Below are 69,764 nucleotides of genomic sequence, written 5' to 3'. Positions count from 1 at the left end.
AATTCAGTCTAGCTCACTCTAAAGGTTGACTTGGCCGGCTCCCACAGTGGTGAAAAGCGACGAGTGATGATTCTCTGATACTCATACCTCGTTTTAGAATGAGCGTCCTTTGCGTTGAACCAACGCACTGGTCGTTAAGTACTCATACCTCGTTCGTTGTACTGCTTGCTTTGGCAGTTTGGCCGGCGCCTGAATAATGATGCCGTTCCTTTCCAGGATCGCCGTATCTTGTTGGAATGGATGGAGTACCATAAGCAAAAGGCCTCATCAGGCAGGAGACAGGAAAGAAACCTTTGCTATGCGCTCGCAGCCATCAGATTGTCGCTCCAAGTGTTCTTTTCGCTTTACAATTCAGAAAGGCGGAACGTCTGCACTAAAACGCTGCCCCTCCTGAACATCCAAATCTTGTTTATCTTCTGACCCTGAAATCTTTCCAAAGCAAAATTGCTGCTGGTTGCAAAGTCAGAATCAGATTCCTCTAGCGCATTCTTCGGGATTGGACTGAATAATGGAAGATCCAAGAAATGCAAAGGAAAAAAGAAACCTATTTGGGATATGAGAGTTTCGCAGGACCCACAGACCAATCCTGTGAGGATTATTCGGGACAAAAGAATTTCGCAGAAAACAAATTTCAGTTTCCTTAGGAATCAAGATGGTTCTCACGTTTCAAATAGGGACTTGGATATCAATGATAGTACACTTACATCCAGTCGCGAATAATACACGATATTTTAGACGGCATGCACTCAGCCATTTCAAACTCTATTTACATGCTAATTTCGTTGTGTTGAGTACAGATATTTTAAAGTAATAGTGTCGATTTGTCTTGAAAATTAGTTTCACAAAAGCATTACTTTAGCTATGTTTCATAAATACACAACGTCGAAAAGTACCAATCAAATTTATGTTTTGGGGACCATACCTACGTCCAAAACGGGTCGATTATTTGCGACTGGAGGGATTATATAAGTATAACTGGTAAAGTTCTACAGTCCGGATGTATAATCACTACAGAACCAAGAGAATAATTAGTTAAGGGACATAATGCTAATGACCAAGCGCTTGAAAATTGACTTTTACATAGTCGGTGCTTCTCCACCAGCGGATCTCAATCCAAGTGTTCTGAGATCATCTTCCGCCTCTAGCTGTCTGCCTGTCTTCACCCTGTCCCATGTTATTATCTTCATCTCGGCGCTCACCCGCCACGCTGCACAGCCTCCTCCCGTCTCGCCAGCCCCTGCCGTGTCAACCAGGCCTTGCCATGGCATGCATTTTCTTGCCACTGTCAGCTCCGCCTGCTGATCATGCATCTTCGGCCAGGCTTCGCCGGCGATGCCCTGCCTCAACATCCCAGCAGCCTTAAGCGCTGGGCAGCTGGCCACCACCTCCCAGTGATGACAGCAGGATTCAGGAACATCCGAGGAGGAACAAGAATCTCAACGACGAACAAAACTCTTCGTGCTGCAATGGCCATCGCCAGCGAGGTCTAGCGGTTTCATACAACTGAACGAAGTCCCGGAGGTGTGATTGCTTTTTGGTACACAAAAACAGTGTTTATATATCTTAAATCCTTGATCTCACACCGTTACCAGTGGGCGGGAAAGCACAATTACAAGCTTGCCTCCTCTATTTCCCACTCGTCAATCTCTTACAGACACAGACAACTCCTACTACTGCCAGTGCCAGCACAGCCGGACACCTGATATCTCACCTACGAACTAGTTAATTAAGGCACCTCAATCCAATGCAACAACGAAACAGCACCAGACGAATAATCAAAAATCAATGAGCGAATTATTGTGGGCATGCAGCACCAGGTGATGGGCATGGGCCGCTAGTACTGGATGATGGAGCGGTAGTAGGTGTTGGGCACCCAGTCGGCCGGGATGACGTTGCTGGCCACCAGCTGCTTGCCGGACTCGTTGGTGATGCGCAGCGAGAAGGGCGCCTGCAGCCGGTGGTTGGAGTCCATCCTCCAGATGGATCCCCAGGACTCGCGCATCGGCGCCCACGACCCGGAGTTGGCCTCCATCAGGTCCACCTGCACCACGTCGCCATCGCCGTCCTCGAACTCGACGAGCACCGCCAGGTAGACGGCGTTCGAGCCCTCCTCGACGTGGAACGTCACCTTCTGCCCGGGGTAGTTGCAGGGCACCCTGCAGCAGGAACAAGCCATGTGAGACGTTTGGATTAGGCTTTAGAAATCAGAAGACCTTTGTCGATCCACAGTGCATGCAGACGCCAAATTAGGAGTGGATTGGAAGTACTAGAATAATACAGTATGTCTGCGAATCTATGTGGGCCCCAGCCCCATTTAAAACCGGCTATAGTCGTTAAAATCGGTTGAGCAAATAAAGTACAAGGCTCCACAGAAACAGGCAAGCTCGACGGTCGAGCTAATGATTATGCTCCGCGGCTCTGTGCAAACGAGCATTGCAATGCATGGTACCCACCTCTTGAACTGGATGTCGATGATGCCGGCATGGAGGAGCTCGTCGCTGCGGCCGGGCTTGGCCATGGCGCCGAAGGCCGTGCCGCTGAGGTCGAAGTGGTACTTGGCGACCGGGTAGTAGTTCATGTCGGTGATGATCACCGTCTCCGGGTTGCCGGAGCACGCAGCGTGGTTAGTGCACCGTATCTGAAAGAAGGAAACAAAACAGAGTGGGTCAAAGCTAGCTCAGAACTGTGCTTGAGCTTTCCGTTTCCATTACGGCCGCGGCACCAGCTTTAACTTCGTCTGACCAATTGATCTAGTACCTGGTAGCAGGATCCGCAGCCCTTGCCGTCCTTGAACAGTGGCTCGTTGCCGCACGACGTCATGGCCGAGAACGGCGGCAGGTTGACATTCTTGAACCCGCAGGCGCCACCTGCACGCACAGCGAATGGGTGCCACGGCATCCAGATAAGTTTATTGGTCGTCCAAAAAAGTTACGGCATTCAGCTATACCTATGCGTACGAGCGCCGCCATGGCCGACAATCGTTCAGGGACATACCGTCGTCGTCAGGACCAGCGCCGGTGGGCGCGCCGTACCAGGTGGCCCTGGCGGCCTCCCAGTTGGGGTCGGCGGTGAAGGCGGAGGCGTTGAAGCTCACCGGCCGAGCGCACGAGCCATACGTGACAAGGAGGGAGAAGAGTAGTGCTGCAAGTGCAGCAGCCTTGGAAGAGGAGGAGGCCATCTCTTCGCTAGCTCAGTGCAGCAAGCACAATAATCCTACTCCAAACTTAAGAAGGAAAGCAGGTAGCTACTGCTTGTGCCGAGCAGACACAAGATATCAGTGTTTGGATGGTTGGGGAAGAGAGCCCCTTTGCTGGGGTATTTATAGGCAGGAGAAAAGACTCGATGGAAACGAACGCAGTGCGCCGCGATCGCCATCAACGGCTGTTGCACCCGACGCTCTTTGGTAGGGGTCAGTCACATGGGCTCCGGAGCGAATCATGCGAGGAACGGAGACTTGGGGCCATGCGTGCACCATTAGAAAAGCAACGGCCTCTTGGGCTCTTATCTTGGCAGTTATGGGCAATCCAATGTTGTGTATATATTGCGTCGACGGTGCCTTGTACCTGTGCGCTGCATTTTTTTTCCCTGCTTGCTAGCCCGCGCCCTCCGATGATGGAGATTCGCGCACAGCCGGATACAGGAAGGTTTGCACAGTGTATTAGAACACGGACACAATGATTGGTACAGGTGGTGATGCAATCACCACTCGTAACGACGATTATTCTGCGTACCAGATCGCTGATTATGTGTTGGGAGAGGCACCTAATCCGTTTCAGTTTCCTCTAAGAAAATCGACAGGCCATGCTACCTACACAACTGATAGATAGTAGTAGGAGTACAATGATACGGTGAATGGCGTGTTAATTAATTATGTCTTACTAACTCTTAAGAAATTGGAACCATGCATGGTGGTTGCAGGATGCCCTGCAAAGTGAGAAGCCGCCGCCCATACATAGCTCGGACATGCGAAACACGGAAGGGTTCAGTTTCTTTACGCTTTACAGGTTCGACTGCCGTCCAGCAGGCTGCCGGCCGCTGAGTTCTACTAAATTTTGCAACCAATAAGAGAGCAGAGATTTGTAGTCCCTTTACCAAAGTGTCCGGTCAGCTTATAAGCAACATCGCCAGCTACACAGTAGTATGCAGACATCTCCTCAACTTTAGCACCACAGCAAAAACTAGTGTTAGATTTGATCTTCTGGTACGAACCAACATAGTAGCGTTTTCACCATTTTTGGAGAGTAGCAAGTAACACATCAACTAATTTTGTCAATGGCAGTTGAAGATACAATAACTAGATCTAGCGTATTAGGAACTGAAATATTAGTTGGTCTCGGAACACGGATATATAGGACCATTTTCTTTTTTCCACTGCACAAGTGCAGTTGGTAATATATACTACTTGTCTCAAAATATAGCAGCTTTTTTAGACTTCGTTATAGTTAAATATTTTCATCTTTGACCCATAATATCTTCAAAAATAATTACTTTAAATAGAACATGTTAAATGTTATGATAGTTGGTTTCATTATGAATAAACTAATAGTATTTTTATATTGTCAATGTTTATGTTTTTTTACCATCTATATAGTCAAATTTTAAAAGTAAAATAGTTATATTCTGAAACACAGGGAGTAATAATAAAGCTCCGTTTGGATCATATAGCTGATTCATTAGCTGACTATAGCTTAGACAGTCACTATTTAACCAGTTATTAGAAAAATATTAGGTCTGTGTTAGCTGGTGGATCCAAATATATTCTCATTTGAAACTTTCTTTTACACATCCATGGAGTGGATGCGTGACCATTCTTACGTATCACACGCCACTATTAGAAAAAGTTCATCAGCACCGGGTACTGAAGACCATTAGTACCGGTACTATGAAGCCGAGACTAAATATTCTGACGCGAATTTATTTCACAAACTTGTGCATTAATTGCACAAGTACGGACCATTTTACACCGATTTTGATGCAGTAATGAAACTGTCCGTAACATCCTAAAAATAAGTTTAAGGTTAGATGGTGTTGATCGGGTGCGTTCGTTGCGAAAAACTTTCAACACAACCTCGTTTCACGAAGTATTTTTAGGGCGTTAGCTGGTGGATCCAAATATATTCTCATTTGAAAATTTCTTTTACACATCCATGGAGTGGATGCGTGACCATTCTTACGTATCACACGCCACTATTAGAAAAAGTTCATCAGCACCGGGTACTGAAGACCATTAGTACCGGTACTATGAAGCCGAGACTAAATATTCTGACGCGAATTTATTTCACAAACTTGTGCATTAATTGCACAAGTACGGACCATTTTACACCGATTTTGATGCAGTAATGAAACTGTCCGTAACGTCCTAAAAATAAGTTTAAGGTTAGATGGTGTTGATCGGGTGCGTTCGTTGCGAAAAACTTTCAACACAACCTCGTTTCACGAAGTATTTTTAGGGCGTTAGCTGGTGGATCCAAATATATTCTCATTTGAAAATTTCTTTTACACATCCATGGAGTGGATGCGTGACCATTCTTACGTATCACACGCCACTATTAGAAAAAGTTCATCAGGACCGGGTACTGATGACCATTAGTACGAATACTGTGAAGCCGAGACTAAACATTCTGACGCGAATTTATTTCACGAACTTGTGCATTAATTGCACTAGTTCGGATAATTTTACACCGATTTTGATGCAGTAATGAAACCACCCGTAACGCCCTAAAAATGAGCTCAACCTCGTTTCACGAAGGATTTTTAGAAACGGGTAAAAACTCATTTTTAGGGATGGGTAACCCTCCTCGCAGCTAGAAATGCTATTTTTAGGGGTGGGTCATACCATGATCCGCCCCTACAAATCAATTTCTAAAAAAATAAAAAAAATTAAAAAAATAAATAAGCAAAATAAAAAGGAAAAATATTGTAGCCAACCAGCTACCACCACGAGCCCTTGTGCTAATCGAGGCACAATTTTTTTAACGAAATATGCACACTTACATCACCCGAGATTCGAACCGCGTTCCTCAAGCCTCGTGCATACCTTCCTCTCCACGGTACTAGTGACTCTATAGGGTATGCTATTCTTTTATATTAACTCTGAAATTGATTCTCGCCTCTAGAAATCCATTTCTAGGGGCGGGTGATGCTACCACCCGCCCCTAAAAATATTTTTCTACTTTATTTCGAAAATTCATTTAAATCTTTACATATAGCAAAACAGATCAAAGAAAAGTAGAACTTTTACACTATGGTTATTGTGAACTGTAGATAAAAAATATGCCAAGTATATTTCAGTGTATATAAAGGTTTAGATTGTGGAAACCTCAAACTATGATTTGAGTTGCATGAGATATTATATAGTCATAGCTATTAGACAACTTATAATAATTTTTTGGACTACTGAATGACCATAAATGAAAAGTTATCAACTATAAAATTGTAGGTCTCGTCAATCTCTACAATTTTGGTATTAAGTTTGACTTGATCCAAGGTCACACAAAAAACTTATAAATTTTTTTTGCGTGGGACTATTTGCAGTGGCGGGTGACGCCATCCCCCGCCTCTGCCATTTTCAGGGATAGGGCAATTGCTACAGTAACCCTGCTTGAGCGAGTTACATTTTTGATACGTCCCTGAAAAGAACGGATATTGCTGCAGATCGTTTTTTAAGTAGTAAACCGTGCAGGTTTATCTCCCTGCTACTATTGTTCAACTCTAGTTGGGACCTATCCATTGCAAATTGGCACGTTATGGTTAGGCGCATGAAACGTGATGTTGCACCATTTTTCTTCGTGCATGCATGGACACATGCGGCGCGTGCATGTGCGCGTTTTGAATTGGATATGATTGAGCTAGCACTTACGGAGGCCATTCAGCGGTGTTCAACCATCTTACGTCCACCGGCAAATAAACGCGAGAAACTTGCAAGAATCTTGAGATCATCTCCAGAAAAATATGCAGTAAATTGGGTCGTCTCTTACTGGACGGATGGCACTTGACGTCGCGGACGACGTTATGCCCGCTGGCCCGGCGTCGCTCTCGATCGTGAAGCGTACGCAGCTAGTAGCAAGCAGGCCACGCGCGCCGCCTTGCGCGCATACCCTAGAACAACATCCCTGATCCCCCACACCGCCGGTCGGTCGGCCACTACCCACGACGGCGAGACGCAACGGAGCCGACGTGACCCAAGTACCCAACACGATCCGGCCACGGCGCGTAGGCCCGGGAAATCTGGTGCGGCTTTTTTTTTAGATTGTTCTGGTGCGGCTAGAGCTCGCTCGGCGGACGGTGGCCGCTGCGCATTCCGCGCTCCGGCCGCCACGGGTTCGCCCACAGATTCAACGGCTCGGGCCCGGAGCCCCGGAGGGGGGTGGCCCGCACCTCACATGCCGCCGGTGGCACGCGCGCAGCCGTCGACGTCCGGGTTCGCTCGCGCGCACATGCGCCTGGATTCCATCGTGCGTCAGTTGCTTCGTCTCTTTCCGGCTGTTTTCAATGTTTGGAGGAGCGAAAAAAAAATCGGAAGCTTAATTTCATGGCTAGCTCTTCTCTTTTCTGTTGCGTTTGATATCTCTCTCTGTGTGAAAGAACTTATAGGGCTGAACTTATCTTTGTGATGTACACCTGCAATGATCTCCTCTTAGCATGTGTTTAGCATGTGTTTGTTCTCTCTTCTTGATGAAACACGTGTCCAGGAGCGTTTTCTAAAAGAAGCATGTGTTTGGTTCCGGAATTACGTAGTACGAATTGAACCCATTTCTATTTTTTGGGTCAGGTTGAATCCATTCGGTGTTTGGTTAAAGGTTGAGTTGGTGCTAGTTTTCTTTTTATCCAAAGTCTACGATGACCGCTTGTAAACCATTAGACAGCTTTTTTACAGGATCCGCATGTCAATCTCTCAGCTCACCTTCTTCTTCCTCTCCACTCTCCTTCTCCTTCCTACTGGAGCTAGCCTGTGCCATCCGCTCAGCCACCGCCGCGTGCGCTGCGCCATCGGTTGCCGGCCACCCACTCCGCACAGCCACGGCCACCGCCGCCGCCGCGTGCCCGCCCTGTGCGCCGCCGCCCTCCCTATCTCCGTCGTGGGTCCTACTTGGCGCCGCTCCTCCGCCCCACCTTGATCCTCCGCCGAGCCGCTGCACCATGCAGCGCTCCTCCGTCTCGCCTCGCCCCGCTTCTCCGTCGGGTCGCTGCACCGCGGGCCGTGTGCGCCACTCCTCCGCCTCGCCTCGCCTCGCCCCGCTCCTCTACCGAGCCGCTACTTCGCGGGCTCCGTTCCGTGCTGCCACACAGCTACCGCCTTGCACCGCTACCGCGCCGCCGCATGCCGCTCCTCCATGGGCTCCATCCCACGCTGCCGCTCCGCCGCGCTGGCCCGTCCGCTCTCCTGCTCCTGCGCGGAACGGAGGATGGCGTCATCGAAGTGGGTCGGGATGATCCACTCGTTTTGGAGGGATGAGATGAACCGCCATCTTGGAGGAATATTCTCATCTGGGTGGGTCCATCCTAACCCAAACGAAATTACAACCAAAGGCGGGTCGATACAGATCGAACATGTCCCGACCTATTTCGACCCACCATCCACACATACGCTTAAGTAGGTGCGTCCATTCTGGCTTCACTTAAGAGAACACATGTGCAGTGCATGTTTTGGAAAAAATACATAAATTTTGTTCAGCGTAGCGGCTTAGTAATATGATGTGAACCCGTATAGTTGAATTGAAAGTATCTCAAAATGCTTAGAGGGGAATGAATAGGCTAATCTGAAATTTAAAATACTTTGAACACTGTCAGGAACACAGATATCCGGATACTCCGGATTATGTCCGGAGTTTCTGGAGATAATATCCGGACTATCCGGGTACGAAACAATCTACACAAAATAAAGATATTGATGCTGTAATTTAGATCGAGTAAATTTAGAAGAGATAGTGGTATCTTTGGAGTATTTCTCACCAGTTGTCTTGCTCTAGAGACTTGTATAATAGTAGATCGACCTCAAACTCTAGAAAGTTAGTCTCACAAGCAAATAACCAATAAAACAAGTAAGAAGCACAAGAGAGAGACAGAATTTGTTTCCCAAAGTTCACTCCCAAAAGAGCTACGTCTCCATTGAGAAAGGATTCGTGCTTAAGAACCTCTATGCTCCTCTACCAAGGGTGAGACCAACGCTCAAACCCAAAGTCACTTACTGTATGTTCCTCCGAGAGGAGAGGAATGTTGATTACAAACTTCCTGTGGTGCTCACAACTTGCTTGAGCACTCACGAGCGATGCCTAGCCGTCTAGAAACTTGAAGCTCCAAAAGTAACAAACTTGAATCTACCGGCTAGACGAGCATGATGTGCTCAAGAGATAGAATGGAAACTTACTAGCACAAATCTTTACTCTTGCAACAATCTCACTTGAATCCCCAAAAAAAATCACTCAAGAATGAAGAAAGGGGGAGCAAGAGAGCTCTTCTTTTGCATGTAGGAGTTTCTGGTCGAAGTGAGCTAAAGAGCCGTGAGTGAAGGGTATGTGGGGGGTATATTACCCCCTCTCATAGAAAACTAGCCGTTGGCTAAAGAGTACCCGGATACTCCGGGTATATATCCGAATACTCCGGATACAGGGGTCCGGAGACTCTGGACTCAGAGCAATTTATGGAAGGGGAACAGTTACCCGGAGTCTCCAGGTATATGTCCGGATATTCCGGACCAAGATCTGGACACTCCGGATTTTGCAGGGAATTTCACAAGGAGACTGTTTATAGTGGTACGTTTGATTCTCATGGTTTTTATAGGTTCTCTTGAGCACAACTGCCACGTCAACACCCTATAGATCAAAGTCGCTCTTGATAGTACGGTGTTTATATACTCAATTTCAATATAAAATCTAATCTTCAAGTAAATTTGAAACACTATTTTTCATTTCCTTTTTGAGGGGTCATGCTTCATAATACGTTTTGCTTAATCACCCTTAGCACCTGCACACATGCTTGATAACACGATTAAATATACATGTGCTTTGTCATCTACCATCAAAACCCACTAAGGGTCTAGATATCTTTCATGAACCCCGATCTTTTGGTGAGAGAGGATGGATAACTCGATTTGGGATGAAGATGATGTTCACGGCCCGACTACAATCATCCATGGATGCTGCGGTTTAGCAACCGGTACACCACCACCAATGGTCGCCACAATCTTGTGGAGCAGGATCAACCAAACCACTAGGGTAGTTCCTGCAAGGAATCGAAGAATAAGCAAAAATAAGTAGAACAAGCAACTCAATTGCAAATATGGTGTTAATAACCAATCCGAAAACACAAAGGTGGAATTCTGAATTGAGTAGAACGGATGCTTTAGCCGACACACGCGTCTACAAGCAAGTAGCAATGGCTAATACTTTCAACAAAACAAAATCCGATCTGTTTGTGACAGCTATGGAAGTATATAAGAGGGTAAAGAACGACCAGGATGTGGTGGGGTCATCCCACAACCTTAGGGCACGCCCCTATTAGGTCCTACTTGATACACGGCCCATCGGGCCAAAATCAGGTGATGCAGTACCGTTAGAAAAAGGTCTCTATAGTAAATCGGTGATTGCGGTCGGCTCGGAGCAAATATGGATATGAAAGTAGACTTGATAAAGATTCCATCAAGTACTTGAACGCCCAATACGGAGTCCGGATAAAGTCGTGGCTGCCATCAGAAGTTACCGCTGTACTGCAGTCTGAATCCAGCCCTGCCAAAACGTGTTAGATTCAATCTCTCTTTCTTTGGGCAAAAGTTTCATGGTGGCCTGGTGGAGGACGTGGGGAATACATAGAATTATTCCCAATCAATTTCTTTGATCCTCCATGCCTTCCATGTGTGTTTGATACTTTTTTTTGATCCATGTGTGTATTTCTGAAAATGATAATAAACACACATCATGGCGCAACATCAAATCATCAAATGTATCAAATACAATCATGATAAAGAATGGTTTCATCTTTGAATCAAAAGTTTCTAATAGGGTTGCATACAATCAGGTGATATCCTTATCATAAAATACTCCTAAGAAAATTGAATTAAATGCTCTCCAAATTGTAAACATTAATGCTTTATATGGTACTCTAGAGTCGTTCTAGCTTTTTTAAATTTGGGATATGTTTGGATCCAGAGGCTAATTTTTAGTCAGCAACTCTAGGTAATTCAAACAGTGGGGCTAAATATGGACTAAAAATTAGCCAAGTTCCCAACTAAAATTTAGTTTATTATCCCTCTAAACCCAGCTAAGAAGGGATAATTTTAAGTAACGGATAGAAAAATTCCAAAACCCTCGCCGAATCCTATCCTCTCACAGCGCGTGCTTAGTACGGGAGTATAAATAATTTTCGTAGTACAACAGCTAAAGTTTAATCTATGCATCCAAACAAAACAATACTAATTTTATCCAACTAAAGTTTAGACGTTTAAACTTTAGCTATTGCTAAACTTTAGTTTTAGCCTATACAAACAGACCCTACGTGCAGTCTCATCGCTTGATCACGTGACTGCAGTGAGACTGAATGAAATTTTTACGCGAGTCGCTGATCGCGGCGAGAATTCAGCTGCTTAGATCACTTCGAGGGACAGCACTTTCCAAAGCGATGAATTTGACATGTAAAAGGAATCTGTTTTCCGCTGCCAGTGTTCTTTTCCGCTTAAAATTCAGAAAACGGTATATGCTAATAGGTCAGCCACAGAACCGTCTGTACTAAAACCATACCCTTCCTGAATCTCCAAAAATTAAATCATAGACATCTGAGTAAGAAGTTACGGGTGACAAACCGATACCATCTGCTTCCTCTATTCTAAATTGTAGATCACTTTGACAAATATAGATATATAATTTTTGCTGCATATCTAGTCATAAAGTATATCCAGGTACATAACAAAAATTATATCAATTATATTAATAAAAGAGTGTTAAAAGAAGCAACCACGTTAGCCGAGAGAAGCTAGAAATTCCCACATTAATCTAAAAAGGAGAAGGATTTACACCGTTGGATTTTGTGAAGATCTCACGGCCTAACTCAAATAGTACATATCAAATATGACTAATAAATATATAATTTCAGAACTAAAATAATAAGAGAATTAGGATTGGATCAAAGCGTTCTTGCCGAATACGATTAGTAAATAGTTAAATTTAAAATTAAAAAATAAGAAAAATAGGACTTGATTTATACTGCATAAACTTGCAAGACTTGCGTTTGCATATGCCAGTTTTCTGGAAATGCAATGCTACGAATGATCGTGCACTCTACAGGCAAGATTACAGTGCATTGCAGATCGAAAATATGTAAACACCGAAGCGTGCAGGTCGCAATCAGTGCGACCCTGCACTCTGAAGCAAAGCATTGGCAAGCATTCTGGCCATAGAACAAATCAAGATCTGGAGCTATCTTACTTTGGTTGTACTAGATAGGAATCTCCACATAGTTCAACGGAAGCGTAAGGCTTTGGATTTCGCCAAGACACTAAATCCAGAAAAAGATAAGACATACACATAGCGAATATGAACTCTAAAATATCAGATTGGGAATGGGTAGAGATAAACATTCAGTTGACACCTTCGAGATTCACAACACATGTATTCAGAATGAGAGGCATCATAAGCCTTTTTTTAACGATAAAGAGGGAGTTTTATTTTTTTCGAAACACAGTATAAACGTAGACGCTCACGTACACGCACGCACATTCACCCCTATAAATACACGTACGCGACCCTACCTCTATAAGCACTTTTGAGAGACTGAGCTGGCAGATTCTCGAGATTGATGAAGTCACAATGGCATCTCGCGATCGATGGCAAAAAGCCTGCCACTTAAAAAATAGTGCCGGTTATCCTGAGATAAATCCAGAAAAATGCGAGCATCCATACCGAGTCCAGGACTCGAACTCGGGTGGGCAAATTCCACCACAAGTAATCTTACCAAGCAAGAGAGAATTTTATTAGCTAGACAATACAGAGGTTACATCATGTTTAATCAGGTCAAGAATGCACACAAGCATCTGATCCAACCATACCGTTGAATGCATGTTTCCTTTGGCTAATGTATCATGAAACTTTATGAAGATCTAACTTAAAGAGTCCATATCAAATTTGTTTAATAAATATATAATCCTAAAATAAAAAAAGAGAATTATGACTCGATCAAAAGTCCTTGCCGAATAAGATCAGAAAATAGCTAAATTTAGAATTAAAAAAGAAAATTAGAACTTGACCGAAGAATCAAATTGAATATAATTAGTAAATAGCTAATTAAATAAGACAAGTAACGGTTGACAAAAGAGTGCATGTTGAATGCTATTAGTAAAAAGCTAAATTCAGAATTAAAAATATAACGAAATTAATACTTGATCAAATATAAAAACTGATATTTTGATTTCTATTGAGTTTGAGAAGTATATTATGTATGTAAATAGACCATATAGAATAAAATTATTTAAGCTATGTTTAGAATATTGCTTGAAATTGCTACACTAATAATAAGAAGTAAGAAGGGATAGACAACATTGATTTTAATGTAAACTAATAAAATAACATTGACTTTTAATACAATTAATATGTGTTTAACTTAAAATTAAAATAATATAAAATCTGTAGTATTATATATGAATTTAGAGGGAAATAGAAAAATAGAGCATGTAGATAACAAATAACTAAATTACAAGAAAAAACTGATGAAAAATGGTACTAAATTTTGAAGCAAATTACTTAAATAAAGGGTCTAGGTCTCTAAATTTTTCATGCTAGACATTTATTTTCATATTACTACTACTGGTACATGCTTTTATAAACAATTAAAAATATAATCAGTAAATTTGGACTTGAAAGCGATGAGAGTTGCTAGATCGTTGAAAGGGCAACAAGAACTAGGATATAAAGATTACAAGCACAATAATGATTGCATGATAGTATAATCATGTCATAGCCGTGACATGATACAAGCCTGACCCCAAGCCTAAGTACCACGCTAACATGGTCACAGAGGTATGGTGATCACCTTCAGCGACAACCAGAAACTAGCAAGATGGTGATTTCTTAGTGTGCAGTATTGTGATTGGTGGATGATTAAGGTCTAAATATTTTAGGAGAGAAGGAACGATAAATGATGTAGTCAAGTGTAACGCTAATGTGATCTAGAACAAAAAAACATGGAAGTTGATGTTTCACATCTATACCCATCCATAGAAAGTTGCAGGAAGTGTTTTAAAAGAGAAAATGTATCTGATGTCAGGAAACTGTCAGACCCGGTATATGGAACTGCCCACGTGCCACACTTCTCCTAGGATATGGGATGGAAATGGCTCACGCCCTACATCTGTTGTAACTACTTGTAATGCAGTGTAACTACTCGTAATGCAGTAGGATTGCTCATATAGTAGTGAAACTAGTCGGACACGGTAGGAAAAAACCCGAGAAGTACTCGGGTAGTACTCGTGGGCTTGTATCCGACTAGGACTTCCATGTAAACCTGTCTGTCGGTGTTTTTACCGTCGGCCTACCTAGGGATACCCTAAGGTAGGTGATTATTTAGTGAGGGATCGCCGGATCTAGAACTTGAAGGTGAACGCGAGGACACAAGACACAAATTTAGACAGGTTCGGGCCGCTAAAGTAGCGTAATACCCTACGTTCTGTTTTGGGGTGTTGTATATTGTGCCCTGCGCTTGGGTATTGAGTAGCCTGTTGGCTGCTCTCTGTTGGTTCTCTCTCTCTATCTAGGTATCGCTGCCCTCCTTTGTATATCCCAGGGGACGGGGTTCCTAGTAGGATTACAAGGTAGGAGTTCTAGTAGGATTACAAGGTATAAGTCCTAATAGGATTACAGTGGAATCCTAGTAGGAATCAGACTTCCTTTTCCTCACGGGTAGCTTCCTTGCGGTACCTAAGGGATCTATCCCTGACAAGCCCCCGAGCTCTTCATAGCTGAGTACTGCAGGCATTTCGAGTACTTCTGAAGTAGTCTTCGGCTTCTTCTGAAACTCCATCTTAAAGATCTTCATCGAGTACTTCCTTGGTTGCATCGAGGCTATGAGATACTCATGCCCCGAATAGTTTTAAGTCTTCTTTTGTATGGGGTGCGATGGAAAATCGCACTCCATATAGAGTAGCACCCGAGCCTTAGGTTGAATCGAAGAATCAGGCTGAGGGTCACATTAGTCTTGAATCTCCATTTCTTATCCTTCGAGTACATTCGAAAAATAAATAGTCAATGATACGTATCCTGCAGCCCCCGAGCCTTAAATCCAAAAGCCTTAGGTTCGGAAAAAGGATCCAAGAATCGTGGTATTGGTGTTACTCTAAAATCCTGAGAAAAATTCTTCACCTTCTGCACAGTGAAATTGAGCCTCCCTCTGGTTTATTTAACCGTGCGGTGACTTAGGATTTCTTCTGCACTCTCAACTTTCATATGAGTCATCTTCGAGTAGTTTTACGGCGTAGGAGAACCGAAGGAGCCATGTCGAGTAGTGCGCATCGCCCAGCCCTCGAGCCTGGGAACTAGCGGAACTGTGATGGCACGCCGTGCTGCCTGAAGGGTTGTTGCCGAATCTTGATCTGAAAAAGATAATGCATACATTATGTAGCATAATATGAAGATACCGAGTAGTACTCAGTAATAATGTGAAGACACCAAAATTTATTCGGTGTAAAAATTGCTGTGTCGAGCTCTTTTTTAGGCCATTTAAATCTCCCGAGTAGTCCACCCTTTACGTTCACCCGGTCCCAGTTTAGCCTTCGCCCATAGCATGTACGAGTCGCTTAGATCTCTTCCCTTCGCTCATACAGGACGGGTCGCTTAGGTCATGACTGGAGACTCGAAGTTTCATGGATTAAGATATTTGCTACTCTAGTGGATTAGCGACCGTTAAGAGGAAACAACGAGCAGAAAGTAGTCATCATGCGACAAAGAGGTTGCGCAGTGCGCAAAAGTAGTCGACATTGCGACAGAATGAATGCGCGTTGCACAAAAAGTAGTCGACGAAGTGTAGCTCTGGAGGGTTTCAATGCCCATCGAGAGTCGTACACGGATAAGTAGTCGGCGAAGTGTAGCTTTGGAGGGTTTCAATGCCCGTCGAGAGACGTACACGGATAAGTAGTTGGCGAAGTGTAACTCTGGAGGGTTTCAATGCCCGTCGAGAGACGTACACAGATAGGTAGTCGATCATGGAGTAGTCCCGAGGGTTTCACGCCCGTCGAGAGGCATACCCAAAAAGGTAGCCAATCTTGTGAAGAACAAGTCGGAAAAGGTATAAAAGGTATAAGTCACTTAGCTTGATTCTTGGACGAATGTCGACGAAGCTGTAGAGCTCGTTGATGGAGCTGCGGCGGTTTGTTGATGAATCTCGACTAGTCAGAGTCGATTCCGACTAGTTTTCAAGTCGAGACGAGTAGTTGATGTAGTCGTTGGCGGGCCGCCGATCGTCCTCGCGAAGTCGAAGTAGTCGAACTCGTCGCTACTGCGCGTGGACAATGCGGCACAAGCCGAAGTTGAACCGAGTCGTCGAGGTCGGCCGCCGCGGTGCATCGACGTTGCAGCGCGAGGTGAAGGCGAGCCGAGTAGTCGAGGTCTATGTAGCCGTTCGCTAAAGGATCCGATCTCGAACTCGATGAATCGATCCGCCGATGCATATGTATGAAGTAGCAATCCGCCACCTTGAGTGGATTGATGTTGATGAAGAGGTCCTTCAAATTCGCCCAATGATGGCGACGATCGGCCCCACGGTGGGCGCCAGCTGTCGGTGTTTTTACCGTCGGCCTACCTAGGGATACCCTAAGATAGGAGATTATTTGATGAGGGATCGCCGGATCTGGAACTTGAAGGTGAACACCAGGACACAAGACACAAATTTAGACAGGTTCGGGCCACTAGAGTAGCGTAATATCCTATATCCTGTTTTGGGGTGTTGTATATTGCGCCCTGCGCTTGGGTGTTGAGTAGCCTGTTGGCTGCTCTCTGTTGGTTCTCTCTCTATCTAGATATCCCTGCCCTCCTTTATATATCCTAAGGGATGGGGTTCCTAGTAGGATTACAAGGTAGGAGTTCTAGTAGGATTACAAGGTGGGAGTTCTAATAGGATTACAGTGGAATTCTAGTAGGAGTCAGACTTCTTTTTCCTCACGGGTAGTTTCCTTGCAGTACCTAGGGCATTTATCCCTGACACCGTCGCCCAGACTATATAAGGGCGGATAGGGACCCCATCAGGGTGAATCATCATCAAAGGCAATACAAAACACATAGGACATAGGATATTACGCTTTCGGCGGTCCGAACCTATCTAAATCTTATGTTCCTTTGCACCTTCGAGTTTCTGATCTCGGCGACACCCTATCTACAAACTTACCACCTCGGAGATATCTCTTAATAGACGTGGCGGTAAAACACCGACAGAAACAGAAGCGGGAGAGAGCGGATAAGCATAAAGAAGATGGCTATATCTTACTAGGTGCATCCGTGAATATGTAGACCCAATACATGGTAATGACACGTGTTGGAAAAATGTTATGTCAATCATAATATATTTATTGGAGCATGCATTAAACCACTCATCTAGATTTTTCTAATAACGTGAGGATAATTTTACATGCACGGTGATGAAAACTCTCAAGGAAAAAAGTGTATCATTAGTCAAAAAATTAAAAATTATATTCTTCCTAAAAATATTCTATGTAAAATAATCATGAGATGCTAGAAAATATAAAAACATGTGTGTATATAATTTATTACCTTTTCTCCTAAATTCATGTTCCAAAAATACCGCATAGTGTTCGGAAAAAATACTCAACATAATATGCCATATAAGAAAAGGAATAGATTGATATCTCAGTTTAGGTCATCTGGAAAAATAATTATAATGACATCATTCGGAAAAATCATCTGCATATACTTTTAGGTAAAAATAAAATAACATATGGAATGAAAAATGAAAATACTAGCTACCCACGTTATTTGCACGGGACATCTTGCTAGTATAGTTGATTTTAATGATAAGGCCACAAATTAAAGCTTAACATACATGATTTTCTAGGCATGCTTTTTCTAATTGTAAGAGGATGTTAGTTAAGTTGTTGCAATAAAGCCTAAATTCAGTTGACACATCGTTTTCCAGCTAGTGAAATATCAACCATAGCCATTCAGGTTTGTTTTTTCACCGGAACCAGCTAAGCGGATCACTTGATTTTGTGCTACCATGAAGATGCAGAGAAGAGAAATTAGCACGTACAACACATGATTATATCATAAAAATTTTATAGTACCAATAGATATTATGATCAGAGTATGCCGAATTGATGGTCGGATATTTTTTATTATTGTGAGAATTTCTAGATTCTATCCTTTTTCTTATCGCACCTGAAGACTAAGAATTTCAACAAGCCAAGCACGTACATACGTACATTTTGTCTAGACATTTCTAAACTTCACCAGGGCCAATCATCACACAGTTTCACGCATGGCATGAGGTGCTGCTCGACCTGCTGATGGTACGTGCAATGCAGTAGCCCACTACCCCCGAAGCAAACGGGCGGTATGGCATGCCTGTATCTGTAATCTTCGTGAAACATATGCCGCCCGCTGCGCAAGTAGCCCATACCGCCGTGCGCGCACAACCGAAAACATGCCCACAATGCCACGGCTCCACCGGTCGCCTGGCCTCCGGAGACACCGCGGACGATGGGGCAGTCGAGACCCATGGACGACGGGGCCGGCCAGCCGGTAACGGCGGATGCGAGTGCGACGACGCGGGCCCTGGAAATCTGAGCGGTGGTCGCTCGCTCGCTCGGCGCCTCCTTTGATGGATGGCGAGAGCTCTGCGACTCTGCATGCCGCCGGCCACTGGTTCGCTCGACAGCCCGGGCCCGGCGGCCGTTGCCTTCGCGGCGGTGGCCCGCACCTCACATGCAAATGTGCAGCGCAGCGCTGCGCGGCCGTCGGCGTCCGGCCCCGCCCTCGCACATGCGCGTGGACACATCACGCGTCAGTTGCCTCTGTATCTTTCCGGGGCTAATAACTGTTTGTTTGGGTCGAGCAGAACAGGAATGGGGAAATTCAGGGCCCCCCTTTCCTCTTGCGTCCTTATCTTCTCCGTGTCCGGAAAAGAAAACTCGTCGACACCTGAACTACTGCTCTAACTCGATCTACGAGGCCAAGCACAGATGTTTTTGCTGCACAGCGAGCGCGACTGCGTTTAAGGAGCATTTAGCGTCATGGACCATCTTGATGATGATGGCTTCGTTTTAATCTCATAATCTGTAAGGTCTAGTTGAACCTCCACATGCACAGATACTTTAGACTCGATAGTTTAGAGCCTATAGGGCAGTGGCGGAGCTAGGGGGCAGATCAAGGGGGGGGGGGGGGGGGGGGGCAGTTAAAGATAAACGGCAAGTAATCAACAATTATAGGCATGCATGAAGCCGGCCTAAACACAGAAATTTCACAAGAAATAGAGAGTGTATTAGAAAACTAGTAACTCCCAGTTCCTCACATACTGAACAAGGCCTTAAATACAAAAAAAAAGGTCTTCAAAGATAAGTAATAAGTTACGTTTTGGACAAGAGGCCATATATGGTATTGACTCGTACTGATTATTATGAAATTAAACTAGCTTCGAGACAAATCTACTTATGTACTTTTTCAAAGATCCAGATTTGATGCAGAATAAAGTAATAGTTATGAGTGGAGGGACTCCGTTTAACATAGCTTCAGTTTCTCCTAAAACAGCTCCCGAAGCACAGAATCTGGTGAAGCTGAATCTGTTTTCAAAATTATTTGGCGAAACGTGGGCCTGTGGGAGAAACTGGGTGAAGCTACGATTTTCAGCTTCTCGTGTAAGCCGGAAACAGCTTCACCACATGCTTCATGGATGAATCTACTAGGAAAATACCCTTTTAGCATAGCTTCATGTGTTTGAAGCTCTTCAGGAAGCTGTGCCAAAGGGGCTCTAATTTGTGCTGAATAAAGGTTTTTTTATAGCCAACTTGTGCCGAACAATCAAGAGCCGCAAACAAAAAGGGTATGGAGAAGCATGTCCGTTCTGAATGCCACACAGAACCAGTTTTCCAATTATAGTCTTGATGATCACACTGAAAAATACATTGGCACCGGGCGAGAAAGCACATCCAAACCGGCCTCCTCATCTCCTACTCTGCCAACACTTGCTGAAACACAACACCTAGGGCATTGCCGGGCTTCCGGTGCCTCACTTAATTACTGGCACTACCTAGTAATAAACGCAGCGACGATATACATACAATTAAGCCGGCCAATGACACCGGAAAATTACAGAGCGCATGCACGCAGTAGCAGGGCTAGTACTGGATGATGGAGCGGTAGTAGGTGTTGGGCGCCCAGTTGGCCGGGATGACCCGGTTGGCCACCAGCTTCCTGCCGGACTCGTTGGTGATGCGCAGCGAGAAGGGCGCCTGCAGCCGGTGGTTGGAGTCCATCCTCCAGATGGATCCCCAGGACTCGCGCATCGGCGCCCACGACCCGGAGTTGGCCTCCATCAGGTCCACCTGCACCACGTCGCCGTCGCCGTCCTCGAACTCGACGAGCACCGCCAGGTACATGGGGTTCGAGCCCTCCTCGACGTGGAAGGTCACCTTCTGCCCGGGGTAGTTGCAGGGCACCCTGCATGTGACATGTTTCCATCAGTCTTGTCATCAGGCCTCCAGAGATTAGGAGTAGCCACAGTAACTGCTAAAAATTTCTGCGAATCTACAAGGGCTCCACATGCAGCACAAGTAGATTGACAGTGGCAGGGCCTATATTCTGTTCAGGTGGGGCCGGCAGATTGTGGGGGCTTGTGGCTCCGAGCAACGTGCGGCGCATGTTACCCACCTCTTGAACTGGATGTCGATGATGCCGGCGTGGCGGAGCTCGTCGTTGCGGCCGGGCTTTGCCATGGCGCCGAAGGCCGTGCCGCTGAGGTCGAAGTGGTATTTGGACACTGGGTAGTAGTTCATGTCGGTGATGATCACCGTCTCCGGGTTGCCGGAGCACGCAGCGTGGTTGGTACATCGTATCTGAAAAAAGGAAACAAAACAGAGTGGGTCGAAACTCAGAACTGTGCTTGAGCTTTCCGTTTCCATTACGGCCGCGGCAGCAGAGCTTTAACTTGTTTGATGGCCAATCAATTAATCTACCTGGTAGCAGGAGCCGCAGCCCTTGCCGTCCTTGAACAGGGGCTGGTTGCCGCACGACGTCATGGACGAGAACGGCGGCAGGTTAACGTTCTTGAATCCACAGGCGCCACCTGCATGAACACGCAAATGGATGCAAGTTTACAGATCGTTCGTAAACACGGCAAGATCGCCAGGCGCCAGGCGCCAGGCGCCGGAGATCATCTACACACGAACTTACCGTCGTCGTATGGGCCGGCGCCGGTGGGCGCGCCGTACCAGGTGGCCCTGGCGGCCTCCCAGTTGGGGTCGGCGGTGAAGGCGGAGGCGTTGAAGCTCACCGGTCGAGCGCACGAGCCATACGTGACCAGGAGCGAGAATATCAGTAGTGCGGCAGTAAGCGAGGCCACCTTCGCGGCGATCATGGCGGATGCCATCTTACTAGCGAGGCAACTAGCGCTGCTACAAGCTAAGTCGGACAAGCTCGCAAGCTTGCGAGGGTAGCTAGTACTACTACCACCGGGCAGACAGGAGAAGGAGTTGTGCGCTGGGATGGTCAGGAACGGGCACGCTGCCGGGTCACTTATAGACCGGGGAAGGATCATCAGTGCGCCGCGATCGCCATCACAGCGGTCGTTGCGCCCGCCCTGCTTTGGTAGGGGTCACATGGGAGGAAGAGGCTTAGGGTCACGAGTGAACTATTAAAAAAAGTAACGGCTTCTTGGCAGCCATGGCATGTTGCGTATTATCAACAGCGGCCAGTGCCTGCTCACTGATCCAGTGATCCTTGGAACATTTTCAAGACTCCTGTCCCGGTGTCGTGAGCGGGAGATTCGCGCACAGCCGGATACAGAAGGAGAGACAGGTCTGCAATTGAATCATGGGAGGGCACCATCATTGCCGGGTCATCATTGTATGGATTCTGTCTACCAAACCCCTCAATGATGCGTAGGTACTGTAACTGCAATACAGAGCTGGGTAAAGAGATACCAAATCCGTTTCAGTTGCGCTGGAAGTTGCCAAGTTGGTACTAATCCAACGATACGGCGAACACCATTACACCATGTTGCTGTCCGTCGGGAATTGGGAAGAAATGCGTGGTGCAAAGTGAATGCAGAGTCCAGTATGCGCGCGCGTAGAAGCCGCCCTACAAGTTTGTGCCACGGGAAACGCATGGGCCTCAATTTTCTAGAGATGCGACTGTCTTGCAGGGTACTACTACCGAGTCCGCGAGTCCTCGCTCCTATCCTGATGCCTTTTTGGTCGGCTGGACCAAGTTGAACATGCAGGCAGTGCTTGGTGCATCATGCGAATGGTACGTGAACGGGATGATCCTGAATGAAGGGTGGTCCCTGTGTTTGGTTCAGTGTACTGAATCAAGTCATCTTGAGGTAATCCAATTTGAGAGAAATATTCTATTCTGAGATGCTGCACCATTCGAGGAAATTGGCCGAATGATGTCCGGGACGGCTAGGTGGCTCTGCCCTTCTTGCGGCCAAGCCTTACTCACCTCCTCCCTGCCTATGGCTAGGAATAAAATGCAGCCATCTCCACATTCAAGTTTTATGACTAGGAGGAACGACAGGAATGAAAAGGGGACCGGGCACGCATATTTGGGTACATAGAAACGAGCAAATATGAATGAAAATGATGCTAGTAGTGTAGCAGGCAGGAACGGGTAATTAAAATCGAGGTGACCGTCCACGAGACCGCGTCGATCGATGACACAGTGTAGCAGCATGCTGAGCACATACGCATGTAACACTTCAGTACATGATGTACTAAACATGGCAGCACAAGGTACATCAGTTCATCACCTCCGGCGAGGGTGAGACACCTCAAGTTTTGGCTGTGCTTGTGCCTGGGTCTACGCTCAATTCTGTGCCTGTGCTGGGATGCTGTAGAACTTGGATCACTTTCTTCTCCGTGATGGGAGGTTAAATGAGGGGCTTGCCCTTTTCTCTCCTAAAATCATCACCATCCATAATCCACGAGAGACAGTACCATAGATTAGGGGTACTCAGGACTCTGGCATACGGTGTTGTTGGGCCTTCCCCCGGAAACAAGAAAACAGGATGAACACGAGTGTAGCGCGAGGCTTCCCTATTTCCTGGCACCACCATCCCGGTTCTAGTTTGGTCTCCGTCGTCTAACGGCAAGCACATTGGTTCTGCCTAATAAACCGTATAGTGCATTTCCAAATAATCATAAGATGATTCGACAAATGACCCTTGTGATGGCTTGTCTTTTAAGCTGTTTTGCCGTTAATTCGTATATAGAAAAAATATTATTGTGAGGTTGTGCGATAACTACAACTCGTATGGAAAAATGGCATGATCTCACATTCCTAGATTTTAGTTTATGAGATGGTTATTTCGTGAAACAAATATCTTTCTCTCTCTGCATCTTAAAGATTGTAAGTAGAATTATGAGGTGCTGTCTAGACTCTTAGTCACTCCCATTGCATTGCAAATTTGCAATAGTACCCAGAGATACGGAAACATGCAGGACAGGCGTAGAAAACAGGATGGGCCGTTTTCACTCCACCTACGGCGACCCAACAGCGAGCTCGGGTTTAAGTTTGGGCTGAATAACCTACTAAAAGCTGAGCGCTCGAGCTCGTTGGGCCTGAATCGGCCCAAACGTAAACTGGCCCAAAAGTAATCCTGCTTCAGAGTGCCGAACCGCAAAGAGTTCACGTTGTTCCAGAAAAAAAAAACACTAGAGTTCACGTATTATTGGGCACATCGCTTAAGTTTCCTACCTTAGTACCTTGTCCTAAAAGAAACTTAAGTTTCCTACCTGAGCATGTGATGATGCCAGCAGCTGCAGGCAGCCAGCAAACCGTCCGCAGATTACACGACGCAAGTGGCCAGTGCCTAGGCCCTAACACAATTGCCTGCCAAGGCTGTTGCCGGCGGAAATCCGAAAGCGACGCGGCAGGGTGTTGAGTTCCCGACTTGGATGAAATCTGCGGGCCCACCCTGAACTGTTTGGCGGGACGGAGGGGGAGAGCGAGCGCATCGAGCAGCACGAAACGAAGCCAGCTGAAAAGAAAAAAAAAACCGTGTCCCGACACAAGCAAGCATCGGGAGCGCGGGAAGCCAGAGCAAAGGAAAGAAAGAAGTCAAGTCCGCCGTGGGGTCGGTCCCCGGCGGCCACGGGCACATGCACGGCTGACACCGGCGCAGCAACCACCACGTTGCGCTCGCCATCGCGTTCTCGCATCCCGGCGCCAGGGAAAGGGCGAGGCCGGAGCGGAACCACCCCCACAGGGCACATGGCCCCGCCGCGCCGGTGCCCCCATGTGACCGTGCGTGCGCAGCGGCAGCGCTGCGCGCGGGGCCTGCCGCCACTCGGCCGCTCCATCGACGTGTGAGGCCGCCCGCCCCGCGCGCTCTCCTATCCGCTCCGGCTACGTGTCCGCCGGCCGGCCGGTCCCAACGGCTCGCGTTTTCCTACTGCCCTTGCTCGCCGGTCCGGATAAGAAAGGGCCCCAAGCTCGGTGGACCCGCTCTGTCAGCGAGGCATCGCCGGCAAAATTCTCAAGCTCTGCCGGCTGCCAACACCAATCAATCCCCCCGCGTTGGATGCGTGTATGCGAGTTATCAAGATTCCCCGCGAACCTGCACTCACGTGCCGTGTGCACGGAGGGACCCCGTTCACACATACCCTCTTCTGCTCTTCACTCACTTCTGAGCATCGCTCTGGATTATCTCCACACGACATGCTTGACCCTTGCCAGAGACTAATCTACGATGCGGCACAGGTCAATGCTAGCTGGGGCGTCTAAACTTTAAAAGAAAAAAAGAAAAAAACTGGCAGCAGTGTGTGCACTCACATTGATTAAGCCGCTGCTCTCCAGGCCCAGGCCGACACGTACGCACCCGGCGCGAGGGAACCATCCAGATCACCTCCGGGGCGCGCGGCCGTACGCCGTGCACCGGCCACCGGCCACCGATGCCGGAATTTATTCGCCGGGGCGGCGAGACCACCTCCGCCACCGCCATAAATCTGCCCAGCATGGGCGCAGCGCAGCCCGTAGCGCAGAGATCGCATGCGCCGCGGTCAAACCACGCTCCGGTCACTTTTACTATCGACCTATTCAACTTACCAGGCCTGGCCGGCCTTTACCGGTGGGCCCGGCGAGCGGTGGGGTGGCGGGCAGCGAGCGGCGTGCGTTGAGACAGTTTTTCTCGTTAGAGAGGGAACAGGATAAAGGCGGCAAGGCCCCAGGCGCAGGCGCCCGGCCCAAGAAAGGGAGCCGTTAGTGGTGGCCCGGCGCCTGTGTACCCACCTCACCTCTCCCTGCTGTGTACCCGCCGTTGATCTCTTTCCCAGCTCGAACCCCGTGCCGCTGCTAGCCGTCCGATGCAGCGAGCAGGAAGTTCCCCGCGGCGGCTCCATCATGGGCTCGCCCGAGCCGGCTCGCCCCGTTCTCTGGCTGCCATGTGGGCCGCCTATTGGTTCCGGGGATTTCCCCACTCACGCTGCATGGCCCGGTAAAGCAAAGAGGCCGGCCATTGCCTTGCTCGATCTGCTCGTTGCCGCCCGCAGGACGCTCCCCGCCTTGAATCACGGCCGGGTTGGTGGTGGTGCATGTCTGCCGGGCCCAACGGAGAAAATTGCCCACCCTCGAGATGCCCCCGATCCGGTTAGCTCTTCGGAGCTTGCTCGGCCTTCGCGACGATTTTATCCGGCCAGATAGAATACTGTATTGCGTCTGCCGTCTGTTGCCCTTTCATCAGGCCGCATAATTGGGGATGTTTGGGTAAAGTCAAAGCAAGCGCTAACAGCAACTTTTTTTTTTTTGGAAAAGATCTAACAACAACTTTTCGCATGCTAGTATTATGCCGGAGGCCGGAGCAAACTGGCGCTACTGTTCATCAGCTCTGGTCCCTTGCCACCCCCCCCCCACCCCGCCCCCCCGGCGCAGTGCAAGTGCGACGAGCTCCGTGGCGGCCATGGCAAAGCACCTCGACCGCATTCGTGCTCCCCATTATTCTGCTCCTGCTTTCCCGGAGGAACCAGGAGGGGAAAGCGAAGCGCCTGTCTCCACGACGACGCCGGCCTAGCCCATCCTCCCGGCGCGGCAATTCAAGCACCCCATAGGAAAAGAAAAAAAACGAATTTATCACGGCCACTTGTCCCTGCTGCAGCCCCTGCAGTCCTTCGTTCACGAGCCCGACGAGCCCGTCGTCCTGTGCTCAGGTCCTCTTCGAGCCCTGCGACGTGCGTGCGTGAGGCCTTGCGCCGGCAGTGGAGCGGAGTGTGACTGTCACGCTGCTCTCGAGATACGAGGAGCAAAGGGACAAGGCGGCCGCAGTGGGCGCACGGAGGGCAAGCAAGCATCCTGCGTCCTTTTGTTGCGTATCGCCACTATTCAATGCTTCGGCTACCGGCCGCGCCTGTGCCAAAGAAAAGGAAGAAAACGAAAAGAAATTCAATGCGACTATGCGAGGCTCGCCAGCGGCAACCACCGCCGCCGCCTCCCGGCGACCTGGTGGCTCGTAGCGACGGGGCGACGACAGGGTTTCGCCCCGTCGCGTGCTGAGCTAGATTACCATTCAGCAGTGGATCACAAGTACAGAGTACCACTCCTCCAGACCTGCTTATATAACTGAAAAGGAATCAAACCAAAATTGAGTCTGTACAACGCACTGGATGACTGGAACTGCGTACAGAAAGCTAGCCCGCGACCTGTGCAAAATTTGTGAACTTCTCATGACCTTTGTCGAACTCTACCTGTTGGTTTCCGCCAGCTGCTCTGCCGAAAGAGATGACTGAGGCTCAGAGCATTTCCTCTGCACTGTTACACCGTAGAAAAAAACAGACCGATCGGCACCAGCAACCCTATACGTCAGGTTGACAAAACCAGCCCCTGGCTACTAGCAGAGATGCGTCCGTCGGCGTCGGGAGATCAGAGGCGTCGTGTGAATCGTCGTTCGGCACGTCACATGCGCCACCGTACCTGCCCCCCAAGCCACGCCACGTTAAAACACCTCTCTCGCGGACGAACCGTGGACGCATCCGGCGAGCGTATCCGGCGGTGCGTATCGGCATCACCTATCCTCAAATCTCACCCATCGCCATGTGCGCTTCCCCTCCTTTCTTCTCCCTTCGGCCGTCGCGATCGATCATCATGTCCGCAAAGAAAGGGTTCCGCTGGCAGAAGAACATGCCGGCACAGTCGGTCGCTGAGGAATTGGAACCCGGGCGCTCCTGTGATGCTAACCACAGCTGCCGTCGTGCAGCCATTGCGTGCGAAGGATGCAGCCGCTGCTGCTGGCCATGCCCCGTTGCGGCAATGATACGAGGCCAGCTCCAGCTAGCCGAGCGTTGATGCACCGGCACGCATGGATCGGTCGCATAATTCGGCCGCAAGCAAGGGCCGAGAGCCAGCCACCAAGGGCGGGCATCGGCAGCTGGCTAGGCGGACAAGGGCTGTGCCCGTGTGCCACCGCGCATCATTGCCGGGGTGCAGGGGGCTCAGTATATTTTAGTTAGTGTGCTGGAATCGATACTGTTCGTGTACGTACGGCTGTACGCAACAGCTAGCCATGCCGTGGCATGATTCGCGCGCGGCACGGCCGCGTTGCGCCCTGCATGATTGCCGCCGCCGCCGACCAGCAGGGGTCCTCGCATGCATCGCATGCGCCGGAGACCGAACCAGAGAGTCCAATCATTCCTCGCGACCCAGCAGGCAGTCAGGTCTCCTGATCTGACCGAACCAGCAGAGCGAGTTCGATCCATCCATCGGTTCAGGCGTTCAGCAGACTGCTGCCCAGTGCTCGGCCGGTAGAGCGAGAGCGGTGCAGCTACGTGGATTTAGGTTCAACCGCCGGGATCACGCATGGACGACGGTGGATCGTCCAAGAGCAAGCACCATACTCTCTGCTGCTGCGTGTCTAGGTAGCGGCAGCCGGTGGCGGTCGAGCAGTGAGAGTGTGAGCATTATTGCTCCCTCAGGGAGTTGCCATGAAGGGTTTGGGTGCCGCCTGTGATCCGCTCGGAGGCCGGCGTATCATTGCTCACCCACCCGGATCATAGCGATCGAGATCGAGATCGCTCCCGAAAAAGAGGCCGGAAAGCGACCTAACCGACACACACATGCCATGCTCACGAGCTATACATGCAAAGATCGCGAGCAATTTCCGTGATCGACGCGCTCGATCGGGCCGGCCGGCGAGATGATCAGGTATCGTGTAGCCGGTGAAGTGCTACTACTAATAACTAAGCTAGCACTCTAGCAGCAGCTGCCCGCCTGGGTGGATCGATCTCCTGCCCTCCCCTCTCCCCTGCGTGTCCTTGAAGCATCGTCGCCGACGTCGCCACCCATGCCGGCCTGCCGGGTCAGTTCGGGCGCGCCGCCGGCCCGGTTTTAGAGGGTTGGCGGCGCGCATTAATGCCGTAGACCGGGCCCGCTATACTCTGCACGTACACGTACGTATCCACCCAGCCCAGGTAGGAGTAGCCAGGTACTTGCGTCGCCGGCAGAGGGTAGCCGTCTACTCTAGCCGATCTGCTACCTCACCACGGCATCACGCGTGACGCTCGGCGAGTTTCGTCCGGGCCGGGACAAAATGCTAAACCGCCCGCCTAACACCACTGTTTGCCAGCCAAATTAAGCTCCCGGCCCGGGTCAAACGATACGTTGCGGCCCGTTACGGGCATGTGGGATGACACGCATGCCGGATCAAGGACAAGCGGGGTCAAGAAGGCGGCGCCGGGGACGTGCTCTACTGCTCTCGGGCGCAGGGCACTGACCCCCCTTCGGTCATCGGCGGAGCTGTCACGTCGAATTTGGGCGGGGATTATCGAGGGGCTCGCGAATTATTGCGCGGGGGAGATGGTGAACTGGAGCGCAACGCGGAGCCCAGCGCAGCCCAGCAGGGCACGTTGCGGAAAGGGGGTTGAGGCGGCGAGCACCGGCGGCGAGTGAGGCTAGCTGTCAGGTTCTGAGAACTTTTGGTGTCTGGACACGAGCGGGGTAGTTCGGGAGCGAACCGGATGCGCCGCCCCGCCATCCCATCCGAGGCGTAGCTGCAAGCAACCCTCGTTCGCCTGTGCGTGCTTAAGGAAAGGATGTCCGGCCAAATAATGCTTGCTTGTGGAATGCAGGCATTTTTTCAGTCTAAAACTGGTCCTGAAGATTACTAAAACTTGTAGAAATGCTTGTAGAATCCGTGTAGAATGCAGGCTACCGCGTTTCGATCTGATGTGCTGTGCTGCCAACGGATGGAAATGCCAAGTCCAATAGCTCAACGGGAAGAAAGGACCCCCCAAGACCACATGCAGAAGAAGCTAAAGCGCACACGCATCCATCCATCCCCGGAAGGAGCAAGAAGCCGCGCGCGAGAGAAGCGGCCAAAAGGGCGAAGGTGAACCAACGAACGCCAGGAATCTGCTCCGACTGGACGCGGTAACGCGCGCCGGACAACGCACATTGCGCACAGGTGGACTGGTGGAGGCCCCGAGCCCCCGAGCCTTTTCCCGTGGCGCTGGCGCGGGCACATGCCGACAGCCCGAACAAGCCATCTTTCTCGGGGGGAGCTCCGGGAGCCGAGGTGGGAGCGCGAGCCTTTTGCTCTGTTCCGCCTTGGGCCGTTCTGCATCTGCGCCTGACCTGACCGGCGACCTGAGCTAAGCCGGGCAATGGCAGCTAGCTTAGCTCTGCGGGACCTCTACTACTACTACTAGCGAGCGAGCCGATCCGTCGTCCGTCCGGCGTCGGTCCGTCTCCATCGATCCACCCCCGGGCCCCAACTCTCACCGGCCAGCTTTTAATACGCGCTGCCGTGGCAATGGCGAGGCTGAGCACGAGCAGGGCTAGGCAGGGGGGTGCTCGGCCCCGGCTCGGTCGACTGGACTGAGCCCACAGCCCAGGGCCATGTGCGCCCCAACATGGCACGTTCTCCCTCGCTCCTCTCTGCTCACTCACTGCGTCCACACACACAGGGTTCGGGTTCTCACTTCTCCCCCTTCCAGTTAGCGTGCCGGTGCCCATCTGGCTTATAAATAGGCCCACACGGCTCCACGGCCACCACCACCCACCACTTGCTCGCACTCGCTTCGCTCACTGTGCCCGCCCGCACTGCCTGTAGCCAGCCAAGAGGAAGCCGAGAGGGCGAGCGAAGGCGGCCATGGGCGCCCCCTCCTCCCTCCCCGCCGCGGCGGCGCTCCTGCTCCTGAGCCTCCTCGCCGGCGTGCACTGCCGCGAGGCCCAGCTCGACGTCGGCGGCGCCGACGCGGCCGGCGCCGAGACCTACAACGCCAGCGACGCCGCCGTGTACTGGGGCCCCTGGCAGAAGGCCCGCGCCACCTGGTACGGCCAGCCCAACGGCGCCGGCCCCGACGACAACGGTGAGCACCAGCATTCCGAGATCTCTCTCTCTCTCTCTATTTCCCTCTCGCGGCCTCGCCCCGCTTGCATTTCCTGGTGCCTTGTTCGTCGATCTGGGCAATGCGGCTCACGAATCCCTCACGAATCTTGGCAGGTGGTGCGTGCGGCTTCAAACACACCAACCAGTACCCGTTCATGTCCATGGGGTCCTGCGGCAACCAGCCATTGTTCAAGGACGGCAAGGGCTGCGGCTCCTGCTACAAGGTAAAAAACAAACATTTGCAGGTTTTTTTACTCCATCCTACCTGAAGCACAAACTGTGAAATGTTTTTATTTTGCCGAAACAATTCTACGAGGAAACCTTAAAGAATGCGCCTAATAAAAAAAATCTAGAGGTGTAGGAGTGGCAACTGTTAAAGTGGGACGCTGCCGTACAGTCCCGTCCGGTCCACCGGAAAGCAGAGCAGCTGCTGCCCGTGGGCCCCGCGTGCATGTGCGCGACCCACTCGATCTCCGTGACGGCGTCATTTGCTGTGCATTGACGCTTGCCCGCTCGCGCGGATCTCGCAGATTCGGTGCACCAAGGACAAGTCCTGCTCCGGCAAGGCGGAGACGGTGATCATCACCGACATGAACTACTACCCGGTGTCCAAGTACCACTTCGACCTCAGCGGCACCGCGTTCGGCCGGCTCGCCAAGCCCGGCCTCAACGACAAGCTCCGCCACTCAGGCATCATCGACATCGAGTTCACCAGGTCCGTACCGGTCCTCTCACTCTCTTCTCGTATTTATGCTCTGTTCAGTTCTGTTCTGCTGCCACTGGATGTAGAAGGCACCTCTTACTCACACTGCAGTAGTAGTCGTTAGCAGTAGAACTGTAGAAGTGGTAGTACCATGACGTGGTAGTGAAGCTGCCCGTCAAATTGTTACCGGTGGTAGTAGCAGTAGTGCTTGTAGTTTCCCTCCCAAATCCGCTGTTGAATTTGGCGGCGCGGCTAGTGAAAGTTTGGTGGGGAGGCGGGCCACCGACCCAACCGCGCGCATTACTGCGCCCCTCCTCTCGCCGGAGGCCGTCGGACACCGCATGTGCGGCAAAGTGGCACAGCTGACAAAGGCCACTTTTATTGCGCTGCCGCACAGCACCCCCCAGCATGCTCATTTTCGGCTACTAGTGGGCGCACCCCTTTTGCAGCCCAACCCGGCGGATCTGCGCGCACTGTTGCAACACGCCACCGGCCAACCCGTTTCCCTTGCGCTTTCCCTTTGTATTGTAGTACCTGTTTGTGCAGCTGCTATTAAACATTAACAGGCAGCCTTGCCTTGGGCCCCGGCCGAAAGAAAACAGGACAGATTCCTTTGCGGCAGAGCTGGATTAGCAGGCAGGTTCAGGATTGCACCCTGCTGATGATGTTTTTTCGTTGTACGCGCAGGGTGCCGTGCGAGTTCCCGGGCCTGAAGATCGGTTTCCACGTGGAGGAGTACTCGAACCCCGTCTACTTCGCGGTGCTCGTCGAGTACGAGGACGGCGACGGCGACGTGGTGCAGGTGGACCTGATGGAGTCGAAGACGGCGCACGGGCCGGCGACGGGGCGGTGGACGCCGATGCGCGAGTCCTGGGGCAACGTCTGGCGCCTCGACACCAACCACCGCATGCAGGCGCCCTTCTCCATCCGCATCCGCAACGAGTCCGGCAAGACGCTCGTCGCCCACAACGTCATCCCGGCCAACTGGAGGCCCAACACCTTCTACCGCTCCTTCGTCCAGTACAGCTGATCCCCCGGGCCCCGCGCCGTGCCCGCAATTGGAGCTGGCACGCCCGCCCGGCCTCCCGGCTACTGCTGCTACTACTAGTACGGCGGGAACGGAACGGCTAGTCGTCGAGGGTTGTCTCTCTGGTCATCGTGTCGTTGCAGTTGTATCATCACCACCGCCCGTCCACCGTGGGAGGGGGAGTCGTTGCGTTTGGGGGCGCGCGCGTGGCTTTTAGGTGGAGCGCCATGTGCGAGTGTTCTGTGTGAGTGGAGGGGATCCTAGCCGCGGGCGGGCGTGAGGGGGAGGGAAAAAATTTATAAGCCGTGTGGGAAAATGGAGGAGGCAGGCGTACAAGGTACGCTCTCCCGCCCACTCTCGCTTTATAATTTATATCATCAATCATCAAGATCATCATCTCCGTTTCGGATCGGTGATTAATTAATCGGAAAAGTATATTGTAATGTATAAACGCAGTTTCCCGAGCTTGAGCAGACCCCCTCTTCTGGTCATCTGCTGCATGTTCTTGTGCTTGTTCATCGCATTTTCCTGCTCCTGTGATGTTTGGATGGCTGGATGTCTGGTGTCCCGAGGAGTAGATGGCATCTCTCTCCAGCGTGAACAGAACAGGCAATTCTATCCTGTACATTTTGACAGGGAAACTGAACCGTTTACCTGCCAGCCTGAAAGTAGCACCTGGCGGTGGCTTCCCGCGCGCGGTAAATTTGAAATCCTACCCGTGACCGCGAGACACGACTTCACTGCGCTCGCCCCCCTGCTTTTGTGGATGAAGTAGATTCCCGTCCGTCGGTTACTCGCATGATTGGGTGCCGGTAAAGTGGTAAAAGCGCACCGGCCAACCTCCTTTCAGCTGCATGCATCGCGGCCTTCCATAAAGCTAACCATTTCTTTGCTAATCCTACCTGCTGCCACCCTACCAGCCTATGCGCCGGCCGATCGATAGCCTCTCACCAGGGTTTGCCACTTCGATGCGCAATCAAAGGCAGCAAAGCTCCCGGCCGCGGCTGCGGTCAAACGGAACGGAACGGAACAGAACAGCCGGGGAGGAACAGGGCCGCCTACGCCCGCATCGATTGACATGGAGGCGCGTCCGGCCAAATCCCCCACACCCCCATCCCATCGCTGCCGGTCCGGCCTTTTCAAACCGCATTAGCTGTCGCCGCGGCTCCGCCGAGTTATTGCCGCGCGTGGCGTGGGTCGGATCGCTTGCTGGCTAGCCGAGACGAGAGCTCGATCCAGATCTCCGGCACCGGCATCTTATCTCGCACGATGATGCGCTGCGCAGGGCAGTGCAGTGCAGCACCGGCGCCGCTCAGCACTGGCCCCCCCGGCAGCGCGGTGTGGTGCTGTGAACGACCGCTCGATCCGGAGTCGGGGTCATGAGCATGAAATCCTACTCGGGGCCCGTTTAGTCTGCGCGCCGTAAAGTGAAAAAAAACTTTTTGCAAGAAATCTTACCAATTTGAAGTACTAAATAAAGTCTATTTATAAAAACTTTTGCATGGATGGGTTGTAAATCACGAAACGAATCTAATGATGCTAATTAATCCATGATTAAGCAATAACTAGCGGATAGTTACTGTAGCACCACTGTTGCAAATCATGGATTAAGCAGGCTCATTAGATTCGTCACGCGATTTACAGCCTATTCATGCAAAAAGTTTTGTAAATAGACTTCATTTAGTAGTTCAAATTAGTAAAATTTTACCTTTACGGCGTGGAAACTAAACAGTCCCCCGATTACCAGCGCCAGGCATCGATCGCCTGGCTGGCTTGGTGACTGATCCACGGCGGCAGTAGCAGTAGACTAGCGAGCGGGCACCCGGGTGGTTGGCCAACCCGGCGACATCCGTCTTCTTTCGGACGCGCCTTTTCCACCGAACCGGCTCTTTTCTTTATCCGCCGGGGATCGAGCTGTTCCCTTCTTCCTCTCCCCGCGGTCCGCGGCATGTGCGCATACATGGGAGGGCAGTGGCAGTGGCCACGGCCACCGATGCGCAGGCGCAGCGGTGCGGTGCCCGGCCCGAAGGAGTCAAAAGGCTGCAGCAGCGCCCTGTACCCGGCGTCGACTACCCAGTACGGAGCCCTGCCCTAGCCGCCGTCTCTCTCCGTGGCGGGACGCAGCCTGTGGCTGGCGGCCATGTGTCCGGCGAATCCACCCGTCGCGACTCACGTCACGACCGACGCCCTCGTCTGCTGTCAGCTGCCCGAGCTGCTGAGTGCGCGGCCCAGCGACTCGATCCACCCAGGCACCCAGCGACCAAACAATTCGGCAATTTCTGGCAGGGCACAGTGTCGGAGCACTGAGCAAAAAATATCTACGCAGGAAATGAAATGATCGGGGCTGAGAATTTGAGAGGGAAATCGCGAGAGCAGGGGGAAAAGATCAATGGTTGACCGCACATCTACTGAACCGTCGTCCTCTGTCGGTCTTCAACTCTATCCGCACTCATTTGCCGGCAGAAACAAAGAAAGTCTCTCAATTCTATCCAAACAAAGAAACTTCTACACAACGATTTTTGGTCATTTATACAAGGCTAGGCTGGTCAAAAAACAGAATAAATACATGATGTTACATGTAACCGCGTCGACGGGTTTCACCTCTATGGCATGCCTCCGGCCAGGGGCACCACACACCACAGGAGAAGAAGAAAAAATCTGGACAGATGCGATGGAGGGAGAGAGCTAGAAATCGGGGTTTCAATCAAGCAAACAGAAGGATGTACAAGAGTAGCTACGTGTTCTACTGCGTACGTCATGCTCACTGTTTGGATGAACTGCTGGGCTGGCCCTGCTGCTGCTGGCTCATCTTCTGGTACAGCGCCACCATCTTGTTGTACGCCTCCATGCTGCCCGGTTGCTGCTGCTGCTGCTGCAAAAGATTCGTCGGCGTCAGCAGCCGCCCTTGACCCTTGGATATCGTTTGCACGTACATGGCCGTGCGGCACGTAGATATGGTCGGCGCGTACCTGTCCGCTCTGCTGCTGCGCCTGGCATGCGAGGAAGGCGGAGAAGGCGTCCGGCGGCACGGCGCCGGCGACGGCCGCGGGGGGCTGCGGCGCGCGGTCTGCCGTCCCCGTGCCCACGACGCTGCCGGCGCCGGAGGTGGTGGGGTCCCAGGGCATGGTGGGGACGAAGGTGGGCATCATGGGCGGCGTGAGGCCCGCGTAGGCGGCGGCCGGCTGCGCGAGGGAGCCCATGTTCATCATGCCCTGGGCCATCTGCGCCATCTGGGCCATCTGGGCCATCTGCGCCATGACGGCGGACATCTGCAGCTGCGGCATCGCCATGGGCATCATCATGGTGCTCATCCGGCTCATCACCTGCACCTGCGCCTGCAGCTGCTTCAGGTAGTCGATCACCTCGTCCAGCATCGACGCCTTGTCCGTCTGCGCCAAGCCAAGGAGGCAACGTCAACACAAAGCGTAGTGTTTAGTTTGATCGGTTGCGCTGTCTGAGTCGCAGCAGGCTCACCTTGCTCGAGTTCGGGACGAGCTTTTGCAGCGTTTTCATCTTCTGGTTGATCCGGTCCCTTCGTTTCTGAAACACAACACAAAATAGTGAAATTACATGATAAGAATGCTTGTTTGTTCACGAGGTTCTCGGACATGGCGGAGCTACGGCCAGGCCACACTGCTCTCCGAGCCCCCTTATTATGCAAAAACTTAAAGGTACTGCTGCGAAGTTGCCAATAAATCGACGATGCTCGTAGTTCTAATCACAGTTAACTCCACATCGTAGCAAAATGCCCCCCTTGAGTTTCCCTCACGCTCCGCCACTGATTTATGCATGCTGGCCCAACTAAAGTCATATTGCAACGGTTTTGGCCCGTGGGCCATAAGCCATGCTCCCATGCCAAGCTGAAAGTTTGATTGCTTCTTTCAGTCTCAACCAACAGCACAAGGTTCTGAAGGAACTAGCTAGCATGACGACATAGACGTCAAAACTGCAGGGCATATCGCATCTTCTTTGGAGTCCGTCCGTAGTCGCTTGCCACGCTGGGAAGCTTCGAAACCTTGACGATTCTCCCGCGGCGACCAGGTCAAAGAGCTACCACGAGCAGTGCGCGATAGCTACGTGGAGCTTATCCCACACAGCAAAGTCATGGCTACAGTGCAGTAACACAAAGCCAAAAAGTGGTAACAGGTCTCAAACAAGGACAGATAACACGAATATACTGGTCGGCTCTGTCCCCAAACATATTCGAATGTTCCTAAAATCTTTATGCTATTCCCTCCGGTAATAAAGATGAAAAGGATGATTTTGGCCACGTGCTATCAATTTCCACAAAAATCTGCACATAAACCTAGTTGTACCTAAGGATCGGAATCGGCTACCTTGCTGAGTAAACGACCAAACATACAATAATAGAAATGATTGGACCGGCCGGTAAAGTAACAATGAGCTATCTATTTTTCGCGAAACACAGTACAGATGCGGAAGTTCGCACACACGTACGCACACTTACTGTTTCAAAGACCGTACCCCGCGTTCAAAAAAGTCGCTCACAACTCGACTTGAAAACTACAGGGCGTGGAATTGGACGCGTGCTGACATTTATTTGGTTCGCAGGAATTGAAAATGCACAAATTTGGGGCTCTCGGTGGATACAAAAATAGCTCTATTTGTATTTCTTGAAGTGGAAAATATCAGCCAATATCAAGTGGCTTACAATATAACACGTTACTAGATCGAAGCAATATATAAGCAACAGAAAACTGTTTGGCGTATGGCCCATGATTTTGGAACCAGAAAGCTGGGCGCTCTCGACCAAAACAACACTACTACAGAAGCGTGTACGTACCATTGCGCTGGACCGTGCATTTCACTCACAACGTACACGTACCTTTCGGGCAGTTCGTGTGAATTAAACGAGCTAGCAGTATGAGTGTACGACTGTCTGCAGAATGAAAAGGGAGTTTTGAATTTCTTACACGCTCAGATTCGTTGTGGATGGCGGCAGCCCGGCTCCTCTTGGTGGAAACCGACGACCTCACCGCCCCGTCGCCGGTGGTCACCACGTTCTCCCCCTCGTCGCACAGGCCGTCTCTCTTTGATTTTTTTTTCATTTCGCCAGCGGAGACATGCATGCATGATGGATTCATACAAAAGTAAGCTTATGGAATGGTAATCTGCAAGTAAATCAATTAGAAGAACATGCACAAACTCTGCATGCATGTAAGTAGCTAAGCAAACAAAGTGGAGACATGTATAAATATAGGCAACATATCAGGTGCAAACCAGGCTGTCCGTGCAAACCCGTGCAAACCAACCAACAAAAGTTTTGAAATTGAAATTTTATACAGTGGTAAGGAAGGCTATGAAGTATATACGTAATTTTTTTGAGAATTTTTTGCGACTTTTGTTAGTTGGTTTGCACGGGTTTGCACGGACAGCCTGGTTTGCACCTGGTATGTTGCCATAAATATATAATAAATGTGAGTTGCATATGTATATTTGTAGTTGATGATCATCAGGCCAGGTAGCGGCTCAGCTTGCCTGTGACCGACGGCTGAAGCAGCGGGAGTCGCTGGCGCCTCCGCCGATGCTGGTGTTCTCCGTGTCCGGGGAGCCCTTGTCCTCCCGCTCCAGGGACGTCGAGTTGTTGGTGGTCGTCGTGAACCCGCACACGTCGTCGGCCCCGGTGCCGCAGCCGTCCAGCGTGATCAGCGCGCTGTCGCCGCGGCGGCCGGGCGCGGCGCTCCCCTGGCTGGCGCACACCAGCCCGTCCTCGCCGACCACCCGCGCCCGCTTCCTCCTGGACGCGTCGGCAGCGTCCGCCCCCTCCGCCGCCTCCTCGGCCCTCGCGGCGCACGGCACCAGCGCGTCCGCTCCCGGGCGCGCCACGGCGGCGGCGGCGGCCCCGACCCCGACCTCGATCCAGTGTGCGAGGTGCACCGGCGGCTGCGAGAGGAAGTGCGACCGCGCGGCCGCCTCGCCGACCACCGCCTCGAGCGTCTCGCGGTCCCCGGCGGCGCCGCCGCCTCCCCCTATGCCCTGCAGGTGCGACGGCGGCGGCGCGGCGGGCTGGTGGTGGTACTTGCTGGGCGGGGGCCGGTTGAGCAGCCCGTGCGAGGAGATGTTGCCCTTCTCCCACGTCAGCTCCGCCACCTCGTAGTACTGGTCCGCCATGGGCACGACGACGGGCGCGAACGCGCCGCCGGCAGTCGCCGTCGTCCCAGCTGGAGCCGCCCCGCCCCGGTGGTGCCCGCCGCCGGCCGCGGGCACCGGATGGTTATTAAGGCCGCCGCCGCCGGCTGCTACCAGCGCCGGGTCGTCCAGATCCCAGCTCGGCACGCACTGGTTCATTTCCCGCGCGATCGCGTGGCTGATGTATCCTCACGTATGTCGCGCGCTGCAGCCTGCAGCCCCTGCAGCGCGACACGGCGGCACGGGCACGGGGGCCGCGCTCGCTCGGAGGGTAGCGACGGCGGTCGGCCAATCGCCGAGGTCCGCGCCGAGCTGTAGAGCGTAGTATGATCAGCAGCTAGCGCGCGAGTGTAGGTGTAGTAGTACTGTGCGGAGGCCGGCGGCGGAGATACTTATGGCAGCGGTGGGTGGGTACAAGGGCCGCTACGGGTGTGTGGCGGAGCCATGCAACGGCAACGGCTCGTGTGTGTGAGGATGGCTGGGGGAGATGGGCGCGGCGCGGATAGGTGGAGTGGAGGCGGGGGCAGCGAGAGGGACGGCACGGGGGGAGGGGAGGCCTCGGGGGGCCTAGGGCTCTGTGAGGAGGAGGAGGGCACGTAGCGGCCTCGGCCTCCACACGAGCGCGGAGGCCACGGAGGCGGCAGCAGCCAGCTTTCCCAATCCCCGTGGCCATCATAGTACTTGCGGCTCCAGTGCCGGGTGCTGTTTCCGTGCGATTTTTGCACGCTCGGCTAGGCACACGGCGGCGGCCAGCGTACTTGCGCGCTGGTATAGCGGCTTCGCCGTGGATCGGTGATGATTGCCGGTGTGTCGGCACCGCGCCGCGGATGGATGGATGGAGCCCCGGCCGGTGGGTGGGGCGACAGCCATCGAGTGGTGGCGCCGAGGCGGCTGTCCTGTTGATCGGCGTGCTGCTGCCGGCCGTTCTCTGATCTGTTGCTCCTGGACTGGACCTGGTACTGCTCCCCGATTTGGGTCATCCGGTCTTTGGGTGGTACGCACAGGGTGATAATGGATCGTCACCTCAATGCATGCTTTTTTCACAATTTAACTTGGCTATAAGTATTCGTAGCTCAAAATTGTATAAAATATAAGCTTGGTTTTTTTTAACCTGTATTAGCTAGGCTAAATTTTAAGATCCTGTGCTGTACTACCCCAGCCCTATATGCATTTGCTCGTAGTGTTTTTCGGACGACCGGATCATTCTGCCATCCTTTCCAAACGATCACACTCCAAGGCCAACTGGAAATCCATTGCTAATCTCACGCGCCATCATGTCAGCATTCAATTCAAGGGTCGATGTGTTGAAAACACCGACTTGTTTTGTCATGCTACCCATCTTATAGCTGGTTCCCGCCAAGGTTTGCCTTAGCTTGTGGGTAAAAACCAGTGACTTTCTAGCTGTGCACATGACATTATCAATCTTAATTAGGTGCAGAATTACACAGATAAGGAACGAAAGAGCAGCCTGAAAAGGCCCGTGTCAATGATCGACATATTCGTGGACTGTTGCATAGGACCTGTTTAAGCCATAGGTACGGTGGACGTACTGTTGAAATAAAACCATGTTATTATCCCTACATGCTTGTTAGGAGAAACGAGGTCGGATGGCACTACCCACTGCGCGGGTGTCTTACACTGTGGTATTGCCTAGCTAACGTGTCTATTATAGCTCATAATTCCTTATCCTCAAAGAACTACTAGTATGGCAAAATGCAAACTATACCAGGATATTTTATTTTCTAAAATGTTTATTCAATTCTTGTTGAAGTTAGCACGAAGGGAAGCAGAGTGTGCACGCGCCTCATATCTTGTCAAGTAATGTACTGGCTACAACAAGCAAACTGAATACGAACTAAGCGTAGCTCAGTTGGTAAGATTTCTTCGGTGGAACTAGCCACCCTGATTTGACTGCTCAACCTGATACAGGTGCTCGCATTTTTCTAAGTTTATTCCTCGCAAAAAAAGCAAACTGAATAAGAACGTACGTCATCCCCATCTTCGTGCAATCGCCATCATTGAGGAATAATCGTTTGTCATAGCTAATCATATATGCCAAGGGTCCACTGATTAAGTACATTAAGAATCTGTTTTTTTTTTAATTTCTTCAGTCCATACCATTCAATTTCATCTTATAGGCCGCAATGATGTCTGTCCTTGGATCATCCATTGCCCATATATCACGGGACTCGAGAAATCGGTAGGCACCGTTATTGTGATCTGTATCCATTCCATCTTTCATTTGCAAACCGAAAAGGTCACACAGCGATGCTCCAACTTCTTGAATGACCATGAAGACCACAACAGCAGCTCATCCCCCCGCTTGGACACCTCCCTGCACCAGACGGTTTAGCAGTTATGGGTGCCATACCAGGCTGGTTCCAGTAGCATCTAGAATTCTAGACCGAACAACAGAAAGCATCTACCAAATGAAGAATGCTGGGACATCACGGTACATCGAGAGTCGTAGTACCTGGAGATATTAGCCTCCGGTTCTCAGGTCAAGGTTTCGCGAGGGACCACACGCAGCGCGATGACAGTTTGCAACCTGTCTCCAATAACTCCCAGGATGACACAGCACCCTTGTTCTCTTGCATTGCTGCATTGCATGGACCAACAAAAGCCAAACATCTCCCATCTTCGTGGACCACGGGTCCTGCATGCATTGATTAGTTAGGGTGAATGAATCCATATGTATCTGATCTGATCTCATCAGATCTAATCTTGAGACAAGCTGGACCATGACACCATGGACCATCTGCTGTCTGTCCTTCTCCAAGCTTGTTCGTTGGCGTAGCTATACTTTTCGCACACGTTGACGACGCTTTGCAGGCAGCAGATAAGGTAACTTGATCGTGCGCAAGATTTGCTCCCTCTACTGTCCACTGGCGTCTACATGCATGATAGCAATGGTCGCCCTAGAGCAAGTATTTCTGTATTAGAGACGCACGTAACTCGCCAGTAGAAGCGGTGTACTCCCTCCTTTTCAAATTATTAGTCACTTTATTTTTATCCTAACCCAAACTTGCCTAATATTGATCAAATTTATAGAAAAAATATCTACAGCATGAACATAGTTTAATTAAATCCACCATGATGCAAGGTTTGAATCTACCTGAATAGTCACTCTTGGTGGTTGAGCATGCTCCCATTCTTAGATGTCATCGTAGGGTTACTAGAAAGAGCTTATGGAAGATTGAGCCTAAGGAGTTAGTTAATTTTCATGCACTTTTATGATGTTTGATTCAGGAACCTTAAATGCTGAGTAAAAATTTGAGAAATGGCTTCGCCTTTTTGTTGTCCACTTTGAAATGTATCTAACCACTTGCATCATAATATGTATAATACTACGAATAAGTCCTACAAGTAAAGAATTAACTTAATGTGTTGCAGTTACGTAGTTCTACAGGTTTTTCATCCAGAAGCCTTAGGTGTTTACCAACGTGGCGACTGCATTGGGCCTGCTGGAATATTCGTGGATGACGGCATTGGGCCTGACCACTGTCCTTGTAAATTAATTCTAAACATGTGTGTAGACCAAGTTCCAGCTATGTGTGTTTGTGAACTTATTATCTAGTCTAGCAAATTATTTTGCTTTAGCAATCTATTTTGCCCGCTACTACTATTCGTGTTTTTGCATTAATATGTGTGCACCGCAATCGTGATCCTGTGGTGATATTATGCTAGTGGGTGCATCCTACGAACAACCAGGGTTAAGGCTAATTAAACAGGGCTCAGAAATGAGATTATGGCATGTTTTAGTTAATCTAATTTGGATGGTTCCTCACATATGTCAATGTACGAAAATGTGTTATACACTTACTATTAGCTAGACCTGATCAGGGCCTTCCGATACGACCCAACAAACTCAACCCGACCCGCACGAGAAATACCTGACTAGACCCGATCCGCTCGAAAAATACCCAACAAACCTAGCCCGCCCGATCAATGTTGGGTGGGCTTGGGAGGATTCCCAAAATCCGTAAAAAAAAAACCCAACCTAACCTGAAAATTGTATCCAAAAGATCGTGTTTTATTTGACCTTACCCAAACTCTGCCTATCCGACCACTTCCAACCACTGTTGGGCCAAGATCAGGCCGATGGAAAGATTGTGTGTGTGTGTTTTTTTTTGCCAGACCGGATCCGACAAATGATCACGTCTACTACTAATTAGTAGCTAGATTTTCTCTTTCTTCATTCATTCCCTCTCCCACGTAGGATATTGTCGATGTTGGCGCTTTATAACTAGCCGAGTTGGTATTGTTGGAGATGCAATAAAGATAGTTTGCTTGCATAAAGTTTATCCACATCACCAATAGCGAACAAAAGGTAAATCTCGAGTGGTGTAGTTACAACACATTCTTCATAACTAATATGAGCCCATATGTAATAGGATGTCAAAATGATACGTGCATATTGAAATGTGTTATAGATTGCTCTCTCCGTTCCTAAATATAAGCACTTCTAGCAATTCTAGGAGCCCTAGTTAAACAAGCTAGACCACACCCGATTGCCATAATTGCTGGGAGGCTTTTGGGCAAATACATGCCACAAATGATTGGTTTGAATCTAATTGCATGGTTTACACTAGTCCTAACAAACAAATAAGAGAGATAAAGGGGTCACAAGTGGGTTTCAGCATGTTCTATTCCCAGAAATACTTATATTTGTAGAATAATTTGAAATAGTTCAAATCAAAGTTTTATAATTATTGACGGAGGGAGGAGTAAAACGCCAAACGGTTAGTTTTCTCCCATTTCCATTTATCATTTGCTATATATGGAGGAAAAATTGATGTGGTAGCTGTAGCTCTTATAGCTAGCTGATGTGTACTATCGGAGACAACCTCAAAACATAGTCATGCAACTTTGCAATAAGCTAATTTTGCAATACTACTATATTCCCTCCGTTCAAAATCAAAGGCGTATTTTGTTTTGTTTAACCAAGACTCCGACTGATAATTACACAATTAATATATCATTTCTATGATACAAATTAATAATCCTGACTTAACAATTTTAATGTAAATTTTCAGCCATATTCAAATCCCCAAAGAAGAGGCCACAACATTTTCATATACATGGTGCAACCTTCTTTTTGTTTTGGGTTACTTGGGTCTGAAACGGAAGGAGCGGCAAGTGCTTGAATAGAGCCCTTACCGTAACATTATCGTTATCTAAATTATATTGAAAATAATCGGGTGCTTAGTTTGATGAATGGCACACTCTTCACTTTTTGTTTGGTTTGTGGAATGTAAGGGATAGATCCATCACCAACCCATCCCTCATAAGTCAACAACTAGTATAAATATAAGGAATGGAGTCATTACTCCAAAATTTATGAAATGGACTCATGATGGACCACCTCATCTAATATAGAGTGAATTGTCAAACTAAACACTCCTCAATTGCCCTCCTCTATAATTCCGTCCATTTCAAAATACTCACACAGCTTCTTCCATATAAATGAAAAGATGACTTTTTGTATTTTGAGACAAAAGCATATAATTCCTAAACTGAGCATTCAAATTAAATTTCACTTGCACATCATGATCTTCGAAACAAGACCACAAATATATAACTAAATATCTGAACAAAATATTATATCTCTGAAACAAATCATGTATATTCGGAGAAGGAAAGTTTGTACTCCTAGAACAAATACATATATAATATTATTAAATGATGTGGAAATAGAAATACCAAGTAAGAATGAAAGTTTGTATTCCTCAAACAAACATTATAGATATACTGACATTATTAAATGCTAGAGAAATAGAAATATTCCTGGGAACATCTCATGGATGATGGGGAACAATACAAAAAACTTATATATCATCTTATGAATAATATAAGAACAACCTTAAAATACACCATGGGATATCTCATGTGAACAAATCCAAAAATTTACCATTTAACTTTCACTTATAGAAAATCTCATGAATTCTATGAGAATGATAAAAGATGTGGAACGTCACATTAATAATACGGTAACAACCAAACATATAATATGGAATATCTATGAATACTACATGAATCATACAAAAGATACCATGAAATAAATCATAAATACTCATACGATGGAACAAATGAAAAAGGCTAATATAAGGGTTGAGAATTTTGAATAGCCATAAAATAATTGAATTATATTACACAAATGAATATCAACAAAGATATAATTGGAAGGAACCCGAAAGAAAAGGAAAGAAATAAGGTAAACCCAACCAAACACAATTTTTAGACTGAATATATATATGGTATATGGATCCAACTAGAAATAAATATAAGGTAGAATAAAACAACTGAGATGATGTGCACAGTGGAAGAAGAATCCAGCCCAAATTAACCCCCTAACAAAAAGACAAAAGGGAGAGAGAGGAGGTTGTTGGAGGCCAATTGCCTCCATGTGTACGGATATGAGTATTTCAAAACTTTGTTTGCTGTGATAACTAATAAATTAAGAAAAAAGGGTTGGACTAAAAAATGAGGAGTCAGAGATAAAAAGTTATTCGTGCTCTTTTCTAAGTACAACTTTTTGCTTTGTCTATAAATATAAAATAATACATACTTATTTCTTTTTATAAGTGGTCCACACATTTTAAGATTCAAACCTCATAATTTTCAACTAGCTCGTAGCTAACATGGTACACATTTTACAAAACAAAGTATATTTATATTCAAATTTGTGGTTATGAGTTTGAATGTTTGATGCTAGAAATATTGTAGTTTAAGATAAATCTTGTGTTGATTACCTTTTTAAAATGCATTTTTTGCAGAAATTGTTGGTCAACATTTCACTTCATAGACGTTCAAACCGGATGGTGTGACGGAGTTGATAATTAGAACTGATTTGGTAGGATTTATTCCAGATTTAGCTATTTTATGTATAAATCAAAGAATCATGTTTATGAGGACATGAATTTCAAATGGGTATTTATTATTGATGTCATAGCAGCACTAAACTCAAAGATTTTGAGATTGAATGAAGAGATCAATCAAGGAACTATGCAACGAGGGATTAAGCGAAGTTTTTGCCAAGTAATCTCTACTAGTGTGAAGTGGCTAGTACTTGGGTGATTTTGAAGTAGCAAGTCAAGCTTTGGAGAGTGAAGCATCAAATCTTTGTTGGATCATATGGTTGAGTTGCTTAAGGATTAAGAGAAGTGATGATGGTCATGTGTGAAGGAAAATCCCAAGTCACTAGCTCAAGATGGAATTGCTAAAGAAGATAAGCAATATTGAAAGCTCTCAAATTGAGAAATGCAAAGTATGGCATGATAAAGACATAGGAGTTCAAGTGGTTGATTCGTTGGTTCTATTAATCTTTGGTATAAGTACGTCGTACTATCAAAAGAGATGCAATATTGGTTAACTGATATCATCAAAAGTCCTCAGGTCTATGTGAGAATCCTTCGAGAGAAATCTTTTTTACTTGGATCCAACTTTATGAACCTTGGGTGGACCGAGTTTTTATTTGGGTCTACCGGATTATGCTCCAAGATATGCTTTGGAGTGGACCGGTCAGACAGGTGTGGACCTAACAAGTCTCAAAAAGTGTTGTGTAACAACCAGTTTCGTTATACAACCAGTCTAACCGGTTGGGGGAAAGGTTTGACCGATCTTTCTGACAACTAACGGCTAGTTTATAAGAGCAGGGTATTTATACCCCTCTACTTCGAGGTCCGCTGGTTTTCTTTTTATTATAAGCTTTTCTAAAGTCTCTCTTGATCAACAAGCTCTCCCAACCACATTTTCTAAGTTGAGTTGTACTAACTTCAGGTGAAAAATCTTTAAATTAGGTTGAGAGAGTGATTGTGTGCAAACATTAGAGAGCATTCGACAGCTTGAACACTTATGGTTAACGTCAAAACAAACATTTATTACTTTTGAAGATGAAGAATCCTAGGCAAAACAAAGATTTGTTACGTTTGAAGATGAAGACTTCTAGACCACTAGACGTCTCCAGCTAGCTCTCAAGCTCGTGGTGAGCAGCGGTTAGTCTGCGAGGGCTAGAATCTTACCTTCGTATAGTGAAAATGAGGAACATTTGAAATAGACCAAGCTCAAGGGAACAAGTTTGAAAAAGCACCAACCACAGAAGGTCACCACCAAATTTGATCTATGTTAAAGCTCTTAAGAGGAATGGGACGGATCACAGAGCAACTCTCAACTTCCAGCTTAAGTAACATTATCTGCATCCGAGAACAAGCCACCTAGTACTTGCATGGAAGGGAGATTCACATAACCATCACGGTTGACAGGCCCTCAGTGCAAGGTGCTCTAGCTCTATACAATATCCTAAACTCCATCAGGAAAATTAAAGCCAATGTCTTCAGAATTCAAGTCGATAGTGTAAATAAGTATACAAACAGTAGACATTTTCCTAATTTTCCTAGTGGCCACCATCTGCAAGACCAATTCCATCATCCGCACCTTTCCCTCCACAGGACCTTGCAACTGACTCGAACAACTTCTCTATCTCGGGCGCACAGTGTGTAAAGGATCTAGTCCAAAAGCTGTAGCGTGGGTTCTGCAAAAAGAAACAAATTGTTCATCTCGAAATTCGCATATGCACATGTGTTCCAATTTCCAAATAGTCAAGGTTACCTTTATCAGCTCAATGAAAGTAATGAGTAATCCCCAAGGATGAGGACGGTTGACAATTAACCTTTCCAAAAGAACTCTAGTTATCTGCTCCTGGACAATTTCCTATGTTTCAATTGTGTACTTCGTCAGAAAGAGATTATATTGATAAAATAATCGAACAAATGAGAAGGGAGGGGTTTAATTACCTGGGTTGCTTCGGCAAACAGGTACAGAATGATGAAGGAAAAGTAGTGGGTATGGCTATTTGGATAGCGAAGCTGGTTAGCAATCGCATTGAGAATAAGGTAGCGTCCTTCTGTGTCCATAGTCATTACAAGGTTTCTGAACAGCTCAGTGGCTGTTTCAATCTGGAATATATCCATTTGAGGACTTTGGTTAATTTGTGCTGATGCCGATGCATTCGCCTTGTTTTGCTGCAACTGTTGCACAGCCTGCATTTGTAATTTATGCTTAGATTCTTAAATTATGCTTAGGTGGTACAATTTGGGCATGTCATAACTCAAACTATAGAAGATGCATAAGATAACTGTACTTGTTCAAAGACACAGTAAATTTGGTATAAAACAAATAGGAAGAAATTAGCCATAACCCATAACGAATGTAAATTAACGCAGAAAAATGAAAATAGGCGAATAAATTGTAACATCTAGAGTAACATGATATGGAAAAAACTCAATTTGTTAGCTTGTAGGATAAAACATACACGAGAAAAAAATAATTAATTAATTTCAATGCACCTAAAAAATATAATACAGAAGGAACATGATGTGCGAATGAAGGATTTCACAACCGACCTGCATACCAACGTAAAGGACAAGTGAATTAACTAGAGGAACATTGTAACGAGTCCCTGCAACATTTGCCTCATTTTGTGGTAGCAACAACTTCTGCTTTAGATCAGTTAAAAAGAGGGAGCCTTCTGGTCTCTGCAGAGATGCAAATTAGAGAATATTACGTTAGCTACTCCATCCTTCAAATTACAAAACTCCAATTCTCATAAATGTAACAGATCAGTTTAGAAGAAGGTTCCTAGCACTATCCACTAAAATTAGAGATTTATGAAGTTGTACTGCATATATTGGCTTTGCACCAGAGGTATACAGAAATATGATAAGCACATAAAATACAAAAGTAGAGATTATTGCCATTCACCTTTAGGTATTCATCAACCTGAGCCTTCATTTGCTTTGCCTTCAAAGCACCATCCACATCAGTCATGATTCGAGGAGCTATTGAAATCTCCGCTAGCAGATCAATCTATATCACAAGAAACAACTGGAATTGATCAGACAGATAAAAAAAAATGTAACTGTAGCAATGGAAGCACAAAGTCTTCACACGTGGTAAATACCTTTAAGTTGGGAGTGGAGGGATCTGGAAGTCTCATATTGCGTGGAAAGGCACTAAGAATAACATTACGCATTTGAATGCAGCTTGGTGGAATCACATCACAGAAACTGAAGTGATAGTCACAAAGAAATTCTGGGAAATCATGCAGTAGCACAAGCAGCACTCTTAAGGTTCCTTTGTACAAAAGGAGAATCTGCAAAACAAACAACAGAACAAAGATCACAATGCAGCAAATAAATGAATAATAAACAGAGAGCTAAAACTGAAAGTGCAGGAACCAAACGTACAGGTTGTCCCAGTTCAGCATTTCTTAAGTATGGCTCCATGAATTTGAACAAATCAACAAGCAACCTCTGAAAAAATGGCCAGCCTTTTTGCAAATTGCACATCAATAACTTTGGCATGAAGCATCGGTGGCTCACCAACTCAAGCCAAGCAAAACTATAAGGAAAAAAGAATTTGTTAACAAGCAACAAAACAGTATAGTGATGTGGTAACATGCAACTTCTTCAAATATTAAATAGTAATTAAAAGTTCTTCAATTCCGACATCAGTCATTGGAAAATATTTAGTGCCCATAAACATGCAATGACAATATTGTTTCATGAAAAGGAAAGCATTGAACATCAAAGAAAGCAGGAATTCAAAGAAATCAGAAAATTGCCAAGTGGGATCAAAAGGGCATAACAAACCTCCAAGCTGGAACTCTCAAGGGTTGCAGAATATGGAATGCATTTGCAAATGCGGTCAAAACCTGGAAAAACTAACTGCATCAGATAATGGTCCAAACAAGTTTGGAAATGTGAAACTGCTTTAACATATAAAATTAGCAGCATATACATGTATACCTGAAAATTAGCGCCGTCATGGTGAAGGTCAGAAGTAGTAAGCTCATTTAGCCAATTTATAAACAAACGAAAATACGGCCGAGGATTGAAAGAGACTTTCTTTTCTTCAGCATCTTTCTGAATGATTCTAGCTGTCACAGCGAGAATCTGCACACAGATAACAAGGGAAACCTTTAAGCAAATACCAAAACATGTTCTTCGAGAGCATCCTTAATTCAGGTAAACCACTGACCTTATGGAGAAGACTGCCTTTATTTGGTCCTAAATCCACAGACTGCTGAAAGAATACACATTATTAACAGCAAGTACGATTTATCTTGAACAGATTATATATCCAAAGAAACAAAAATATGCTTCCCACAATACATTTACCCTTGTTCAGTTATTAACAAATGCCTTTTGCTGTAAAATCAACTTAAAAACATGTTCTATGCAATTACTTAGTAAATAAAAACACTTGAACAGAAATGAACATGTTTCTATCTCTAATGCAATATTCAAAGTTCAGTAACAGCACTTGTTAGTGTTCGATGCTGACATATATATAGGTTTATAGTTGTAAAATCAATAAAGCTGTTCAAAGATGTAACTAAAACTGCATAATCCACAAAGACAGTTAAGCAAAATATTCAGAGCAGAAATGTTTGCACAAACATTCTAAAGTATTCATTGACAAAGAGAAAGGTGGTGTTCTATGACCCCGCAAGATTTCATGATCATGTAGATTCCAATCCATTTTCTCCAAATACAGTCAATGTAACCATGAAAGTTTGCAGATGCTTTCCATCAAAAAAAAAGAAAAGGAAAAGTGACATAACAACCTTTCCAGTATATCCAAAACTTCACCAGTTCTGTATGAAATTTGCCTTCACATGTTATATTTTCACTGGTAAATAAATATTGGTAGAAGCAAATACAGAATCATTTAAGTGTGTTTTACAGCTCACACGAACAGTTTAATAAAGTGCCAACTTTAGCATGCAGCTACAAGGCCCAAGAAATTAGACAGAATGTTCAAGCTGATTGTACCCAATAGTGAACTGGATGTATAAGCACATGAACTTGAGTTGACCAAAACTATAGGCTTGTTTTTTACATCTTAAACGGAAGTATTCTGCGCATGAAATCTCATGCACCTATAATCAAGGAGAACCAATGCACAGAAACCTACTACACTCCAGAAGTTATGCATGCACAAAAAGAACAGAGCTGAACATACTTTGACAACTGAAGCCACAAGTTTTGAATATGAATCAATTGAAAAATATGAAATCTGCTGTTGCGGGGATGATTGCTGAGATAGTCCGGTAGGAGCAATGGTTTGCTCAGACACTATAGAGTGTGCGATAGCAAGTTCCTGGAAAATTTTATAACATCAGAACTCAAGAATCATACGGATCTGTAGAAATATAGAACAAGAGTATAAGAATTACCGTCAGACTAAAGAAGAAACGGTCAGTCACATCATCTCCCTTCAGCAAGCCGTTCTGTTGCAACTGCACAATGTAATGACTATACACTGAATCACCCATAGCAGGATGATCACATATTTGACACCACTCAGAAAACAAGACTGCAACCTGTAAACCAATAAATTAGCATATTAGCTTTCTAAGAAGCTTGAAGCTCAAATGTTGTACACCAATCTATGCATTTAGCATCTGGGATAAAAAGCAGTAACAGGACTATACACTCAACTATAAAGTTTGTTTTATACTTGATAATATCAAAAAGGCTCACTAAAATCATGTTACGAATTCAGTATACTGTTGCAACACCACAATAAAAAAATCTGGCAAAAAATTGATGGTAATTCTTTTTCACTGCCTGATAAAAGAGAAAAGGATGGTTCAATATGTTTCATAAACCTTGTCCTGAAAATCAGCAGCACTAGCAAAAGCAATGCCATCAGCATTATCTTCTTCGTTATTCATCAAGGGACGACCAGATAGAACCTGCCACAGTTCAGGAGCAATTTTTTCAGTGTCGGAAAGAGCATATATTGCTAGAAAATTAATGAAAACATATAATGCTATTCAGACCTTTTTATCTCTTGACTGAATAACCTTTTCATCCTTCGAAGCAGCATAATTAGCATTGTTGTTGAAGGTACTCCTTGCAATTTCAATCAAGTTCTGCAAGGAATCAGGTGACCCAGGCCTCGTTGCAAGCTGTAACAAGCATAAATTAATGTTACTGACAAGCCAACTACGAGACAAAACCATACCACAAAACATGCACTCATAAATACCTTCGACAAGGCATCAACAACATTAAAAAGCTCGGAGACACTACTGAAATCTTGGGTAACCAATGTCTGGATGAGTGATATAGCAAATTCCGTTGCAGTCTCTGAGGACAAGCAAATGCAATCCACAAATATGGTCAGAATATTAAAAAGTATGCAGCAGCATACACATTACTTAAAATTTTAAGAGGCACACAAGATTTCGACATGCTTCAAATCAGTATGTGTACTTAAAATGCATAAAGCATAACTGCTGAAGATATGCTAGGGCATTGCTGTCATTTTTAACAGTGATTTTTTTTCTCATTTTGGAAAAACATTACTTACTGACAGCTTTTGTATTGCACCATGACAAATTAAAGTCAAACTTGCATGGAGATAGACCAGATTAAATTCTCTTTCATTTTCCATAACAGGTGATCCAACAGTGGCCCGTCAGAAGCAAGTGTTGGCATGTAGCACATCCAAAAGCACTATTGAATGAGTCATTGAAGAATCAAGATTGCAAGAACTAGAGATGGCGCTGCTTACTGCGCTAAACGCAAAAAAAAGAACTGCAGAAGGTCACTTGTAGTCTATCGTTTCATGTTCCGATATCCCTTAGTATTATGTAGCATAAAACAAGATTATGCATACAAGTTGTTTGGGTTGATATACAAATACAACACAGTTAGAAGGATAAATAAGGATCGGGTTTAGGTGGTAAGTAGTGACTCTATTTTCTTGCCAATATCATTAAGTACTACCTATTACCCATGTACCAGATTGCCCAATTCAAACAGCTACGGTTATGGTATCAGCTAGGGTAAAGGCCAAGACCAGGACAAGGGTGGCATCGCCCTCGTCAACACCTACTTTGATTTTGAGCAAAAGGCAACTGATCTGCCTGGTCCCAAAATTTGTTTATTTCTAGCTTGACTGCAAATAGAATACAAAGGGCCCCTTTGTATATACGGATTACAAGCTTTGATGCCTAAGATAATAGTTTCTACAACTATAGAATCAACCTGATCTCTATCTCTAATTTCCCAAAAAAAGCTCATCACGTTCCTAATTAGATAAACTCCACTACCTCATCTGACTTGTTCCAAATTTATGGCTAATTCAGAACCAAATTACCACAAGGGCCTAGCCCATGATCATAACAGAGCCTATAACAGCTACTGATTAGGCAAGATGTTTTTGTTTCCATACTTAAATTCTACATGCAGAACAAATATGTTGTGTTTCAACTTACTATTTCTTCCACCATCTATAAGCTTTGCCAAATGAACATTATACTCCCCAAGATTAAGCAGATCAGAACGAATAAGTCCAATAATTATGTCCAAGTTAAACTTCTTCTCTTCATCTGAATATATTACCTGCACAGAAAGTATAATTAATAACAAAAAAGTTCCAGAAATAAACTGCAACAGAAACTATGCAACAAATCTAAATAAACATGGCACCAGAAGATTCTACTTTGCAGAACAAGAAAAGATAGAGACATGCAACTACAACTATATAAGTCAGGTGAGATTGAGAGAAAATCAGATAGTGGTCAGAAGGTGACTGTGGATGCCACATGGATCATTTTAATTATCCAGATCAGTTTGTTGGAGTACTAACAACTGAGCATTTTTAATTTACCAAATAGTTAAAAAGGGTAAACTGACTAGCTTGCACCGGCTAGGGTTCTACAAGTTAGTATGTCTAATTGCTCAATGTTAGCCTACTAAGCAGCATTTTTAGGTCTAATTGCTCAATATTGGCCTACAAAAGGGTTCTGCTAGAACATCCACAGATCTGATATCAGTTCAATAGAAATTAATAACTCTGCCCCGCAAAGAATGCAATCAGTGATTATGGCATTAATTTGTCTCAGTTTATGGGCTGCATGTTTATCGGTGATTGGTTGCTTCTGTGATATGTGGCTAGCGCATGCAAATTAATGTCTCGGCCAAACCAAAGGTCAGTAATGTTTTCCAATGCAGGTTAATTAAAACAAATGTGATTTCATCTAACTTTAATTCTATGGTTATTCATTGATCTCCCAATCACTCTGTAGCATCGATCACGAATACCGATGGTATCTTTTCTTGGGCACTACCCGACCTCCAAAGTAATGCCTACATACGCAGTTTTAGTTCTACTAAATCTAAATTTTTTTTACTTTAAGAGTCTCTTTGCCACTGAATACAAATATAAAGGGCAGACAGAAAATTACGTGAGTTACACAGCAGTAAAAATATCAACAACACAAGTAGAATAAAAGAAAAGACAACAAAATCAAATCTTTGCAAGGAGCCAGAAGTGGCAATGATCATATTTTACTTTAGAATAAAAGGTGATGGCTACTACAGAGAAACATACCCAGCTCGTTAACTCTTTCACGACAAGTTTGCAAACATCACGCACTGCAACAAGGGTTGCTAGAAGCCATGTGACAAAAGTGCTCTTTGACGCATTCTCATATAAACTTCTGAAAACCTGGAAACAGACAGCCCAAAAACTCAAGGAAAGAGAGAATATATGGAATAAATGTCAAACTTACAGTAACATAAATGATGACACACCTTCTGTGCAACTGCTAATGCAGCTTCATCCCGACTGACACATCTGAGCAAGATATCAGTAACTTCCGCGATAACAGACTAAACAAAACAACAGTCAAACATAAATACCACGGTGTCAAAAAAAGCATTAACCTTCAAGAAAATGTATCTAGCTACCAATAGAAATAAGTAACTAAAATACAGATAATATGAAATCCCACGAAAGAAATATCCGAATGTGTAGCCGCAAAGCTGACCTGAATTTCTGCATCTTTCCCATTATTCGCAATCAAGGTTTCCAGCTGTAGAGATTATGGGGAAGTTGTTTAGCGATAGTGTTCCCCAAAAGTGTACTCTTAACATAGATGGCAGCTAGAGCCGAAACAAACAAAGCAAACGTAACAAGGTCTAATAGAACTGAGACTTGTGGTTGAAGATTATTTGCATATACCAGAGAGAAGAAATGACACTAAGATCCATATGCAAGTTTCCTAAGTAGTCAGCAGAACACATGGACAAACATTACAAGAACTTGCTGGCTTAACTTTAGTACCTAACATGGTGACATACATCATGGCATTCCTCTATGATACCAAATTGGAATCAATACATTATCTACCAATATAAAAAATACTATTACCTTCTGCCAAACAAGCTGATATCTGTCCAGCGCATCACCAGTATTCAGCAGTTCCGGAAAAGCAGATCCTAGACGATTAATAGCAACTGCGGGCGAAGCCTGTATTGCAGCACCTATATCCTGAGAGTAGAGTTTTGAAAGGTTTAATCAAAACTCTTCAGTATACTTCATCTGAACACGAGACTAGAAGTTACTAACTTTAGTTGTAGTTGCTAATTCACCCACTAGAAGGTCGCCAGAGGCCATAGGTGGAAAAACAGATGCAACATTTGTGATTCCAGAAACTTGGCCAGAACTGTCGGTTGTGCTAACTTGAGCAGAAACACTGCAAAAGGAGAAATAATGAAATATACATCTGAACAAGGTGCTTCAGTGTACAGGTATGAAAAAAAAGGGAAGTCCTCAGGCTTACCTAGAAAGCTGTGTAGTAGCAGAATCCATCTTGTCAGGTATTAGTTCTGTTGACTGATTTGCAGATGTGAACGGGGCAAATTGGAGAGTTGAGAAACTACTGGAGGCTGATGGTGCTAAAATTGGGCCATGAACTGAAGCAATACTGGAATCAGGTGGGGCAACAGGCACAGTTGTAGCAGGAGTTGTTGCCGAAGCATTTTGACTACTCTGGCTATGCCAAACAGTGATGAAGTCCTGAAATTGACAATGAAATAAGATGCAGGTGCTTGGAACAGAAAAGTTGCCGAATGTGAAGAAATTCATGATATGCTGCTTCACCTCATATACTCGTCGTTGGACAGCAGACAAGTTACCAGAAGGCTTAGGACGAAGAACATCGGGGACACGCGTAAGACCTTGAGTATAAGGGGAAACATCATAATACGCAGAGCCCTGTAGTTCCTTTTGTCTCCTGAGTTGTGAAAAAGGTTGCTTGATCTCTCCATCAATCATCTCAACGGCCTGCAATAATACCATTGACACAATGATGCTGCAGTGGAAATCTCATAGTATGCCTTATGCCATTATTGTCAGCATATAAAAGTAACAAGTTACAAAATAATAGAACTTATGAAAGACAAAAGAAAGAATGCCCGCATCACGAGAAAAAAAATCTAAGAATGCTAAAGAGTTACCTTGCGTGTTGCCACAGTCTCTGTTAGAGCACATCCAAGATCCAGATTATCATTAACAAGAATTTGACTAATTTGTTCGGTGGTTTCGCTGTTACTAATCAGGTTCTGAACAAGACTTCGAAGATGAGATAACAAAGCAACGCGAAGGGGCTCCTGCAACCCAAGACAAAAGGTGAATAATCTTTGGTTAGAACCAACCAGAAAAATATTAACCAAATTGACTAAAAAAATGGAACTTGGGCATGGCTTGGCAATCCTATTATTTTTTAAAAATATGTGACCAAATCTAGTAAGAATACCTTGGAAGTAACGTGGGCTAAACTTCCTGCTAATGTACCAACCATCAAATGTGCAGCGCGAGATATGGTACCATCATCAGATTCCATTGCATAATCCTACATGTAAGCAAAAATGCTAGCATGTTATAAACAAATCCACCAGTAATACAAATATATAATGCTGATAGGCGATTACTTAAATTTAGAAGATGTTTACCTTTAGAATAAGCTCCTTGGTGGTTCGGCTAGCTATCGTTACACTTCTTTGAATGACAGGACCTATAATCTCCTTAATAGCCTTATCCAAAGCCACATCCATGATTCTATGAATATCACAAGTGTTGTCAGATGAGAACAAGAAATTACAGTGCGGGATAAGCTTATATAGAGAAACATACTTGCTATACTGCAACTGTGGGCCAAGAGAGTTAAGCTTTTCGTTGATTCTGAAATATATATCGGCACGTGGGATTGCTGCCATAAGCTGTAAAGAATTCATTCAAGGGAATAAGCATACAAGTATTTTTTTTATTTTTTAAACTTAAAGAAAGGGAGGGGCAGGGAATAGAAAAGAAACAAGTGTCAACCTGACTCAGAGAAAACGGTGATGGTGACGGCGTTTGTGGTGGTGCAGCCTGGGTCAGGCTGTGAGAGGTAACCTGTTCAGGCATGATTAAAGCAACCTTATCATCTTCAACCATGCTGTTGGAAGGTAGGCGAATAGGTGCCGCATACTGCACAACAAAAGTACTCTACGTGAATCAAAACATTATAATGCAAAAATCCGAAATTTTCACCGACTACCATGTTTTAAATAGAAAGCTATTGTTCAGCGGAGAGCTCTGCTCAAATGCTATAGCTCCTCTATAGAGCTGCAATATCCTGCTATTTAGTACAACGCCGCTGTGGCGGCAGTTGGCTTCAGCCGCTATAGCCCGCTATTTGAAACACTGCTGACTATAAGAGCAGTAAACCAACCTGGTTAAGCATATTTGGAAGGCTTGTGGCACGTGAAGTGCTACTAATCTCAGGTTGTAGTTCCACATGGCTCATTGAAGGAACGATACCAGAAGAGACCTCTGCAGCTGCCGATGTTTGAGATGTACTAACATCTTTATTTGAAAAATCTGGATTTCCCACAACTTGCCGAATCCGATCTTTAAGAAGAGAAGATGGTTTTACATCTTTCATGTCAACACTAAGATTCTTAAACAAGACCTAAGACCCAAAATAATAAGAATTAGAAACCATTCTCTTAAGCAGAATATGTCCCTTAGTACCACAATTTAGAATATGCACAAACCTCAATGTCAAACTTCAGGTTCATTTTGAGATTTGGTAGGTTATATATTTCAACAAGTAGACTAAGAATACCCATTGTCCAAGGATTTGGAGGACGATATGCTATACTTGAATGGCAAGGCTCGAGAATCTGGAAAAAAAAACAGTATCACAATGATAACCACAATAACAGTTATGCTTCTTTATTAGCAATAAAATGAGGTTAAGATAAAGAGCGGCACCTTTGAAGTAAACGGAATGACCGCAATCATCAAGCCCCTTTCATAAGCCTGAAATGGGAAAATTGAAATTGAGTATGGGTCAGGAAGAAGCATTATGTTTAAAACGTACTACTTCATCTTCTTGACAAGCATCATTGCACAATATATGAAACTCAAAAGTCAAAACACCAATAATTCAGCATTCAATAGATATTCCAAATGTAAACTACAGCAAGAGATACACAGCAAGAGATACACCAGAAGTAAAAAAGTTCAGAAATTTGAAGGTTGGGTGCAGCAACTAACAGCAAAAAGTACAGGTTATGGTATGAGCATGACAAATAATAACAGAATGAAGGGAAAAAAGAAAGCTGATTAAGATCGAAGCACATACCTCAACTATTAAGATTTTCGGGTCAATTTCCTTTGCTCGTAATGTTTGATTCCTACCTATAGTGAATTTTCCAAGCCAGCTACCAAGATTTTTTAGCAACGAACGCTCTTCAGAACTAGATTTGATAAGATCTGATTGTAACAAGACCTGTTGAAAACGAATTTTAGTTTTCAAGCAGAGCATGACTTAAAATAAAACAAAAACAAATATGAGCGAACATGACCTTGCAGTTCTCATATGTAGCTTTCATTATTTCCTTATTCAAGGATTTTGAGTTAACCTTATCGAAGAACTTCAAATACAAGTCATGAAAATTTGGTTCGATGCTAGCCCTGCAATGATATGTGCACAATTCTGCAACTGAACACGTTTTGTTGAATTAAGTAAAGGAAACTGCAATTATATCATCAAGTGTACCTTTTCATGACCATGTATTGCGCAAACCAAGGATAATACTGCTCCTGTAAAACCTCATTAAACTCTTTTGCTTTAACCTCCATATTGGAAGTGGAAATATTATTGATCATGAAGAAAATTTTGTCTTGAACTTCAGATGGTGGGGCCTAGGTGACAACAGAAATGTTAGCCTAAAATCAAACTCATTCACTATCTTACAGAACGTGACTCCAAATAAAATAATAAAAACTATACACAATGTCCTCGAAACCTAATCTATTGGGCCCTCTAGATATTTAAATTAGAATTACAAGGACTCAGGTGTGATTCACCCTAAAACTAAACATACCTCGATTGGTGTATCTCTTCGTTCAGCTGCAGCAACAAGAGTCTCAATATTTAAAGCAGCTCCAAAACCTGTAGTGTAGGAAGGTTGTCGAAGGATGCCTGGAAAACAAAGGGGCATATCACAAATCCATCTATACTATATATTAAGGGCAGAAACAACTACAGTAGTACAGTCAGCTACCACTTTCCTGGTATATTATTTACTCAATATATGAGCGAGAAAATAACCTGATGGAGCTGAACTTCTGGATCGTAGAAAACCAGAAGGTTGTGAAAGACCTGACGCAGAGCTAGAATGATGTGGAGAAGCTTGAGAGGACAATGACACAGTGGCCTGCACATGTTCAGATTTTGCAACAGATTAAGGACACCATATATATTAAACTTAATGTTCAAGATATGCAGAAGTACAGATTTCTGCAATTGTCAAGTAATACGCGACATGGAAATGTAACATCCAATACCTTTGGATTAGCACCCAGCTCACTAGAAGTTGAAGCGAGAGGTGGCTGGCCAATAGGCATCATGGGTTTTGCTTGACTGGTATTAGTTGAGCCTTTGGACCTCTCCCCTAGGAAACCTTGGTTCCTCTGTTGTAGTGCAAAGGAAGAAATTGTCCTATCTAGTTGTGTTGGTGTCGAATTTATGAACTGCCATGATGCTTCCGAAGCCTGCATACACCATGGATTTGTTTCAGAAAAAAACAGTTGAATGTTTCCTGCTTGACTATTATTCTCATAACCCAAGGAACAACGAACAGGAATTGAGATGCGAATGTACCTCTATGTTTTCGATAGACTGTGAACCAGAACCCCGCTGATCCACAGGAAGCATAGGCCCCAAATTCGGCTCATTTTGACTCAATGATATCTTGGCAAGTGCTTGCTCAATAGCAGAAACTAATTCAGCATGTGTTCCGCGAAGATGTGAAATCTGAAGTATATGGTTGCAATACTGTGGCCACTCAATTACTCGATCCATAAACTGCTCCAACGCTGTTGTACCAAACATAAACATCTGCAACCATTATGCCATTAGATTAGTTCCATATATAACTTGGTAAAGGCGGAGAGTAGAGATCACTGAAAGAAGAAAGTAACCATAGACAACCTTCGAATCAATAGATTTACGCAGGGCATCGAGAACACCGCGTAGAGCAATTCCGAGTGCAAGGTGGGCCACAAGTTGATGCTTTATGACAGAGCCTATTTCCAAATATCAAAAAACAGAGTCAGCTTGTTCAAGCAGATAGTGACTTCAGTGCTTCAGCACAACACATCATGCGATGCATGCAAGACAATCATGCAACATTCTACCCTGTCCTACCTAACCTAGGAAAGATCTATGACAAGGTAAACACCAATACATAGAAAATCAGAATCAAAGAACATTAGCCAGGTAATTTCCTATGAAAGTTCATCACAAACAATGCTGGGAAGTCCTCACCCAACTTATACAACACAGATGCAAGCAGAGCATGCGTGTGGGACACAAAAATTTCCTCCACGAGATCAAAAGAAGCATTGAAAAGAAACCAGAGTCATGAAAAGAAAATGAAATCATCTAAATCATTTATTTCCCATAAGTCATAACTGCAGTACTAGCTTCCTAAATACTACAAAATAAAAATACAGTAACAAGGAACCAAGACCTAGCTTACAGCTTTGCATCAAAAAATATTTGATGTCAGAAGCTAAAGCAAAAGGCAAAGCTTTCTTAAACAACAACATACTGGAAAACATTGCAACAATTAGTAAATAATGTACTGTTCAATACCAATGTGTTTCTAGATAACCTGAGCAGCACAAAGCATGAAAAGCCAACACTTACCGAAAAGCACAGCAGCTAATTTAAGTTGTGCATCTGGATACTTTGGGAAGAACTTGTATTCTTCAAACAAATTTGAGATCATGCAGTTGAAAATTGATAGCTCCCTGCTTAGCCATAATATCATCAAATCAAATCAAATCAACATCAGTAATTGAATAAACAGAACAGACAGAATTCAAATTTAAAACAAGTTATCGTCGAAAAAAGTGAACAGAACAAAAGATGTAGTCAGTCATCTCTGGAATACAACTCAAGCAGCTAAGTTACATGATTGCCCAGCTCCCTCACTCATAGGTTGAAAGAAACTCTGTTAGGAAAAACTAAAATGTCCATAAAAGTAACCTATAAGCATAGCAGCACCATGTCAAAATAAAGATCTTGGTTACCTTAATAAGTACAAATACAGAAAGCCTGGAGAACAAAAAGAAATAATTACAGCCACTACACGGTATGCCAATAATACAGCTCTTACAACACCTCATTATATATCATTTCTTAGTTATCTCTTCCAATTAGTTTTTTTATGGACACATTTGAATCAGAGAAGCAACAGATTAATCGATACAAAGATCAAGTCAAGTATGGAAAGTTGGCAAATGAAAAGCACCTCTTGTCTTTAGATTCTTTGAAGCGTAAAAGCATCTGTATCATAGCATCAACACTTATCTGTCCAGCAAACATCTGTTGAAAATAAATATTTGCCTGAGCTTCAATGTCTTCCCCTACATCAGGAGAGGGCATGTCCCTTCCTACATCACCATGATTCCTTGATTCGTACACCGCTTCAACTCTCCTAAGTTCATCCACTAGTTCGTTAGACAACAGCTGCCCCGAGTGAGAACGAAGAACCTGTAAATGTACACCATTTACTCATATGTTTAAATTCATGTAAAAAGTAAGTCAATAGACCATAGCTAAAGCACAAAAGGAAAAAAAAACTGATACCTTTATAAATACAGGGCAAGAGTCTTGGCAGATACTTGAAATGGTAGCTTGAGGATGTTGAATGGAACCTTCCACAGCACCATAATTTGTGCTTATCATAATTTCTTTCAAGAATTTAACACATTCCTGGGAGTATAGTGTTACCGTGTTAGCATGTAAATCATAATGCCAAGCTGAACTGAGAGTACATATGGAAAAAGCAGCGTATCCACAAGTACCTAGCGTGACATGAGGAAAAGTCATGTATTACCTCAAGAAAAGTTGCACTTTGTGTACTCAACTTTTCAGTCAGCCATTTCTCCAGATTGCTATGATCTTTCCTAAAGGCAGCTGTAGCAAGTCTAATGCTAAAAGCAAACGGGGTGGAATCAAGGACAGTAGCCAAGATCTGTCAGGGGGAGAAAATGGAAAAGGTTAGTGAAACAAGCAGTAACTCGTTAATATCAGAACAAGTATTCCTGCATAGCCAATATGAATGCCATATCCAACTACATCAATTGTATAATTCAGGCTAATGTAAAAAAAAAATTCTTCAAACAGAACATCACATAATTGGCTAATAGCTATGTAGCATTAAATGTTTAGGACTTTAATCCACTACAAAGTTAGCGGCAATCCAATGTTGATTCTGTGAAGTGTTTAATTTTATAAAATCATCTGAAGTGGACTTTCTTTCAGCATAAAACTCCCTCTCACACTAGATATATTATCAATTCATAAGCCATCATGGGTCCTAGAGTGTAAAATATATTTCAAATCCATCATGTGTTAATGCATGTTGCCTGCGGTCTATACTTTAAAGACTTGTATCCTATCCTCATCACCACTTTAGTCAGTTTAGTTTGCTTCTCGACGCACCACCATGGCTTAGCAAAGCCATACTATTATAATATTTTGTCCTAGCTTTCCCTTAATTTTTTTTTACCACTCAAGTGATAGCTACAAGTTTAAAGTCTAGTATGACAATATGGAATATTCACCATGCACGTAATAAGATACTCAGTAAAAATTTGTTAAATTGCATGCAAAAACAGCAAACACTTTACTTCCAACAAAGAAGAGAACAACAAAAAAGGTTGTTCAGCAGCCAGCTCGCTACATAAGGTATTAAGGTTTATATTACTGTGTTACCTTTAGGTCTTCACATATCTCAACGGTTCTCAGAAGACAACTTATATCAGAATGAGCATCAACAAATCCTCGAAGAGTAAGGTAAGGGTTGATATGCCAGAGGTAGTTCATAAGACGGCTGTGGGTGTTGTTCTTCAACATAGCAGGAAAAACATGAGACAATACTTCATGTTGAATGAGATTATATGTAGTCTGCAAAAGATTATTAGAGTACAGAATGTTAAAAAATATGCATTACTCAAGGATGTGGCCCATAAATATGATTTGTTTCAGAAACTTAAGGACACAAAACATACATTGATGTGGCTAACACCAAGAAGCAACACTTCAGGACAATGAATCAGGGGATAGTCAAGCATTGATCGTACTGGCTTTGCATAGCCAAGTTCAGCAAGCTGACATAACACCTCAAGAAGGTCTAGGCAGTACCAAGCCTGATTGCCTTGGTTAAGAGTTCCCAAGTCTGGAAAAGCCTAAAGAAACGAGAAAGGTTATATGCGCGCATTTTCATTGAGAAATAGAAAGGTGACAATATGCTAGGATAAGATACCATCTTCTTGGTACAATGTGCGAAAGTAAATGTATCATTTGGCGAAACCACAGCATGTTTCAAGAACGACAGTTGTCCTTCTGTATTCTTCCACAATGATCCACAGATTGCATGAAGTGGGAATGGATCCTACATGATACGATGAACAATGATCCACAGATACGATGAACAAGTCAGCTGAGTTGATCAGAAATCTAGTATCGAGAACAGAAATAATTGTATACCTTGCAAGCCCGAGAATATATAGACATCAATAAACGAAAAGCTGCTTCATCAGGGATATTAAAACCCTCATGATCAAGATTTTCCATAACATGCGCCCAGTTAGTTCCAGGTGCCTGCATTTTGCAAGTATTGTGAAAATAAAGAAAGGGCTGTGCAAACAAGTAGAAAAAACAAAGATAGTAAAGGCTCACAATTTCATTGATTGAATCCACAAGGACATCTATATTCCAGGCAGTCAACTGAGATGAATCAACTGTTTGGCTGTTCCCAAAAGCAGAAAGGAATATTGAATATGTGTTTTGAGTCTCTCCAACACCAATACGAGTGCAAACAACCGCACCAAGTAACTTAGAGATTGCCATATCATCAAGAGGCTCAAAGTGCGATAGTATCTCTTTACAATGAGTAATATCAGAAGCACATCCATATCCCAGTTCAGTGATAATATTGGGGAGGCTTATCTGTTTTCCAATTTCGCATAGAAGGGAATCAAAATCATCATCTAAGCTACCAATGCACAGCTCCGTATGTCTGTACGACACCAAAAGAAGGAAGCAAAGAAAAACACGTGAATAGGGCAGCATGATACATGAAACAAACATATATAAATGAGGTGACTATGAAACCTCGAAGAATTTGCTTGATTGCTATTGGCTTCCTGGAGTGACACAGGAACATAGAATGGCCTCTCTTTCGGATTTAGCAAGGAGATAATGTTAGTAAAAGAGTCCATATGCTTTGAGAGGCTGTCAGTCTGGAGAAGAAACACCACAATCTCCTGAATCCGTTCATTTGATACAGAGTGAGCATGATTTGAGCATAACTCCTCAATTTGAGCAATTGTAAACTTTCTCCCTGCATAGCAAGAATTAGATGAGCATCTAGATTGGGACAAGTAACAGTTTATGAATATTTAAAAGGAAAACTTTCCAAAATCCAGCTATTTACCTTCCAGATTTAAGTCTGGATTTTCCGAATCTGACAGAGCAAGTCCAACTCCAACCCTCTCAGCTGCGGATAGCTCAAGTTCATTGGACAGTGTTTCAAGGAACCCATCATTGACAGGTATTGTGCTCACTGCTTCACAGAAACTGGTGCTGAAGTAGGGTTTATCCAAACAATATCTGAAGATGATGGCTACAAGATCATGTCTAGGTTGGGGGTTCTTCGCCCTACCAACATTCAGCAGCAATTCGTCCACACAAACTTGAAGCAACAAAACGCACCCATCAGGGCTGCAATCCGCAAGCTGAAACAATAGTAATTAATAAGAAATATGATAAGAGTGTCTTCATACCTAGAGCAAATAAGGATGCATATGCATGTTAAAAAAAAGTGATTAGTGTAGCTGAATCCAGAAAAGCCCTATAACGTTAGATGCGTTTTTAAGCACGGGATCAACAGTAGGGCAGTGGGCAGATCATACCAAAACCCTAGATTAATCCTAGCATTAGAGCCGTTTCTAAGCGGGGGATCAGCAATGGGTAGATCGTTTGCCCATCCTGACGAGCGAATTGGTCGTGCAAGCACAGCACAGCGTGTCTAGGGTTGGAGCTGGGAAGCAGATGCTGGAGTGTTACCTGGCAGAGCTCGCGGTAGATGGGGTCGAAGGTGGACTCGTCGGCGCCCTGGATCAGGGCACGCACCTCCGCGGCGACCGCGGGGTTGAACGGGATCATCCCGACGGCGGGGAGCAGGGAGCGCGGGCGGCGATGCTAGCTAGGGCTGGATCGCTGCTGGTCTCTGCTTCTGCGAGCGCGAGGCGGGGAGAGAGCGCAGGAGGCGAAGATGGGCGTCGCTGAGTCGGTTGCGATGAGGCGAGGACGGGACGGAACGGTGCGGAAGCGAAATGACGGGGGAGCGCACCGGCTCGGCCGTCGGGCTAGGTTTTAAGGTCTCAGATGTGTTCACTCGCAGGCCGAATCTGGGAGGAGACGGAATCTGATGCTTTGCTGAATGACGAAACAGACTAAATACTGTAGCATCTTGGTTTATTGATGTGGCGAGCGGCCATGACGAAGCAGGCCGGCGGCCCAGGCTGAGCGGACCAGATCATAAAAAATTTCAGAACAGACGGCCCATTATTCTGCAGTTTTTTTTTGTATTTCTAAGGAGTTTAGCCGTGGCTAAACTTTAGACATCTTTAGATAGACATGGAATTAGCCTTGTTTGGACATCCCAGGCTAAAACTTTAACTATAGTACTGAAAAAAAAGGCTTACACCAATATGCCACGTGCGTGCTATGAGTGGATAACATTTGGGAGGGTATTTTGCTACTTTGCTATTTGCTACTAGAAATTACCCTTTATTTGCTAGGTTTAGAAGACTAATGAACTAAACTTTAGTTGAGCGGTTGGCTAATCTTTAATGCATATTTAGCCCCTTGTTTGGATCATCTAGATCTAATTTTTAGCTGAATAAAAATTAGCCCCGGATTCAAACAGGCTCTAAGAAATGTAAACATCAATCAGGTGCACAAGCGGGGCCTTGGCTTTCTATGGTGGCCAACCATTAAAACAGAATCTTAATGGTCATGCATGTTGGACGTTGCGTAGTCTTACAAAACTACAGTATCAAGAAAATATTTGCTAAACATAGTATCTTAGAAGAAATGATGTTTCAATATAGCTAAGGAACAATGTTGAGTTGAAATGCCCAAAAAAGTCCATTTGCTCTAAAATGGTCAACCACTAGATAATGATTTAGAGGTTGATTCCCATTGTACTAGTTTTGCGAAAGAAAAGAGAGAGAGAAAATAAGTTTTCCACATCTGCCAGTCATCTTCTCCGACGAGCGCTTCGGTTCGGGTTCGGGGTTAGGTATTCGGGGCTAGTGGATTAGAGACAAGTTTTTCTCCCCTTTTTTTTAGGAGGGGGGGTTTGGGGGGGGGGGAGGTTGGGGTTGGTAAGGGAAGGAGGTTTCGGTGGTGGTGGCGGATGCCAAGTGGGGATGGAGGGCAACTAGTGGCCAGGGATGACAATGGCGATAAGGATGAACACTGGTTAGGAATGTGCGGGGTGGGAGGTCGAGGAACAACGCAAAAGTGAGTCGTCACCGGTGGTGGCGGTGGCGACGGCTGTGGAGGTGGTGACTACGGAGCGGCATAGCATACTGGATGACTGGAGGAAGGAGAGAGGAAAGAGTTGCATGGACTCAAGCTAGAGATAGAAGAAGATAAGGTTTGGTGGATAGCGGGCGTCAAAAACTATTCAGTCAATAAAAGAAAAAAATGAATGAACATATCTTGATAAGCACATTAACTAAATATAGCTCAAGAAAGTCAACATATCTCGAAGAATTATTGATCAGAAAAGGAAAAAAAAAGTTAAGTGAACATATCTTAGAAAAAATGTTGTGCATATAATTTTTTTGAAATAAAAATACTGATCAATAAAAATAGTAGCATGTCAATAGTAAAATGTTAGCTCTACTCTTATTAAGAAAATGCTATCATTGAGTCAACAAATTTGTTGGAAATAAACCAATCTAGAAAATATTGGTTTATCAAGAAAATATGTGTAAAAGATGTTAAATAAAATATGTAATATGAAATAAATGAATAGATTGTTGGATCGAAGAAATGTTCAATGCTCTTATGTCAAAGAAAATGTTAGTGAACAACAATATATTAAATTTGTGAATGAGTTGTTGAGCTAAACACGGGTGAACAAAATATTAGATCTGACTAATGCCCCACTCATGCATCATCGGAAAAGGACCATTAAAAATCAAAAGAAAAGGAAATTGCACCTCAAGTCCATATATTGATATATGCATGGAAAAGAAGACAAAAATGAGGTAAAAGAAAATGAAGCAAACGATAATAAAAAGGGGAAGACAGATATACCGCTCTCACTTATCTGGCCACAGTTAACTAAAGAATATAGGTATGTCTGGTCCTAAGGTCTAAAACATGTCTTTTGTTGCATGTAAATGAGGTGACACTAAATACAAAATGTAACACGTACAAGATATAACATGATACTCCAGCCAAATGACAAAAAGAAGCTACAAGCTAGCAGCCCTTATGATCACTCGTTAAAGAAGCAAGAAGTCGCACCAACCAAATAAGTATGCATGCATACCTAGAGGTAAAAAAACAAGGAAGTCGGTCATGTGCATTCGTGCGAAAAGAGTAGGCAAGAAAGAACCACACTGATATAGAAAAAAAATCCTAAATTTGAAATTGGCCACTGCATAAGCAAAAAGTGGTTGACCACTTTTAGCAATTAGGTCATATGTATGTATTTATATTTGGGGTGGACATTTGCACAAACTGAATCTCACCTTTCAATTTGTCCAAATCTAATCAAGACTAATCTTATCAATGAGATATGAGGCGATTTCCATCATGAACCATCTGAGTTGGATGATCTTAAAGGTAGGTTTGAGTTTTGTGCATATGGACATGAATTTCCTTTTTTGCAAAAGGAGGTGGAATAATACTATAAATTCTAATGAACTTCATGTTTTCCCTGCATTGTTCTATGAGCAATGCATTCTTTTTTTTTACACCAAGTTGTGCATTCTTCTATGAGCAATGCATCCCTCTTCACATACTGTGAACCTTAAAGCATGGGGGGGGGGGGGGGGCTAAAATAGCTCAGCTGAACAATCTCATTTCTTCGAAGCAATATAACAAGATCTCTTTAGCAACAAGAATGGTGATAAGTGTAAATTCTAATATAATGGGGTAGGGACTAGGGAGCCATGAGGAATTACAAATTGCAGCATATACACACATAAAAAAGAAACAAAACAAATACATCAAAGGAACAATAGCACAAAATGGTTTGAGCAATCCCTACTCCTCGGGTGAGACTCCAGGCGAAGTCAGGTTGATCCATCGCACAATCACCAAGCTTGCACCGAACACAATGGTACCCTCTTCACAGACAGGCACCAAGCACCTAGGTTCCCCCAAATCATGGCAAAAGAGGTTGGCAATGAGCAAAGCTTGACCTCGACATGAATCTCTCCTTGCCACGACCCAAATGACCGACTAGTGTCTAGCTCTTTGTGGTTCACTGGTTGGTCATGATCACCCACAGTAAGCCACAAGGTTCTTGGGATGTCACCCATTCCAGTGCACATCAATGCACTCGGAGGGAAGGATGCTCCGAAGGGGAGTGCCGTGGAAAATTAGTGACCACCTGCAACCAAGTAAAAAGAAAAAAAGTGAACCCACAGCTAGCAGCAACAGGAACACGACCGATGCATACAGTGACTTCATAAATGAATAATCAGTGACGTATCACGAAAAGAGAACTAAGAGACTATAAAAATTATTAGAGTTATACAGCTTATCCTTAAAATGAAGGTCTCAAACTTCACAGGCAATCGACCGAGGGTTGCGTAGGCCTAAAACTTAGCATCAGCTTCAAAAGACTTCACGGCAACTTTCTCTTCTGAGCAGCAATTATAACAAGCGTGAGTACACTTAGGGTTGGTAGTCAGCAAGTGTTGAAAATTATATGACATAAAGGCCAAAAGCAAAGAAAGGCTGACTAGCTTATTGCGTATTGCAATTTTAGTTGGTCAAATTTTATTAGCACCTGATTACTAAGATATAAGTATATACCAACCCACATTAAAATAAACAGAAGAGATATAATAGAAGCATAACGATAACTATAAACATGGTCCACGGTTTAATTCATCTTCAAGTTCATTAAGCATGTGAAGGTCCAAGCCACTCTTAACCGCGAGCATGGCTGATATATCAGTTTTCACTCTGCAGAGGTTGTACATTTTACCCACAATTCGTATCTCCCATGTTGCCCGAGGTCGCGAGCCTCTTAAACACTTCCAAGGTGAGTGGCTAGGGATTCACTACGAGGCCTTTACAAAGATTCTCTAACTTATAAAAATCCGCTAAGTTTTCAGGCCGCAGTGGTCATAACCCTCCCTAATGAGGAAGACGCCTTAATCAGGATCATATCTAAGCCTCAAGAGAATCAAAACTATACCCCATCAATGCGCTCTCATCTTGCTCTTTCGGTAAGATCATCACAAGCTAGAGTTTTTAATTAATTAGTCAAGACCAGAGCCATTTAGTATTATGGTTGCACTGTTTTCATGGGTGGTTCCCCATGTTCTGATTAAACAGATATGATCTTATAATTAACAACATAAATTATCCATGAACATGAAGCAATGCAGGTATAGCATTATCATTGTTATCATCATGGTTATTGACATTCCCAAATTGGAACCAGTTATAGCAATTAAGCAGTAACTACCCAACGAGAAGATAAAATCCAGGTTGACAAGGAATGAATCATAAAGACTAGGCATATCCTTAATTAGGATCCATCAAAATTAAGACACATGTTTGCATAAAAGAAAGTTATATTTATTATGATTATTAGGACAAAAGCATGATCAAGGAACACTTGTCTTTCTTCCAAAAAATAGCTGCTCAGGGTCTTCAACTCTTATCCTTAAAAT

At 45.5% G+C, this 69,764-nt stretch overlaps 5 protein-coding genes across 10 annotated transcripts; 1 reads left to right on the top strand and 4 right to left on the bottom strand.

Moving 5' to 3' along the window:
- Positions 1-1,538: 1,538 nt before the first annotated feature.
- LOC112875242 (expansin-B3-like) lies at positions 1,539-3,288 on the bottom strand. The gene is made up of 4 exons (XM_025939013.1): positions 2,995-3,288; positions 2,758-2,867; positions 2,454-2,638; positions 1,539-2,156 (listed from the first exon to the last, which is right to left on the bottom strand). Exons 1-4 carry the CDS (start codon positions 3,176-3,178, stop codon positions 1,835-1,837), a joined length of 801 nt encoding a protein of 266 aa, XP_025794798.1. The 5' UTR covers positions 3,179-3,288; the 3' UTR covers positions 1,539-1,834.
- A 16,752-nt stretch (positions 3,289-20,040) lies between these two features.
- LOC112873687 (expansin-B3-like) lies at positions 20,041-21,776 on the bottom strand. Its single transcript, XM_025936707.1, has 4 exons — positions 21,375-21,776; positions 21,158-21,267; positions 20,853-21,037; positions 20,041-20,642 (listed from the first exon to the last, which is right to left on the bottom strand). Exons 1-4 carry the CDS (start codon positions 21,736-21,738, stop codon positions 20,321-20,323), a joined length of 981 nt encoding a protein of 326 aa, XP_025792492.1. The 5' UTR covers positions 21,739-21,776; the 3' UTR covers positions 20,041-20,320.
- Positions 21,777-30,276: 8,500 nt separating this feature from the next.
- On the top strand, positions 30,277-32,398 carry LOC112873688 (expansin-B4). The gene is made up of 4 exons (XM_025936708.1): positions 30,277-30,496; positions 30,631-30,740; positions 31,047-31,231; positions 31,907-32,398. Exons 1-4 carry the CDS (start codon positions 30,277-30,279, stop codon positions 32,247-32,249), a joined length of 858 nt encoding a protein of 285 aa, XP_025792493.1. The 3' UTR covers positions 32,250-32,398.
- A 2,331-nt stretch (positions 32,399-34,729) lies between these two features.
- On the bottom strand, positions 34,730-38,914 carry LOC112873686 (transcription factor UNE10). 4 transcript variants are annotated; one of them, XM_025936703.1, is made up of 5 exons: positions 37,746-38,914; positions 37,181-37,297; positions 35,721-35,786; positions 35,216-35,635; positions 34,730-35,121 (listed from the first exon to the last, which is right to left on the bottom strand). In XM_025936703.1, exons 1-5 carry the CDS (start codon positions 38,553-38,555, stop codon positions 35,008-35,010), a joined length of 1,527 nt encoding a protein of 508 aa, XP_025792488.1. In that variant the 5' UTR covers positions 38,556-38,914; the 3' UTR covers positions 34,730-35,007. The 4 variants fall into 4 exon arrangements, with proteins under 4 accessions (XP_025792488.1, XP_025792491.1, XP_025792487.1 ...); XM_025936706.1 differs by having other exon boundaries at positions 34,730-35,115; XM_025936702.1 differs by having other exon boundaries at positions 34,730-35,124; positions 37,746-38,912.
- Positions 38,915-46,472: 7,558 nt separating this feature from the next.
- On the bottom strand, positions 46,473-65,178 carry LOC112873684 (CCR4-NOT transcription complex subunit 1). Of its 3 annotated transcripts, none has more exons than XM_025936699.1 (51): positions 64,894-65,178; positions 64,262-64,562; positions 63,940-64,168; positions 63,505-63,844; positions 63,313-63,426; positions 63,089-63,217; positions 62,835-63,011; positions 62,539-62,730; positions 61,658-61,795; positions 61,408-61,533; positions 61,070-61,311; positions 60,463-60,566; positions 59,743-59,837; positions 59,413-59,649; positions 59,097-59,303; positions 58,861-58,966; positions 58,634-58,731; positions 58,306-58,451; positions 58,112-58,220; positions 57,889-58,035; positions 57,516-57,563; positions 57,296-57,424; positions 56,971-57,210; positions 56,580-56,726; positions 56,391-56,476; positions 56,210-56,315; positions 56,014-56,109; positions 55,715-55,867; positions 55,359-55,541; positions 55,039-55,274; positions 54,825-54,951; positions 54,627-54,746; positions 54,244-54,288; positions 54,008-54,085; positions 53,805-53,921; positions 52,687-52,813; positions 51,453-51,553; positions 51,244-51,372; positions 51,070-51,156; positions 50,635-50,781; positions 50,421-50,558; positions 49,434-49,478; positions 49,202-49,348; positions 49,046-49,107; positions 48,641-48,794; positions 48,355-48,546; positions 48,156-48,260; positions 47,798-47,929; positions 47,189-47,434; positions 47,004-47,105; positions 46,473-46,926 (listed from the first exon to the last, which is right to left on the bottom strand). In XM_025936699.1, the coding sequence occupies exons 1-51, from the start codon at positions 64,990-64,992 to the stop codon at positions 46,789-46,791; spliced, it is 7,299 nt and encodes a 2,432-aa protein (XP_025792484.1). In that variant the 5' UTR covers positions 64,993-65,178; the 3' UTR covers positions 46,473-46,788. The 3 variants fall into 3 exon arrangements, with proteins under 3 accessions (XP_025792484.1, XP_025792485.1, XP_025792486.1); XM_025936700.1 differs by having other exon boundaries at positions 49,434-49,475; XM_025936701.1 differs by having other exon boundaries at positions 56,580-56,651.
- Between the last annotated feature and the right edge of the window lie 4,586 nt (positions 65,179-69,764).

Source organism: Panicum hallii, chromosome 9 (assembly GCF_002211085.1).
Source record: "Panicum hallii strain FIL2 chromosome 9, PHallii_v3.1, whole genome shotgun sequence".
NCBI lineage: Eukaryota > Viridiplantae > Streptophyta > Magnoliopsida > Poales > Poaceae > Panicum > Panicum hallii.
Note: the sequence above shows the minus strand (reverse complement) of the source record. Positions and strands in the feature narration are given on the sequence as shown.

What these genes read in the sequence shown, in the direction of transcription:
- LOC112873687 (XM_025936707.1), bottom strand. Translation starts at nt 21,738, where the DNA reads ATGATCCTTCCCCGGTCTATAAGTGACCCGGCAGCGTGCCCGTTCCTG. An exon ending in CGCCGGCCCATACGACGACG is followed by an intron (nt 21,268 to 21,374) that starts GTAAGTTCGTGT and finishes GTGTTCATGCAG; the next exon opens with GTGGCGCCTGTGGATTCAAG. An exon ending in ATCGACATCCAGTTCAAGAG is followed by an intron (nt 20,643 to 20,852) that starts GTGGGTAACATG and finishes TGTCACATGCAG; the next exon opens with GGTGCCCTGCAACTACCCCG.
- LOC112873686 (XM_025936702.1), bottom strand. Translation starts at nt 38,555, where the DNA reads ATGAACCAGTGCGTGCCGAGCTGGGATCTGGACGACCCGGCGCTGGTA. An exon ending in TCGTCCCGAACTCGAGCAAG is followed by an intron (nt 35,636 to 35,720) that starts GTGAGCCTGCTG and finishes GGCTTGGCGCAG; the next exon opens with ACGGACAAGGCGTCGATGCT. An exon ending in CGCAGCAGCAGAGCGGACAG is followed by an intron (nt 35,125 to 35,215) that starts GTACGCGCCGAC and finishes CCGACGAATCTT; the next exon opens with TTGCAGCAGCAGCAGCAGCA.
- LOC112873684 (XM_025936699.1), bottom strand. Translation starts at nt 64,992, where the DNA reads ATGATCCCGTTCAACCCCGCGGTCGCCGCGGAGGTGCGTGCCCTGATC. An exon ending in TTCCAAATATGCTTAACCAG is followed by an intron (nt 56,727 to 56,970) that starts GTTGGTTTACTG and finishes TTTGTTGTGCAG; the next exon opens with TATGCGGCACCTATTCGCCT. An exon ending in CTGCTGATTTTCAGGACAAG is followed by an intron (nt 50,782 to 51,069) that starts GTTTATGAAACA and finishes ATTGGTTTACAG; the next exon opens with GTTGCAGTCTTGTTTTCTGA.
- LOC112873688 (XM_025936708.1), top strand. Translation starts at nt 30,277, where the DNA reads ATGGGCGCCCCCTCCTCCCTCCCCGCCGCGGCGGCGCTCCTGCTCCTG. An exon ending in CGCCGGCCCCGACGACAACG is followed by an intron (nt 30,497 to 30,630) that starts GTGAGCACCAGC and finishes GAATCTTGGCAG; the next exon opens with GTGGTGCGTGCGGCTTCAAA. An exon ending in ATCGACATCGAGTTCACCAG is followed by an intron (nt 31,232 to 31,906) that starts GTCCGTACCGGT and finishes TTGTACGCGCAG; the next exon opens with GGTGCCGTGCGAGTTCCCGG.
- LOC112875242 (XM_025939013.1), bottom strand. Translation starts at nt 3,178, where the DNA reads ATGGCCTCCTCCTCTTCCAAGGCTGCTGCACTTGCAGCACTACTCTTC. An exon ending in GCTGCGGATCCTGCTACCAG is followed by an intron (nt 2,639 to 2,757) that starts GTACTAGATCAA and finishes TCCTTCTTTCAG; the next exon opens with ATACGGTGCACTAACCACGC. An exon ending in ATCGACATCCAGTTCAAGAG is followed by an intron (nt 2,157 to 2,453) that starts GTGGGTACCATG and finishes TTCCTGCTGCAG; the next exon opens with GGTGCCCTGCAACTACCCCG.